Here is a 70,773-nt window from a genome sequence, read left to right as displayed (position 1 = left end):
CCTGACCCAGTTGGTGTCCAACAATTATCCACTGGATTAATGAGTTTCTGCCTCTCTGTTCCTCTTAGCCCCCCATTTTTACCAACCAACCCCTGTGCAAAATTTTGAGAATACGGTGGGCAAAGGAGACAGGAGGCGGAGGGGAAGGAGAAGGTATTTCCAGAAAGGAAATGAGGGATTTAGCGATCATGTGGCTAACTCAGGAGAGGGCCCTTTTGAATCTAATTATTAACGACTGTAATCTTAATACTCTTGCTTTGGTGGCTCTTGATGGTGCTCTAAAGGGTTCGTCCTGCAAAGCCCACAGGGCAAGCTAGATTAACCCCATTCCACAGATGGCCTCAAAGAATTTTAGAGAAGGCAGAGGGCCAAGGGATTATTCTAGTATTCTCCCATTCGTTTTTACATCAGGAAATGAGGCCCAAGGAGAATGAGGGAGCTCCTAACGGCCAGAATTAGAACTCATGTCTCCAGATGTCCGTGGTCCCTTGGTCACCTTCGGGGGCTGTGTCGCTCAGCAGCCTAGGGGAAGGGAGGCCGGGACAGAAGGGGTGCAGCTGCCAGCCAGACAGGGCGGTTCTACCTGCAAACAGACCCCCGTCTCACCTCTCCCCACCTCACTCTCTTCCTTTCTGGCTCTTGATGATTCCAGAGACCAGTTGAAGAAAGTTTTCGCAGGCCTCTGAGCTCATTGACCCCTGAGCCGGCAGTGTGAGTGTCAGCCCCCAGCAGCTCTCTGGTTATTTGGGTCTTCTCCCTAGTTAGGTTCCCAGCTCAGGGCTGCATGTGACTCAGGAGGCCATGCTCTTCCTTGGAACCTGTCCCCTGGCTTCCAGGATGGCCTCTCTACCTGAGGACATGCACTGTCCCCACACTCTCTCCATGTCAGCTTCTCCACCTCTGGCCTTCCCTCGCACAGGAGTGATTCTCAGGGTTCTCTCCTGGGCTCTTCTCCTTGACCCCGCACACCCTCCCTGAGCCCACTCTTGCTCCCACCCACACAACAGACCCCAAATCTGCACCTCTGGCGCACATTCTCTCCTGAGCTCTACCTAGGACGACCATGGCCAGGCCCAACTAAAAGTCTCACCACCCCTGAACTCAATCCGTCTGACGTGAATCTCACTATCAACCTTCACAAAAGACACGTCTGCCCTTCTTCCTGTGTTCCCAGCCTCAGCCACCCAAACCCCAAACCCCAAGGGAGCCTCAGCCTCTGCCACCACCACCTCCTCCACCAGTCCATCGATTCTAGTTTTATAAGCATCTCTTGACTTCTTCCTCAGCCAGCTCTTCTTCCTCATCCTGCCCACCAGACAAGGCCCCAGCCGCCAGCCTCCCCTCTCCCCCAACCCTGGGTCGGGGCACCGCCAGGCCACATCACCCTGCTCTGCCTGAGCCCAGGCTCCCCACCAGCCAGCTAGCGCTTTCGGGGCCAGGGCAAGGGGAAGGGCTTCTGATACTGCCCATCGCAGTGCTGGATTAAGAAATAAGGTTTGGTGGTGATTTTCAAACATTCTCTTTTTTTGCCACAACTCATATTAAAAACACACAAACACACTGTAATCCAGCACACACGCATACATATATATTTGGTAAAAAACAGGTTCACAAAATTATACTTACCCTTACTACATAGGACAGACAGACCCATAGTTCCATAGTTCCTATCCTATTCTCTTCAAGTTTATCTATTGCACATCTTTGGAAAGTTGGTTGCAACCCAGGGAATTGATTTCATGACCCATTAAGGGGTCATGAGCCACAGTTTCAAAATCACTGGTCTAGTGGAGTAGAAGTTGAACCTGGTGGACAGCACATTGTACCTAGATCTGGTCCTTGGAGGGAGGGCCCCAGAGACCAAGGCTCTTCTGCGCGTGCGGCCCTTTGTGTCAGGAGTTTGGATGTGAATCCAACAGACTAAGTGAGTTTCACGTGGCAATCAACAAATGTGTGCAGACGTCCGCGGGGCACAGGGGTCTGGCGCATCAGGCCCCCATGGATGTTGATACTGTAAGAGGGTCTATATGGGCAAGAAGCTGCTGGAGTTGATGTGACTGGAAATGTCCGAGTGTGTGTACATGTGTGAGCTGACGGACATGCACCGGCTCTGAGAGAATCACAGCAGAGTCAAAAGCATCACAGCGATCTACCTGCACTCTGAGTGCTCCCTGTAGACTTGACCCTACTCACCCCGCCCCTGCTGGGCAGGGCCCCCCTTCTTGGCAGTAGCAGGGATGGGGTGACCCTAGAGAGGAGGAACATGACCAGTCCTGGGAGCCCAAGCAAGTTTATGAAGACCTCGGGAGAGGATGCGCCACCCTGAGGCCGGATGGGTCCACGGACACATAGTTCATTGACTGGAGGAGCCATACCAGAGAGGAGAAAGAGAGGTGTGGGACGCCCAGCGGACCCCAGCTCCCGCCCCAGCCTTGCTCTTCCCCACACCTCAGGCACAGCCCTCCACCCAAGCTTCTCCAGACTCCTCCCCACGTCTCCTCTTTCCTTCATGGTCACAAAAATGCCACATTGATGGCGTCTCTTCTCTTTCATCATGTTCCAAGTCTCTGGCTGGCCATTGCACAGTGGTCTGTTTCTATCAGGTCAACACGTCCTCTGTCTCCCAATAAGACACAGCACGCGTAATCTCCCCAGAGATGCCCGACCACAACAGGGCTGCAGCTGGTGCTTACACTTCCTCTAAAATACTCCCAAACGTGCAAATGTTTAAACCCTAAGTCGGCTCAGGGTAGCCCAGCTCAGGGCTCCAGGCCCTCCAGTGACTCCCAACACTGGAAATCCAGTCCTAACACCCTGAGCCCTGGCCCGCAGGCCCTGCCTGTTCAGCCTCCTGGCCGCCTCCCTTGCCACATCTGGCCCCACTATCCCTCATGGGTCTGACAGGCTGGATCTGGGCTACAAACCTCTTCCCCCAGAACATCGTGTGCCTGGTTCCTTCTCGTCTTGCAGCACTTGGCTCAAACATTAATTATCCCCTCAACAGTGTTGGCAGTAGAGGATGGGCTTTGGGGAAAACACATTACCTTCTTCCTCCCATAAAATTCTAAATAGTTCACTCTCAAAGACACCTCCGAATAAACTCCCAACTTAAGAAAGGCATTCTGAGACAACCGCTCTGGCCCCACTTTCCCTCCAAATACCCCTCCAAGACCCCTCCATATAAAACTCAGCTGCCACCACTGACCTCCCAAGGTAAATATCTGCCATTCCTCTACAGCACTTCTCATTATGGGAAATTCTTGTCTTTGTGTTTACCTGTGTTGGTGTCTCCCAGACCAGACTGTAGGCTCCGTGACAGTACAGGTCTCGCCTGTGTCAGTCAGGCCCATATTCTGGAAGGTAGTAGGGCTCCGTAAACATCTGTTGAAAGAATGGTTGACCATCATCGAACAGGCCCATAGCCAAAGCCCCTTACATAGAGACGTTGCCCTCATCATCCCCTCTGCAGGTTGCTCAAGGCCCTCTGAAAGGAGAAAGATGGGACGGTAGGAAGGGAACTAACGTTTATTGAATGCCAGATACTTAGCAGATGTGATCACATTTAATCCTCATAATGGTTTCAAGAAATAAACATTAGTACCTCCATTCCACAGATGAGGCATCTAAGCTCAGGGAGGTTAACAGACTCATCTAAACTCAGCAGCAGGGAACAGATCTAAACCCTACAACCCCGGGCAGCGCCACCCCACCCCAGGATCTCCACTGGCTCCCACCAGCCACAGATATCCCAGAGGTGCACTGTCAGCCGGCTTACCCCTGCCCTGTCCCTGTCCCAGGCAGTCCAAACCCCTCTGAATTCTCCTCCCACAGCCCCCAGGCCCTGCCCACCTCATAGGTCCCTCAGTGACAGCGTCAGATATGATGGAGTCCCCTCAAAAGAAGCAACTAGAAATGCAGCCATGGTAGGAAGCTTCTATCCATCCAGGCACCTCCGGGCCCAGTGGAATGCAGGCAACCATTTACGACTTTGTGATCGCAAAGGTATTGTGGGGGGAAAAAATGTTCTGATGTCAAAGTCTAAAGAAATAAAAAGACCTAAGGTTGTATCCAACTGATGTTTACAACTGTGTCAACATGATGTAAACAAATGGACAGGAGCTGGAAGGGGTTATAGAAAAGTGGAAAATGATGGTTCAACTGCAGAGCGGTGGAACTACACGGTGAGCGACTTTTTAAATTGTTTTATTATTGCTTAAGTGCTAGTTTTAGAAAACAAATATTAGGAGGGAGGAAAAGAGAGAGAAAGGGACCAAAAGAGGGAGAGAGAAAGGAGGGAAGGGAAGAAGGAAGGAAGGGAGATAAGGAGGGAGGGAAAAAATCGAATCCTTTGCCAGATTCTCCTGGAATCTGACTGCTGCATACGGAGCAGGAGCGCCAGAGCAGCCCCCCCCACCCCCGCCAGTAGGCAGAGAGAGGCCAAAGAGAGGGCAGAGCTGATGGTGTGGGAAAGAGGCAGGTGTCCAGCGCCCACCACCTGTCCACAAAGCAGCAGCCACAGTCACGTCACTCCCAGCCTGACCCTCCACGGGGCTCAGCCTTCTGCTGTCACCCCAGAACCGGCATCCCGGCTCCCCCACTCTCCTTCAGAGACATCATCCCCAGTGTAGTCCACACCCTGTCCCTCCATTCCGGCTCCCTGTCCCTTTTCTCCTTCAAGAGCAGACTCAAAACTCTCTTCTTCCTGGAAGCATTTCTGGATTCCCCTTCACCCAGTGACTCTCCAGATGTTTGCTAATGTTTGCCTTCTTCATACTACAGGATATTTCATCATAGGGAAGCAAATCTTTAACATACATAAAGACCACGGGCTTTAAATTCCAGCTCTGCCATGCTCTCGCTGTGTAATCTTGGGTAAGTTACTCAACTTCTCTGAGCATCAGTGCCCGAAATTATAAAATGGAAATACTGATACCTCCTAAAGAGCTGTGAGGAGTCAAAGAAAGAATATATATGTAAATAGTCCAGGATGATGTTGGGCAAATAGGAAGCAATCAATACATGGTAGTTATTATGATGTATGGCATAAAATTCTAAGAAAGCAATCGTGCAATTGCATTCTGAACTGCACCACCTCTACCTGAGCTAGATGTGAAACTCACTGAGGAAGAGAGCTGTCCCTTTCAGGTCTCACGTCTCTCCCTAAAGCCGTCTCTGTTCCCACCAGAGCGTGCAATCCACAGTCAGCAAACAGCTGAGCAGCCGGACCCCTGGGCTTTTCAGGTGCAGTTCCAGGACTGCCCACAAGAGCTGGGCAGCCGGTCCATCTGGCAGCCGGAGCTAGCTCAGGGCTAAGAAGGAGCCTGGAGAGGGGCGGACTCGGGGTGAAACAAGAGCTGGAGACTCTGCTTTCTGAGGTTCGGTGCCCAGGAGTCACCAGGAACCGCCCCAGCCACCCTGCCTGCCTGCACTAGGAGCCTGCTGCCAGCGGTACTGAAGACCATATCACTTCCTGTAAGGGCTTGGAACCCAGCCCCACGGGGCCCTGACAATCTCCACATGAAGGGTCCAATGTTCCTGAGACGGTCCACATTTTGAAACCTTCCAGCAACCAGATAAATGTTATTAATTTTTAAATATTTATTAAATAATCATAAATTTATTTCCCCTTTTTTATTAATCAAAGGCTCATGTAACTGCCAGTCAGAGCTGCTGGGCAGCATGAAACAGCATCTGTGAGCACAGTGAGCGGCTGTACCTGCAGCCCAGAGCTGGGCCAGCTCGGTTCGGTCAGCCAGGGCAGCCTTAGCAGGTGGGGTACAGATGCATTTCCAGCCACCGCCTGAAAACACAGAGACCCGCTCAGAGGCCCCTCCTCCGCTGGCACCCCTGTCAAGGGCCTCAAGTGGGGGACTCCTGTGCTGATCCAGTCACTCATCCTGAAAATGCTGGGCTCACACTCAGAGGCCTACCCCAGGTCACACAGCTGGCAGCAGGCCTCCTGAGCTGAGCCCAGTGCAGTGTCCCGTGCTGAAAAGAGCAGCCTGGCCCCCCCGGGGTGGTGGTCGTGACGCCCAGAGAAGTTGCCCCACGCTACACCCCTCCTTTGGGGAGACTCTGCAGCCTGCCCGCCCCCGGCCGCACCCACACACGCCCCTCTTCACCCGCCCTGCCCTGCTCTGCACGCTCCTCCCTCGGCTCTCTTGGACTCCAGCTCCTGCGCCCGCGCGCCCTGAGCATGAAGAAAATTCTCCGTCCATCAGGAGGACCCGACTCCAGCAGGCCCGATGGAGCACCCATGAGGTTAGAGTGCCACAAACGTACCAAAACAAAACAGCGCTAACCAGAGATTTAAGGATAAGGTAATCCTAGAGAACTCTGAAGTTTCCCGTGATGACTGTGTTGATGCCATCTTTGAAATGTCAAATATCAAATTCTCTCCCCTAAATGGCTTTGGGAACCCACGCTCTATCCATACCACACGCTCAGGGCTTCCAGTAGGTATTTCCCTCCCCCTCCTAATCAGCCCACTTCTAACATCCTTGTTTCTAGAAGAAAGCGCGGGGCATCCCAATGCTCTTTAAAATAGATACATATAATAGTATATTATATACATATAAAAGAAAGGAAACAAAGGAACATACTTGCTGCACACTAGGTCTTCTGTCACCAGAAGTGTATTCTCAGAACATGCTACATGGCTAATGAATTTTTCTGCATCATTGTTGCCTACACATCTGCATTGTGGGAGAAAAAGTCTGACGGACAGACGCAGGTAGAAAGAGTTCAGTAAAAGACAGGCCATTGCTTGGCTCTCTCCCCTCAGACATTTTAACACGCCCTTAAACCAGGTCCTTTGATCTGCATCTGAGGAGCCACATTTGAAATTCAAACAAATATTCCGTGGTTCCCCACCACCCACGCAGCAAGGTTCAGGCCCCGGTGGGAAGGAGTGGGGTGGGGCCTGTCTACTGGCTATAATGTTTCAAGACTGGAATTTTTACCAACCCAGCACTTTCACATCCATTGGTATTTTGTCCCCTTCCAAAGAGACACGCTAGGAACCCGTGTTTATTCCAGTTACACTACCATGCTTGAAACCCCCAAGAACTCCACTTCTGGAAATGCGTCAGCCCAGCCTGTGGCACACTCTTTTGAAAATCCTCAGTGGTGGAGAAGTTTCCCCCTTCGAGGAGGATCTGAGTTTGGGAAAGAGTCGAAAGCCCTTCTGAGCCAAGTCTGATGAATAAGGCGAGTGATCAGCCTGGGAAATGCTATTTTGAGCAAGAGCGGGGTTCAGGCATAAAATCACAAGACTGCTTTTATGTGTCTGTGACGGGGCGTGGGTGTGAATATGTGATTTGTAAACTAACTTGCAAAGGTAATTCTGAAAGAGAAGCTCTTAAAAGATTTTAAGCAGTGGCAGGATGGTTGGGAGACGGGCATATCCATTCAAAGCCATTGCTTCAAAGAGGTCAATTGTACTTGGAAATAGGAGCTGGAGTGTACAAACCCAGGTATGAGATCATGACTTGGGAGCCCCACTGGTGAAAGAAAGCAGCGAGGTTCCCCTGGAGCCTGGAGTGGAATCCACTCCGCGGCCACGCCCGGGGCTGCACACATGTTTAAGGAGGCCCCTCGGTGGAAAGGCTGGGAGCAGCTGGGGGGCCCCCCTCCCAGGCCTGCTGGCTTGTGGGCTCTGTTCTGAATAACACAGCTAATTAAGGTAAGTACTATTGCAGCTCTGTGCTGGAGCTGCCGAGATGAGCCAGCCTTCCTTGTGTCACAGCTTCCAGATGAATCCATATTTCAGGGGTTAACAGCTCATCTGTAAATAAAATAAAATGTCCTCTGGGCTGCAGCCAGGTAGCCCATTCCTGCCTTTGGCCTGAATGTGATTAGCACGTTGGGATGGAGGCAGGCAGCGGGCAAGAGGGGGCAGCGGGAGGAGGGAGACCATTCGAAACGTGTGAGACCTCGGAAAAGTGATTGTGGTGACTGATTTCCAAGAGAGGTTTCCCCCTGCACACCCTATCGCCCTGGCCCCCAACTTCAGAAATTAAGCCCGTTTTGAGACAAAACCTAACATAGTAAATTAGCTCCTTACTGCTCAAGGCCTCTGAACAGAATTACTAAGGCAGGGGCGCCAGACAGGCCTTGGAGGTCCGAAAACCTTCCCTGGACCTGGAGGGAGCGGGGGTAGGAGGCCGGGCTTCAGATTTTGCTCCACTTTTTGTCAGAATCTCAAAGGTGACACCGAGAAAGACCCAGCAGGAGAATAGGGACGGTGTCTGTAGAGGCAGGCAGGCCAGGAGGAAGACGCGCAGTGAAGCCACTGCAAAGCTGCTCCTTTGACTAAACACAGCAATTTTTCTTTTAAACAATCTGGTACTTGACTATATTTAACTGTTATTTTATTTTCTAAACTGCTTTTGTGTGTGAAGCCCCTGTCTCTTCTTCAAGGGAGAGAGGAGCCCCGATAAAGCTCCACACTGCACCCTATGTAACCTCAGCAGAAGCCTTCCTCCTGCCTCTTGAAAATGTACTCAGTCCAGGGTAAACTTGTAAATTACACTGGCAATGGTCATCATCAAAATCAGGCAACACTCTCCAAACTTTCCTGTAAATCTGAAACTTTTTGAAGATAAAAAAGTGACAAAAAAAAAAGTGACATCATTTCTAATGGTATAATATACGCCTACGTAGCAAAGAACCATCAGTCAAACTGGGTTATGCTTTGTTTAATTTTCCAGAATTCCCTAGGTGTGTGTGCAGGTGATATTTTTATGTCTGTTTTATATGTCTATCTATTTAGTCTCTTTAATAAGCTTGGAATGATGACGCACATGGGTTACATTAAGGGCTTGAAAAGTTTTCTCACATCCAGCAACACAAGAAATTACTCCCAGTATATCTAACTTGTCTACTTGTCTGCTCCCCTGTGAACGTTCCAGCAATCTTCCCTTTGTTCACCCCAATTTCAGCATGTGGTGAAGGCGTTAGCGAGGGCCGCGGCACATTATGTCCTGGTTCCAGTTAGGTGAGGAGGAATAGTTGACGGTACTTTTAAAAGTGCACCCAGCTTTGGAAAGTATATTTGTTTTTTTTTTTTTTTTTTTTACAAACAGTCCAGCTGTAAAAAGCCTGTCATTTCTTAGCCTGTTGTAGTATTCCTACTGGCCAAGCTCTTTAACAGTTGCTTTCTTACACATTAACAGAAACAAAATACCACACACGCACAAACAGACGCAGCTCAGCTTTGACATTTCTGATACCATCCTTCAAAATATTTTTAAAAAGTTATTCCTACATTGGAAGTTCCAAAGGAACAGACACACAGTTAAAGCTTTTTCTAAAATCTAAATCTGCACGAGTGTTTATTGTTTCCATGAAAAGCTTTCTAAGATGTGCACGGAAAATGAACTTCCAATAATTGTCTCCACAGTATTAATGTGTATCTTCTGTTGGGAGAAAATCTGTAACCTCATCAAGGAATAGAATTCAAATAAATTTTCATTGTCCCACTGCACAAAGCTAAGCTTAGGCGAACCCTAATTTGTTATTCATTCTTCCTGTTTAATTCATAATTTGATCCTAAACGTGGTGGCACAGCAGCGCCGCACAAATTCGATGGCGTCTGTCCTCAGTTACATTTCTTGCAGCTACTCAGGCTTATGTTTTATACTAAAAATGTTTTTAAGCTTACAGATGTGCGACCTAAACGGAGAGTGAGGAAGTTATTTTTTCTGTGCCTAGTGAGCCAACATTAATCTCAACAAATTCGGGGTCTCTTCTTTACTTTTTCAAAATTCTTTTTTTTTCCCCATTCTGGCTGGCTAACTGTGCTTCTCAGTATTTCCCAAACTCTTATCTGAAGCAAAAGTTCCTCCTGACAAATGCTTTGGGTTTAAAACTAATGTTTGCCCCGTCTGAGTAAGTGCCATAGAAGTAAAAAGGATTTTGCAAAATATTCCACAACCTGATTTTTAATTTACTGCATCACCAGCTACTTTTATGATAATATTTAATCTACTGAAATAAAACCAACCTTAGGGGGAAAAAAACAAACGACAACAACAAAGAGAAAGAGAGTTTAATTCTAGCAAGTCCAGTCTCACAGTAGGGGATAAAGCAAACCAAAACAGCCTCACCAAAGGGCGCTCACTTCTCCCTTTTTTTCTTTTTCTCTGTCTTCCTTCCTTCTTTCCATTTATTTTTTCCTCTCCTTTTTTCTCCCAGTGGCTGGGCTAATCAAGTTAAAGGTTATGTTTCACTAAGTACATTTAACAAGTCTTAATTAGTAGAAGGCTCCAAGAAAGAAACTCTCCCCCCACCAAAAAATTTATAGAGCGATGATAAGTGTAATAGTCAACCGTGGTCCAGATGTGCGAAACCCTGAAATGAGAAGAAGGCTAGTGAACACGCCACTTCAGGAGGTCAAGTGTGGAAATATGGCTCAGATACCCCAAGTGCCAGGCCACGATGGTGATAATGTCATTATTTATAAGTCAGGAAAACAGAGAAGAGAGGTAATAAAATGCCTCAAAATTTAGTGGGCTCCTTCAACTCAGGCACTTCAAACTTTTTACTCCAGGGCTCATTGTTTTAGAGAAAACTCAGGAGAAATGGCAAAGTGAACTGAGTATTCTGGGGGCTTTTTTTGGTCTGTATGTCTTGTCTGTTAAAACAGATCTTTTGGGAACTGAGCACTCTAGTGAGAGACAGTTAAGCCTAGCCTTGTGCACACAAAAACATTCCTGAACAACTATGCCCTAAAGATGCAAACTGTAGTGGAAACTGAGCCAGGCCAATGGACCCCTCTCTTAAAGGAACCGCTTCCGATCAGAAGGTGAGTTCCTCTAACAGCCTCTGCATTTTAAACATTGGCCTGGATCAGGCAGCAGAAAGCCATTAGAATGGGCCCTTCCCGAGTGGGAAGACATCATTGGAAGTTTTGCCTGTGTCTTTCGTAGAAAATGGTCCTTCCCGGGAGCACTGTACTCGTGGCTCCTCGTTCAGCAAAGGAGTGTGAGCCGTGACAACAGCACGTACATGCCCGCACATACCCTGTCCTCTGCCCAGCAGCTGCTGCAGCTGCAAATTGCAAGGCAAGTTCAAGAGGATGAATGAGGCCAACAAACCCAAATCTACAGCGGCTACAGTCACAGAACGCTCAGAGAGAAAGTTCTGGTTATGTTAGGATGCTTCCCCTGGACATGAAGGGGAAGTTTCCTTTAAGCTCTGTAATTAGCTTGTTTGAAAGCTCTCTGATTCACCTCCTCGTCCTAATTCTTAAGATCATGAATTTTGCATTATTCTATGCACAATAATGCACATAAAATTAAATAAACAATGTAATTAATTTAATTAAAATTAAATATTAAACATATTGCATATAAGGAACCTGCGCGTTTGATTTAATTGGGCGGGAGGACCCAAAGCAGTTTGGGTAACAGCGCAAAATAATTAAAAACAACAAGTACGTTAGCCTCTGGGTACAAGAAATAGTTGGGAGCCTCCTCCTGAGAAAGGTTTATTTAATTAAAATTAAACTAATCTTTGGAAAACATTTGATAAGCATTTCATAATACAAATCATAATCCAAAAAATGAGGCTCAGCCTGCCTCTCCACGATACAGGAAAATCATGTTAAATAATTTATCTCTGGCAGTAGCTACTCTCTCCTTTACACACACACACAAACACGCACACACGGAAATTCAATAGACAACATGTTTGCTAGGTTCAAATTCTAGGTAATATTTGATTTATCGAGAATCTAGATAAACATTAGCAAAATGCATTAAGCATAATATGTCCAGAGTGAGAATTTAGGAGACTCAGTGCTTGATTTAGAAATGGAAATGGATTTTTAGAGCCAATAAGCCCTATCCAAAAGGATCTTTATGAGTTTATTTAAAAGGCAAACTCAAGTGTTTTGGCAAGTCAATAACCTGGTCAGCGCTAATGTAGCCCCGAAATACAGAAAGAGCTGGGTCCCCCAGTCATCCTCAGATACACTTAATTCACAAGGCATCACAGTCAGTTCTTCATACCCGGAGAAGAAAACCATTTATATTCCCACTTGTTTCATCTAGTTGGTGTGGCTGGATCTGTTATTCAGCTGCAGAGCGTTAGATAAGATTAGACACAGACCACAAAAGAAAGACAGCTACCAGGCCCATGTACACGCTTCCCCAGGAACTGTTCCCAGGGCCTGACCTGCCAGAACCCCCAGACATCCATAGTCTTTACCAAACTAGGGCACATTTTGACAACTACAGCCTGAGCAGGAATATCACCACAACCAGCTTTGTGGTCTAATTCCGAAGTTACTAAATGCATGCACCTGGGCTGACAAGTGCCTACAGGAATAACTCTGAACCTTAATCGTATACATTCCGGTTGTCCACCTCACAAACATCCCACAAACCTAAAGGAAGACCAAAATTAGACCATCCATTGGCTTGAATAATTCTCTTCACTTCTATTTCAGTATATACCACTTAGTCTGTCAGAGGGGATAAAATATTTTCATATATTCTAATGATTCATAATGGATAGTGCAACTATATTCATCCCAAAGATTCTCTGGGAGCATATAATAATGCATTTTGTTTCATCTTTACAGCAAAAGATTTTCTATATATAGCCTGACACCAAATCATATGCTTCAGCGGTCATATGTATCCTAAAAATCATTGTCGTGGGCTATACATACCCACAGGTGTCACACACATAGAAAAGTCTGAATCAAAGCTTAGTCTTGCCTATGCCAAGGTTATTTTGTAGTGTCTTTGCTCTGTAAAGAAAGCCACAAAAATATATATCATGCTATTTTATAAGCAGTTAATTCATAATGGCAACTAATAATTATTCCTGCAATATCCAGCATTCCTCCAAAAATTCATCTAAGCTTGTAACGGCTTCTCTGTTCGGTTCAACTTTTCTTTGATCAGAAGAACAAAGTACCTTTGGAGACTTCCAGTTGGGCCGAGAGACACGGCGATCCAAAGGGTGGACTGCCAATTGCCAGACTTAAGAAAAAAAAATCTGGAAACTTGGCAAAGCTAAGAAGGATGCAAGCAAAAGATCCTAAAGCCATCTCCAGTTCAATTAACTCTTTCACATAATTATTGGAAAAGGGTGTTTAACCCTCTAGAAAACACCCAGCGAAGAGCCCGGTGAGGCCCTGGCTTCCTCCAGCCAGGACCACAGCTGCAGAAAGGTTTCTCCTCTGCCATCCAGGGCTTGTCAATGGTGCCCTTCATTTGCATGTCAATCCTTTTACATGATTAATATGTATTTATTGACCAGGAGGCCTTCCCAACCTAGGACAAAGGGAGACAGGCAGTCCCCTTTTACAGGGCAGCCATAACTTTCCTGGCAGGACTGACAACTGTGCACAGAAATAATTCTCTTCCAGCTAGAAAGTTCCCACCGTTCAGACACATGGACTGATGGAAAGAAAACAATCTAAACCAAGCCCCAGAAGCTCAAGGGCACCCCTCCACTCCCTTCCCCATAAACTCATTCGTCTCCATCTCCTACCACCTCAAGTGGGGAGTATGGACAGGCCAGAGAAAAATGACCCACAGCCTGGGAGGCTGGCTGTCTGCTCCAGGCATGCAGGGCTCTGAGGCTGAGCCTTGCCACACCCTGAGGTGCCTGAGGGAAGAGACCTGCCTTCTCCTGAACCGTGAATCTAGAATCGGCGAAGCTGCACCAACACATCCCATGATTCGACTCCTTATGAATCTTTTATCCACTCAACTAAAGGATACGTTTTCCAGATTGACGTGTGGAGTTTTATTTATTAAACAGCAAAGTTCCTTTAAAAAAAAAAGATCAGCCTTATCTCTACCATTAAAAATTCCCAGAAATTCTCTCCTCTTCCACTCCTCCCACGTAGGAAAAGAAAGAAATGACAGCCTAGATGGTCAAACAGTGGCATAAACTTCCATTTTCACTCTGGCATTTGCCTCTCAGAATGCCAGAGATGAGACTCTAGATAAGTTTAGAAAAACTGTGTGAGGGATTATGATGACTTGTTTGTCCTGACGCCAAGGATATGGAGTGAGATCATCCAAGAGGGTTTTTTTCATCTTTATCGTGGTGGTTCTGGGACTTACTCAGTTTGATGGTTAGCTTCCCACCTCTGTGCATATGAAATTCTTGGCTCCACAGAGAGGCTGACAGCTCGCTGTCTAGGGTTCCCAAGAAAGAGTGCATGGAGCCATCTCTTTCATAAGGTACTTAACTATAGAAATTTATAAGAAAATAGGGACTTTCCCTTAGGTTGAAATAGTTCAAGTGCAGCCTCTTTGTAAGCACCCTAACTGCTTGAGGGAAACACACACACACACACACACACTCCCTCTCATTCATTAAAGGCCTAGGGTTTGAGTTCCTAAACTGAACACCAACAAGAAATGAGTCATCTTTCTGCTCTAAGGCCAGCTCCGAATTCCTCCCCCAGGATTCAACATCATGACAGGTATTCATTAGGGGTAAACTAACTTGATTTTAAAAGGAAATTCTGGGATGTCAGTCCCTCCAGTCTGTCCCTTACCTACACCCTAGCAAACTCTAGGAAATCAGGAGCACATGGTACCCTATACAGGAGGACCAGCCACAGGCCCGCTCTCCACCCACAGTCTTGTCTGGGCAAGGTGAGGGAAGCAGTTTAGATAACCACACTGCTCTTGTTTGACTTCAACCAACTCCTATGTCACTGTGTCATTTTTACTCAAACTGGTTTACATGTAGAGACTGTGCCTAAAAGAATCCCAGAAAGAGTCCTAGAATTCCAAGAATGTAAACTTCAAGGACTGGGCCCACAATGGTGAACTTACCACAAGCAATTAGACATAAAATGGCCCCAGCAGGATGTTTCAAATTTCTGCCCAAGTTTTGCCCATACAGAAATGTGATGCTTATGATGAAGAAGGTATTCTCCTTAATAATAACTCTGAAGAACGTTACCCAAAAATAGACCTGGAGTCATTTCAAGGATGCCCCTACAGTCTCATACACTTGCTGTGACACCCAGAATGCGAGCAGTCCCCCTGCATCCCAGTTCTCAATGCCCCATTCCACATCTAAGACCATGCTTCTGAAAGCTATTCAAGACTTCTCTGCACAACCACATTTCCCAGAAAAACCTATCAAAAATGCAGGCACGTGTCAACAGCATCTGAGAACAAATACAAGGATGAAGAGGAAAAGTGTCAAGCAAAAGCGAATATAATCTCTAACTTCTGCAAATCTGTGGTTTATTCTACTAACCTAAACAGATTCTATGTGGTGGAAGTAAGGAAGTATATTTTATTTCTCCTCAAAATACTGACATCATAAACTAAGGCGGGTGCACCCAAACCTGACTTTGTTTTCTATTTCACAGATCGTAAGTTCAGCTGAGTTCACCAAGCAAAAATTGTCCCTCAGGTATTGCCTCTGACAAGACTGAAGTTAAGAGACAGGGCGGATCATGGTCACCATATTCCAAACACTCAGGCATAGCCTTCAGGAATTCATTGAACTCAGCTGCAACTCTGGGCTATCCCACACCAACACGGGCACCAACGCGGGACATGAGGAATCCATCCCATGGGGCAGGCCAATGGTGGAGGCCAGGTTGGGTGATGGAATAATGGATCGGTACACAGCAGAAGGCTTTCCCTCTGATTTTTGTCATCATTAGAATCCAGCCTCTGTTCACTAAGGAATACCTTTTGTTCTAAGTCTTCAATGCACTGACCACCACCTCAGGCATTTTGTGGGGGAAAACAACAACAACAAAAAACCCCTCTTGATTTGAAAGAACGGTTGAATACTCCTGACTACCTCAACTCTCTCTTTGCCCCCTTCTTATCTAACGTTGCAGGCCATTAATCCAGAATGGGCACTAGAGCATTGGGTATTTGCTTTCACATTAAAATGACTGAGTCATTAATGAAAGTTGGCAACTACTCCTGCAGGCAGCAAGCCCCCTCCTCCTGGAGACTCAGCGCTGGGTGTTCAAGTGTATTTCCTGTCCCGTAGTCCCCCACCCCCCAGCCAGCCTCCCCTTCCCTCACTGCATCAATGGAACTTCCCCAGGCTCTGTGGGTGACCTCCCTCTCAAGGAACCATTTAGACTGCCCTTCTTGGCCAGTGAAGACCTTTGTGGTGAAAGAGTCATGATTTATTAAGGGCAGAAATGGCAACTACATGGTCCCGACTCCCTCGTAAGCTACACACAGTCACCAGCTACATAATAAGGGAAAATGCACCGTTTCCAGCCTGGTCCACGTTGACACCCGAGGGCAACTCTCACACTCACATTTCCATAAGATATCTTCTTAAGAAAAACAAGCCCCTCTAAAACACGACCAGCACCTTGACTTTCCCTGCGCCATGTGAGCTGGGTAAGGTGAGAGGAAGAAGACGGTGGCCCCGCTGGTTGTTCCCCCCCAACAAACAATAGCTTCTGTGTTAGAGGGGCTCCCAGCCTGGGATGGATGGCCGGAATGTTGGAGTTAATAACACAGTGTCACAAAGGAATTTAAGCCTGAACTCGGAAATTCTCCGTCTAGGAGCATCTACTTTTCCCTCTTCAAACTTCCCTGCTCTGTCTCCAAAGACTAAGAATCCTCTGTCATTTTTCTCCTGGAGGCCATTTCACTTCCTTCCTTGTGAAATGACCAAAGAATCCTTGATTATGGAGGAGACAACCACCGGGTCACTAGGTGAGTCTTGGATCCATTTCCAAAATGACCCCCCCTCTGCAGAGGGGATGGCCTGCGTTGTGTAGGGGCTGTGTATATGTGCCAAAATAAAACTGTGGACAGAGAGCTGTCACTGTGGTGGCAATCTCTTGGCCAAGCATGGAGAAGGTCATAACGGCTGGTGTAGGGTTGGAATGGGACTGTGAACCTGGTCAGGAGGCAGTCCATGGGGCTCCTGGCTCTCTCCTGGAATGCACCCCAAATTCCACGGGATTCCACTGTAAATAGGAAGTGAAAGGGAGGTGCTGCAGCGAGGATCACCAGTGTCTCCCACGTACACACAGACTCAACACCTCAGGGATCCTCGGGGTAGCACTCTGGACACTTTCCCTGGTCCCAAAACCCTCAGCTCCCAAGTCAGGGGTCCGTGGCTAGGGCTTTATCCCATCCAGCGTGGCTCGCTTCGCATCCCCAGCGAAGGAGCGATTCCCTTCCCCGAAGCCGCCTCACAGCCAAGTAAGCTTGTGAACACGGAGACGGCTGAGGATCCGAGACAAGGAGCTCGCTCGCTCGGTTTTTCTGGGCCGTGTTTGCCATTTGCGGGAATAAATGAAGCATCCGTAATCTCCATAAAAGAGCTTTCACGCTTCATTCTCTGAAACTAAGTTGGGGCTTAGACGGAAAGAAAAAGAAGGACTTTTAATTTAAAGTAATGATCATCAGCACTCTGGCTCTAGAGGGTCTCCAGGGTAGAAGGAGTGCCCACCCCACCCCGGAAAGCTGGAGGGAGGGCGGCGGCGCCGCGCCTCACCAGGCGGGTCTAGAATTGCTTGGATTGGTGGGCAAATCCAAACGCGGCAGCTCTCCTGGGAGCAGGACAGTGGTACAAACAAGACTCCCTGGGGTAATCGAGGAAGTGGGGGAGCCTCGGGAGCGAGAGATCGGAGATCCTTCGTCCCTGAGAAAGGAAAGTGCGCAATCCCAATGGAGGTCCTGAGGTCGCGGAGGCCACGACTGGGGGCAGCGGCAGTCCTCTTCTGGGGCAGGGGCCTCGAACTTCACGAGGGAACGTCAGCCGTGGTGGCGCCTCCCCCATCTCCGCGCATCTATGGTTGTTCTCACCAGGTGGCCGCTTCTGTTTGGGTCCAAGTTTGCACTTGGGGTGCACAGCACACTCAGCGCCTGCCTTCCCTACCCCGCACCCCCAGGTCCGGTCGAAGGGCCCCAGCAGTTCTGTCCCTGAAAGGGAACTTTGTCACTTTAGCTCAAAGAAAGTGGAGCGGGGGCGGCTACAGCCATCAAATTGCCCCCTCCTTCAACACTCCCCCAACACTCGGGGCCCCTCACTTCCACGCTAGTCCCCAAACCAACAAACACTGGATTTCTCACTATGCACCAGCAATGAGGTCGGCCCGGGGAGGACATGTTGGAGAACAGATAAGAAACTTGAGGCCTGATGAGCGTGGAACTGCGTTCAGCCGTCCTCGCCGGGGTGTCTGCGACCAGATTCCCGACGGAGGTTTCGGCTGCCGCCCGCTGAGGCGGAGGCGCTCCGACAGACCCCAACGTCGGGAGGCCGGCGGCGGGGGCCAGAGCGCACTCGGCACGGGCAGCGGGCGCGGGAAACCCAGTCAAGAATCGAGGAACGCGACCCTGCCCAGCCGCGCCCTTCTGGAAGCTCTGCGGGGCCCCGGGGGGCGCCGCCCAGAGAAGACGCAGAGCGAGGGCAAGTTGGCGCCGCTAGTATTACAGATATTCCAAGTAAACAGTGAACCCGAGCGGGAAACCGCAGCTGTGCCTAGGGAAGCGAATTGGCCAAGTAACTCCAGAAAAGAAGGAGAGGGGAGGTGGGCAAATGTCTGCGCCCTGAAGGTGGTCGCTTTATTAGGGGAAGAGGCTGCAGGGGTCAGGGCTGCTTCTGCAACTTTTCCTCTGCCCAAAAAAGGATCCCGCAGCGGGGATTTCGGAAGGCGCTCACCTAGTCCGGGACAATTCAGTTGGCGGCCCTTCGCGGGCCGGGTCTGCCCCAGCAGGCACGCAGGAGGCCGGCGTCCGAGCCCTCTGACGCCGGGGCCTCCGGGCCGGCCAAGGCCGCGCAGGGCGCTGAGCCGGCGGGCCGAGCCAGCGAGGGTCTGGGCTCCCCGTGGTGTGTGCGCGCCTCCTCTAACCGTTCAGGACAAGTTGAAGCAGCACAAGTAAAGTCGGGTCTCCGCAGCCTGGAGGCCCACCCCTCCTCCTTCCTTGTTGACCTCAGGCCCCCGGAGCCACGGTTTGTGCAGCCAAGACTGCAAACCGACGCGCGTTACCGCTCAGTGAAGGGCGCTCCCCCCGTGGCCACGACTTGGGAGCCCCCAAGTCTAAGGAGGAGGGAGCGACTGGAGAACATGGGCGGGGGTGGGGGGAGAGCGTGGCCGCCCCCGAGGTCAGCGATGGGCCCCACGCGCAGGCTCCAGGACGATGGCGGATGGTCCGAGCGCCCAGGCCTCCCTCTGAGCAGCGGAGCGAGGCAGACAGGGGCGCAAACTTGGGAGCTGGTCCAGGCGACAAGGGGAGACGGGGCGCGGGGAGGTGGGAGGAGGCAAGGAGTCGAAGGGACTCCCGGCCGCACCTGAATACGAGCGGCCAGAGAGGTTAGCCGCAGGAGGGCGGACTCCGGAGCGAAAACGGAAACCTTGGAGCAGAGGACGAGGAGGAACCCTGAGGCCAGGAAGCCCATAGAAAATGACAGAAAGGAAAGCGAACCCTGCCTAGACACAAATCGAAACTGTACAAAGAGCAGTCACTTGGGAGAGCCCGGGCGCAGGGCAGGGTGATGTTGGAGCCTGCGGCCGGAGCGTGGGTCCCGGTCACTTGCCCGGAGCCCGGCGCGAGGAAGTGGCCAGGGCAGCCTTTCCCTTCGGGCCCCAAGGAGCAAATGGGCAGAACCCGCGCCCTGCGCTGGGCGAGCAGAGTTGTGGTTTCGCGGTTCCTGGAGGGAGGGTGAGCCCTACATGCTCTCCCATCTCCAGCCCCCAGTGGAGCGAGGGGGCCCAGGGCGGTCTGGGCCTGCAGCCTCGGCCGCGCTGACCGGAAGTGCGTCTGCGAAGCACCCTGCGCGGACCGTGCTGGGCGCAGGCGGCGCGGTCCGACTGGAGCGAGGCCAAAGTCAGAGATGCCCGGATGGAGCGGGCGGTTTCCGCGAATGCAGCCTGGGCGCGGGTGGGCGAGGAGGAAGCGAGGGTAGAAACTGCGGATCATGGGGGAAAGGGGTCGTCTTAATCAGGGAAAAGAGCGGAATCTCCTGGGAACCTGAGACCCGGGTGGAGGGGCGTGCAAGAGCAGGACTTCGGGCCGGAGTTACTAGCTTGAGGGGGAAGTAGAGGGTGGCGCGTGAGAGCTAAGGACTTCTGAGATTCCAGAAGAGAGAATAGCCCTTATCCGTGTAACCCAAGTCAGCGCCGCTCCCTACCATGTGCCAAAGTCTCCATACTGCGGAGATGACACTGCGCTGCGCGCCAAGGCACGCGGCCCTGGCCTTTTACGATACATAGTTACCGTGTCAACTTTAATGCGGTTTGATGTGACCTTGGCAAAACGACCCTGGGCCTCACTTTTCTCATCTGTAAAATGGGAATGATAATATACCACTCAAAGAAGCGTGAGAGGTTGAATGAAGTAAATTAAGTCAAATAGCTAGCAAGGTGAGCGGTTGGCCCTCTGTAAATAGTGATTATATTACGATTAATTTTAAGTTTCTGGAAGTGTCCTCTTGTGAATCGCCTCCACTCTGTGAAATGGATGAGCCCTGCGCAACGGGGGTGAAGGGGGAGGGCGGGGAGAGACCTGCCGAGCTGGGTGCTGGGACTCGCTTTTGTTTTCTTCAGCATCTCCCCTGCCTTCAGCTTGGACGAAGTTGAGACTGTTACAGGCCGCTTCTCCCCAGCCCGACGAAGCCTCGGAGCAGTCACAGAGCTTGATCGGCCGCGTTTCCCACTGCGTTCGCTTGATCAGGTGGCAGAACGGTGGGTCTTCCAGCCACAGTTGGTGGGTCTCTGTCAGGGCCCTAGCCCACTCTCGCAGCGGTTGTGGCCGAATTTTAAATACTCGTGGGTCCCTCTCGTCCTTGGACACCTTCCATCTCGCCCACAGGGGGCTCCCTCCCCTCTGCGCCATAATTGCTGCTGCGCCTGGACTCCAGGTCTTCGGGCCGCGGGAGGATGAGCGCACCCCTAACGGCGGTGCTTCCAACCGCCGCTGCGCTTGCGTGGTGACAGCGGGCAGGGAGGAATCTGCTGGTGGCTGTTTGTCCTCAAAAGCGTGCTTGTGTTTATAACCCATCCCCGACAGAGCTGACCCTACCCCATTCGCACAGCCAAAAGCCCAGTCAGGAGTGGTTGATCGGAGTCCTCTGTTGAAGATAGAATGTGTATGCCTGACACCCACAGTAAAACTCTGCTTTTCTACAGGCTCACCCGTACCCAGGGTCTTCCATTACTGTGGCCTGAAGTCTTCCCAAATGTCCCAAAGCAACCCACCCCCATATCTGTAGGGAGAATTCCAGAATGGAAGGGCTTCATTCCACCTCCAGGGTGATACCTCAGCCAGGGAAGGGGGTATTTAGAAGCAGACTCCAGGAGCAAACTGGAACAGCTCACGACTTACCAAGCTCTGGGAGAAATCTATTTAGGAAGTTTGCTGGGTCCTGCCCTTGGCCTGCCCCACCCCAGGAGTTACACCTTTGCAGGTGCAGCGGCGTATACATGAGGGTTCTAGCAGCACGCCTGTGTCTCAGCTGGAGTCTCTGGGACCCAGCTGCCTCCAGAGAGGGAAGGGGCTGCCCCTCCTCTCCCCTGGCTGCCCAGACTCCAGTCTTCCTGCCCCCACACAGTCGACCCACCCACCACAGCCCCAGTTCTCTCTGTGGCCTCCATGGAAAGGATGGGGCAGCAGGGATGTCCCTGGCCCTGGAAACTATGTCCTGTCCCTCCACTGACTAGGAGTGAAGCCCACCAGCCGGGTCATGCAGGTGTGTATTGGACACCAGTATGTGTATTCCAGGACCAGGTATAATGTTTGCCGGAAACTTCTCCATAGGCAATATCCATGTGCTTGCTGGGAACACACCTCTATACATCATCCCACTTATATTTTTTGTATACGTGCACATATTTTACAGACGTGTGCATGTATACACATGGGTGAATGTGTGCTTGTGTCCTTTTCTGTGCAGAAGCGCGCACATGTGTGCTGAGTGGCTGTGTGTGCAATGACTACCCACCCAGTGGCACACGGGGAAGAGCACTGGGCTCACGGGAAACCTGAGGGTTTTGCCTCTCACTTGCTGTGTGCTTTGAGTAAGGCACTTTCCCTCTCAAGACTCTCCCCATCCTGTGAAATGAAACCTCTTTATTCAAGAATCCCTGAGGAGCTCCACCAACAATGGGACTTCATTAAAAGACCAGCAGCATTTGGGGAGGAGTCGGGGCTGGCAGAGTCCCCAGCCCTGTCCCTTTCCACAAGTTGCCACACAGGAGTAAACCTCTCACCTGAGTTCACACTGGGAGAGGAGAACAAAGGTCTCTGGTGAGGGTGAGGAGGGGTGCAGCAAGCCCCATGCATGGGAGGTCTGCTGCCTCCCGCAGACAAGTAAACAGGATCTCCACTTTGAACCTGTGGTGACTTGAGCAAAGCTAGGGGAGGACTGACTGCAGGGTCCCCCTGCCCCTCCCTGCCCCTTCTTCTCCAACACAGAAAAAAAAAAACTAGGCTGACCAATGGAGGAACTGATGACGGCCACTGCAGAGAACCACAGCAGACTCCTCATCTAGGGTGAGGAGTCTGGCTAGGGCCTCTCTGACCCTGGCCTCGGCCTCGGCGTCTGGGTGTCAGCCAAGGCTCACCCCTGCCCCTCGGCTAGGCCTTTTTTACTGAAGGCATCGGGTAGGGGAGGGGAGGCTTGGGGGCACAATGGCCTCTTTGGTGATATCCACTCTGGAAGCCCTGCCACAGGTCACAGGGCTGTAGGGGCCCCGTAGGGGCCAGGCTAGCAGGCCACTCCTTCTCTGTGACCTGGGCAGTCCGCCTAGGGGGCCAGAGAACAGGGCACACATACACACACTCACAAACACCAGTCACTACTGGCACCCGTACACCCAAAACACACACTTCCACTTCCCAAGCCTAAATAAATAGACTCAATACCACCCCCATACAAACGCCTGCACACAGTACAACCCACAAATGGATATGCGCACACGGCCATACAACGCAGCTCCACACACCCAAAGTCCGGCTCCTGCCTCCACCCTCATCTGCAGCCTCCTCCTTCTGACCCTACTGAAGGAAAGGGAGCTTCTAGCAAAAACCTTTGCCCTCAGAAAGAGCTAGGGATCAATACTGTTTAGACTCGGCCAGCGTGGATTTCCTCCTGGGCTGAGGAAGATTTAAGTTTATAGTTCAATCCAATCTTAAAAAAAAAAAAAAAAAAGGTAGACTATGAGGAAGTTGGGAGAGCACACTCCAGTATTTATTTCAATGCAGCGCAGACTTTAATACACAGGCGGCTCACTAAGCCAGCCCCATAAATCAGAGAAATCAATGCCTGTTTATGATTATTATTACTTTCTTTTTTTAGAGGAGGTGCAAGAAAGAGGTCTGACCAGAGTCCTCCTCCCCTCTCCTCTGCCCCAATCGGGAGGAAGGAAACAAGGACGGGGGAGGGCAAGAAGATAGGAAAGTCATCGTGGACAATGACTTGTCTGGGCCTTGGCCAGATTCCTGAGGTAAAGGCAGCTGTAACAAGTAGATGCGACATAGACCAAGATACACAGCCACAGAGGAGGCATGGACCACACGTTTAAGCCCTCAGAACTTCAGTTTCCTCCACAGAACAATGAAGAAAATTCTATTTGCCCATAGTGATTGGAAGATAAAAGGTGATAATGGGCAAGAAATCACATGACAATAATGACACCTCCATACACTTACTAATAGAGTCATGGGGGTAACCACCACCTCCCTCTCCCCCTGGGTTAAGGGGGGAAGCTCTTAGCTTTGAGCTCTTGGAATAAGTGAAGAGGCGCCTGAAGGAACAGGATGCTTCCTGGAACTGTTTAAGTTGGCCCCCGTCCTAGCCTCTGAATCTGGTGGTCTTGAGGGGCTAAGGTATCCTAAGGGGCCACAATGGGGAAGGGAGAAGGAAGGCAGCCCAGTTTCCAGGCGCTCATGATGTGAAGCCCTCTGCAGAGCTGGCACCCTCAACACTGCATCTGGGTGTGGCCAGGACCCTTCTTGATGTCTGAGCTGTCTGGGCCAGGAGAGGGGTACCTTGGGCCCCTGGTCTCAGGCCCTGTAACCTGTAGGCCTGCAGAGGGCAAAGATTCCAGGCTCCCCTCCCCGCCAAGGGAAGGAAGGGATGCACCTCCAACCACCAGAAAATGACTCTCCTGGGCCATCCCAGGGCAGGCCCATCTCACTGCTTCCAACGCTCCACGGCAGGACTGGTGGGGCACCTGTTAGGGGCAGAGGTTCCGCCACGTGCCCCAAGGACGTGTGAAGGGGGTGGAAGGAAGAGATTTACAGCAATAATGTCGGGAACCCATGGAAATGTCCAGTGTGCCCTCCAACTCCGGGCCACCAAACCCCAAGCCCCCCAATCCTTGAGCAGGGACTTGGAGGGCCCCTTGACTTCCCGGACTTGGAACTTAGCAGTGTCACTTCCCCAGACATCGCCCCAAACCAGGGGGACTTTTTCAAGAAAAAAGACAGAAGGAAGGACTGGCCATTCTCACTTCTCACAAAGTCAATCCTGCATGAACAGGAAAGAAACCCAAGAAGGGAAGAGCACAGGAACAGAGTTCCCATGTGTGCAGGAACCCCACAAACACACCTGCAAACATTTTGGCATGCAAACACAAATGAGCACATGTACCCACATGGTGAACTTGCAAACATCCAAGTGTGCATCGAATCTCAGAGAAATGAACACAACACTCACACATGCAGGGATACACAAAACCGAGTCAGTACTCCACATCTGCATATGATCACACATGCACACAAGCGTCTGGGACACCTACATGTCTAGCCACACACGTACAGGTACATACATACATACCTACTGCAGAAAAGAGGATGGAAGGGGCGAGTGGAATTTACCATTTAAAAAAAATCCTGGACAAAAGGGAGATGATGCCCCCTGAGAAGGGACCTCCCCTCCTTCCTCCTAGTCTGAGTGTCCCACTGCCTGCCCAGGAAGAATAGGCCCCAGGGTGGGGGGGCAAGAATCGAGACATTTGCCTCTGGGAAGTTGCATCGTCCTGAGGGGCCTGGGGGCTGGTATCTGCGCCCCCCTCTGTCAGGCAGCAAGCCAGGCTTTGTTGGGATTCTGAGAGGGACCCTGCTTAGGTCTTGGGTCAGGCCCAGAGCGATCCCAGCATCTGTCGCTTTGCATAGGTTCCAGGCACCCGGGCCTCCTCTACCCCGGCTCTGCGGGCCCATGAGATCCAAGCCCCGCGAGGCTCCGTGTGCCGTCCTCCACCCGCCGCTTCGCCAATGGAATCACTTCTCCAAACGAAGAGCAGCGAGGTCCAGGCGGCCGGGCAGAGGTGCCCCTTGCCCTAGAGGGCTGCTCAGGACAGCAGGCGGCCCTCACCTCTGTCTCGCCCTGGGAAGGCCTTCTGCTTCTACAGGAGAAAACCGCAAGCAAAACCCGCACCAGAAAAAAAGGAAAAGGAGTGGTGCAGGCTGGAGCGAGGAGCAGGTGACGGGAGGAGGCCGCAGCCGGCTGGGCCCGGCCTGGCTCAAGGAGCAGCCCCACAGCCCGGCAGTGTCTCCTAAGTCAGGACTGGGGGGACCTTTGGGCTCCTTCGAACGCAATCGGAGACCAGGCATGTCCCGCCAGACCCTGCTGACCCGGACCCTACCCGGATCTCGCCGCCTCCACCACCGCGCTCCCGCCGCCCCCGTGTTCGTTGCGCGGGCTGCCCCGGGCTCCCCGCCCGGCGAGTGCACGCTGCGCGCCGGGCCGCCGTGTGCCCTGCACCCACGCCCTTCCCGAGCCCGCAAAGACGAGGGCCGCCAGCGGCTCGTGAGCACAGTGTACACTTTATTTCAGACTACAGGTTTCTGAACATAATAAAATCTTTGGCTTGTAGCGGCGGTTCAGTCTCGCAGTCTGTGGGGTCGTATTTCTCAACATGTCTCCGGAAAACGAAAGGTGGGGGCAGGACAGACAGACCGACAGCAGGGGCCTGGGAGGTGGGGGAGAGGCGAAGGGCAGACACGCGAGGGAACACACTCTCACGCACACAAAGAAAAGTCCCAGAGAAACCAGGGCCAGCGATGCGGGGCGGGAGGCACCGGAGAAGCGATAACATTCAAAAGAAAAAGGCAACGAAAACGAAACTGGGCCGGGGGCAGCGAGGCGGAGGTGGGGGATAAAATAATTATAATAATTATAATAATTATAACAATAATAATAAAGGAGATTAATAAAAAGTCCAGCAAATAGAGATCGCTACACATATTTCTTTTCCTTACCTGAAATTAAATATATACAAGGTCGTAAGCGGTTTGGCTAGATAGAGCTTTAAGGAGTTCGCAGCTTCGTCCCTTATACTGTGAACAGAGAACAGATCGTATTTTTCGATAGCACCTGTCCGAGTCTTTCTCCCTTTTTAAAAACGTTTCGTTCCAAGGTGATTCGTGATTCTCCATTCAGAGGAACTCTTTCTCTCTCTTTTCCCTGTTGCTCCCTCCCTCCTTTGCGATGAGTATTTGTGCCCGGCGTGGGGCCGGGGAGGCGGCGGCGGCGGGGCCAGGAGGGGGCGCGGGCGCGGCGGCCGGAGCGCGCGGCCCCAGCCGGCGGCGGCTACTCGCTCTCGTCTTTGTCCTGGACCGTGGTGGTAGAATGGTTGTACAGTCCCTGCGCCATGAGGTGCAGCGCCAGGCCGTTCTTGATGCCCGTGGCCTTCTTGATCTTGGCGCGCTTGTTCTGGAACCAGATCTTGATCTGGGACTCATTGAGGCTGAGCTCCTGGGCCAGGGTCTGCCGCCGCTGCTCCGTGATGTAGCGGTTCGCCTGGAACTCCGCCTTGAGTCTCTGCAGCTGCTCGGCCGTGAACGCCGTCCGCGGCCGCTTGTCCTCCTTCTCGTTCTTCTTCTTCTTCAGCTTTCTGGTGCGCGGACCTGCAGCGGCGGAGAGGGCCGGTGGGGGTGGGGACGGAGGGCAGAGGGGAGGGGGGAGAGGGCAGAGGAAGCCGTGAGAATTGCAGAGCCAGCGGGGATCGCGCCCGATAGCGGAGGCCCTGCTGTGCCCCCGACGCCCTCCCGGCGGCTAGCCCCTGGATCAATCGCCTGGCTGGTGGGGTCCCCGAGTTCCCTTCTGGGGGGCCAGAAGGGCCGCGCAGGAAAGCTGGCCGAGGTTGTAGGTGCACCTCACACTTCAATTCAGAACAGGAGAGCCCTGTGACAGGCTTAAATCACAGAATCCAAGATGGAGAGAGATTTGGAGCTCCATCAGGCCCAGCCCAGAGTTGGAGATCAGGAGACTGCTGTCTTCACAGCCCTGGAATAAAAAGAGGCTCAAGACGGGCAGCGAAGACACTGGGGCAGGATTGCCCCGGGAGAATGCCAGCCTGCATTCTCTAATGCTCCCTTGCTCCTCAAGAAGCGCACCTACACCCGGGTTCCTACAGTAAGAGCCCATCTGCTTGTAGCTGTCCACCCAGAAAACAAGGGGATGCAGAGGGGGCCGTGAGAGGTTGCCTAGCTCGAAAGGATTTGTATCAGCTCTATCTTTTCTTTCTTTTTGGCTTAAACGAAGCCCTTTCTAGGGTCTCACACAGAAACACTGACTACTCCCTTCTCTGAAGGGGGAGAAAGGGCCTTCACCCAGTTGCATGACTTACCCACATGACCCTGATCCCTGGGTTCTCTGCTTTGCCCCTCGCATAGTGCCAATAAGAAAGAGAGGGCTCTCCCCATTCCTCTACTCAGCTGCACAGGCCGGGTCTCCCTTATCTCCTTTTTGAACACAGGCTGAAATTTCAGGATTGAAAACTCCCGAATAACAAAAACAAGCCAGATCTGCTTTCCCTGCTTACCTATGCCATTTGCAAGAAGACTACATCCTCCTCCCCTGTCTGTGAACAAAATAGGGGCAGAGCGACAGACACAGAAGGACAATCCCAACAAAAATCTGTGCTTTGCCTTAAGATGGATATGGGAAGAGGCTACAGGAAATCTCCCCAGGAAGGTGCAGTCTCCCTCAACACCTAGTCTGGGAAGAGGGCTGCTGTGGGTCCAGCTCTGGAGAACAGAAGGAGACAGAGGAGGCAGGCCGTAAAGCCCACACTTCTGTCCACCAGCCTCCACACCCAAGGCTCTGGCACTTACTCGCTGGGCCCTGTCCTGGTTATGGGAGCTTACTGAGCCAAATTAGGTCCCTGTCAGGCCCGTTAATCTCCAAAATGGTCAGGAAGGAAGGGTCTTCACTGGCATCTCCAAGTCTAGCAATAGAGGGCCTGGGCAGCTGGCTCCTGAGGCAGACCAGTGCCTGGGGTCACCAGCTGTCCTGTGACACAAGGGTCCAGGCCTGGATGGCTGCAGCGACTCAGGTCTGGGTTGAGGTTCATCTCCCTGAACTGCTCATACAGGAGAAGGAGCCAGTGCCCTATGTCCCCAGACCCCTAAGAAGGAAAGCGGCCAAGAACAAAGACAAGGCCCGCTCCTGAGCGCGGTGCAGAAAGCACTGGAAGGCGGTGCGGAGGGAGGAAGGCCTGGTTTTAGATTAGTAATTAGCTGAGCGGGCAGAGATGACCCAGGAAATGTGCCTTTCCCCAGAAAGGCCCCGCCGCGCGTTGTGCGTCCAGGACGTTGTTAGAGTGTTGTGTGTGTGTGTGTGTGTGTGCGCGCGCGCGCGCGCGGAGGCACGGACACTTGTAATAAAATCGTAGCCTCCCGGCCAGCCGAGCCGCACGGCCTGACAGCTCAATCACTCTATCCATCAGGCGAGTCAATCAAAGCAGCTTTTCGGAGGTTCAGGGAGCCGGACGTGTCAATAACGGGGCTCGAGATGGCGGGGGCTGATAGCGCGCATCGATCCGCGCCGGCCGGCAGCCGTGGGGAGGCTGAAGACCAGCCGGAGTAAGGCGGCACACCAGTTCCCTGTGCCAGGCCTCACGCCGGACCCGGGTGCCCGGCACCCCTATGGTGGTCCAGAGCCCCTGCCGCCCTCCTTGCGGCGCCCACCGGGCTCCCGGGCGCTGTCGGCCGGGGAGGCGAGCAGGCCTCGGCCTCCTCTCCCCGGCCTACTGGCTGTCCCGGGGCAGATCCCGGCTTCGGATTCTCCAAGGGCAAGGGACATGCATGCGGAAAAAGGGCCGAAGGAAAGTCGAGATAAAACGGGCTTACGGCTGGCGGAAGGAAATCTGCTAACTGGCAGATGTGCAGTAGAAAGGAGTGAAAGAAGGAAGGGGCCGGGCCGGGCAGGGAGGATGTGGGAGCCTGGGAGCCGTGCCGCGGGGAAGCTGCGGAGGAGGCTGGCTCTCCTGCCCTCGGCTCCTGTTTCTGGGCTGTGCCTGACCTGGCTTCTCTCCTCTCCCACTGTCTGTCTGTCAGCTCCAGAGAACCAGGAGCCAGGGGCTTTCCGCACCCACCGTTTCGGCAACCGCCTTTCCCTGGATCGTACCCACCCGGATCAGACTCTCTTGGCGACCCAGCCCGGGGAATAGGGACAGCGATCAGAAGCTTTTCTCTCTGTTTATGCTCAAATCTTTCTCTATGTAAATGAACTCTCCTCAGAAAATACCGAGATGGTATTTGTGTCTGTAAGAACATAAGGTGAAGATTATTTCTCTGATCAAAGCCTTCCTGGATTTTGGCCTCCGCAGGACCAGGCTGACGAGATTTCAGACCCATATTCCTAGGCCCACTTTCCCGCTGCCTCTAAACACCCCTTTCCCTGGCAGAAAAGTCAAAGACTGATTGCGTCTTTCCTAAGAATAGGAAAGGTAAAACACAAAGAAGGCCCGAGGGCTTCGGAGTCCAAAACCGAAGAACCGAGACTCGAGCTCCCCGTGCCCTGAACTGTCGCCTCCCTGGTGGTGGCTACAGAGGCCAGGAGCGCAGATCTGGGTCCACACCCGGTTTTGACGGGGACCGAGAGTGAGGAGGAGGAAGCAGGCTTGAGAGAAGCGAGCGCCCGAGGCCGGGTTTGCTCTCCCCAGCACGGCGGCTGCGAGTTCGGGGGCGTCCGCGGGGTGGAAGGCATGGCGCAGCCTGCGGTTGAGTACTCACCGGAGGACGGACGATCCGAGTAGCGCGTGCAGTAGACCCAGGCGGGCCACACGAGGGGCTGCTGCGAGTCAGTTTTGACCACGGGCCCGCCGTTGGCTGAACCCATAAGCAGGATGGCCGGGTTGCCGTGCTCCGGGTATTTGGCACTCTGCGCACCCGGGCTCCCCACGCCGCCTCCACTGCCGCCTCCGCTGTCCGAAGGCTTGGCCGCTGCTGCCGCCGCCGCCGCCGCCACGGCCGCTGCAGCCGCCGCCGCCGCCGCCGCCGCCGGGTTCCCAGCTTTGGAAGCGCCCGCGCCGCCGCCGGCAGCTGGCGGGGAGCCGTCGGGTGGGCCACAGTTCGCATCCGGGCCGCACAGGAGCGAGGCGGCGCTTGGCGCCCGCGTGCCCAGCGGGTGGACAGGGTCTCTACCTGCGCCGGTCTGGCCTCTGTCACGCTCCACCCGGCTTCCTCCAGCGCCTCCTCCGGCCGCCGCCGCCAACAGGAGCTGCGGCGGCGGCTGCTCCTTTTTGCAGCCGAAGTCCGGCCTCAGGATGTTGTCGATGAAAAAGTTGGTGGTGCGGTGCAGCTGGGCCGCGGGTTGCGGCTGGTGAGCAGGCGCCGCGAGATGCGGCTGCGGCGGCGGCGGGGGCGGGGGATGTGGGGGGAGGTGCGGGTGGTGGGCCAGGGGCGGCAGGCAGGGCGCCGCGGGCGGCGAGGGGGGCGCGGGCTGCGGAGACACCGGCACGCTGTCTCCATCGCTGCCGCTGCTGCCGCTGGCGCCGGGGCTGAGGCTCAGGCTGAGGCTGCCCGGGGCCGCCGCCACCGCCGCCGCGCCAAGGCCCGAGTCGCGCTGACTTTTAGGTTCCGGCTGCTGTTCTTCCATGCTCGGCCGCCCCGCCGCCCCGGCCGCCGCGCCGGCCCCCGCCCCCCCCGCCTCGCTCCCCACCCCACTTTGCCAGCGGCCCGTGGGGGTGCGCGGAGGAAGGAGGCCGGCGAAGCCCCAGCGAAGGCACGGGGCGGGTGTAGGAAAAAAGCCCAGGCGCCTGGCCTGGATCGCTCGCTCTTATCGAGCAGATAGATCTTGCTGTCTCTCCCTCTCTCTAATTTGTAGACATCCAGATATGGAGGCACTTGGCTATTTCTTTTTTCTTTCTGCAACCAGATTCAATGATTTGTTTTAAATGGGGAGTAAGCCACGCCAAAAAAAAAAAAAAAAAAGAAAGAAAAAAGAAAGCAAGAAAAAAAGAAAAAAGCTCCAAGAATTATTTTTCTTAAAAGAAAAAAAATAGTCTTTAAAGTCTAGCCATCTTCCTAGGCAGTAGTGAGGGGTTTGACTTCCCCGAGTGTCACGCTCAGCTGTGCCCAGAGCGCGAGGCTGGCAGTGCCTTTAATCGCCTTTGCTTTTTTTGCAGGGAGAGCGCGTCTCCGCCAGCGCCGGGGCTGCCTTTTTTTTTTTTTTTTTTTTCAAATCTCTGACAGCTCGGATCTTTGCACAAACTCTCTGGCTTAAAAAAAAAATCACCCAGGCACACTTTTTGCCTTCAAACCGGAAGCACGTGAGTCAGGACCGCACGTGTGCGGGGCCAATGGCGAGCCAGGACTCTCGCTGACACCCGGGCCTTGGCCCAATGGGCGCCCGCGGGACTTTGCGGATAAATAATCCGGGGGCGGCGGCCGCGGGCTGAGAGGGGGCGCCGTGGCGCTGGCCCCGCGCGTCCGGCTGGCCCTCCCCCACACGCACTCGAGCCCCTCCCCCTCTTTCAGGCCCGGAGCGAGGAAGGGGCAGAGGAGACCGAGGAGGGGTGGGTTTCGGGGTGTAGGCAAATAGAGAAGCAACTCCATAAACAACTTGTTGGAGAAATGCAGGATTATGGGTGCGTGCGCGCCGGGCGCAGGGTCAGGAGGCAGGGGCCTCGGCTCTTTCGCACCCCCACGCCTAAGAAACTCAGCCTTTTATTTTCTCTCTCTCTCCTTGCTATTATGAAGGGTGAAAGGTTGTTGTCACTGTCCGTGTGTGTGTGTGTGTGTCTGTAGTCGTGGAGGAGGGTGAGACCAGGAGGGTCGGAGATATGAAATAGACCTAGAGTTGGTTACTTGCAGAGAAGCAGTTTATTTTTCGCAAACAGCAAACCCTGCAGGCCAGCTGCGCCTAGCTGGCATCGTCTGTTTGTAGGTTTGCAGTGCATGCCGGCCAGCCGACCTATGTGTCCTTTCCGCGGTATCTGCACCCATGCCCTTCCCTGTCCGGACCTTCGACAACCCCCAGGAGCTGTCCTGGCGCCATTAAGCCAGGCCCAGAGGGCGCGAGAGAGCCGGAGCGCCAGTTGCACCGGGCGCCTGTTCCTCCCTGGCCGCTGGAGTCGAAGCTGTCTGGGCATCGTCGGGTTATCCCGGGCGGGTCCCCGGGCCAAACAAGTCAGGGTGCGGATGCGCGCGAGGCCCCAGCTTTTGGGTTCAGGGCAACCTCAGTGTTAGATTTTTCTGCAAAGTGAAATCAAACAAATAAAGTACTGCAACCTTGGTGTTTGCCCTGGCCAGCTGACGATGTGGACAGCGAGTTCCCCCCGGTTGCCCACATTTTCCTGGGGTTGCTCCCGACTCCCTGGAGGCCTCTGGTTCTAAGACCCTTGCGTGTTCTTCCCACGCTTTGGGGGGACGGCAGGGACTCCCGCCGCTCCCACTCTCACAGAGATCTGTCTCCAGTTCTTGGGGCTCTTTTTCGCTGTTTCTTGGTTAAGGCACCCCAAAAAGTTCTCGCATCTCCAGGGATGGGGTGGTGGGAGGTGAGACGCTGATCACCGGTGGGGTTTGTCCGTTGAGCCGTTTTGGAGGGCCAGTGTCCGACTGTGTGCTGAAGCCTGCGGTACGGGAGAGTGGCTAGAAAGGCACGGGCAACTGAGGCCTTCGCGGGGATGTTACTCGGAGCTCCAGCGAACCTGTTCGCCCTGACCACCATTCTCAACTGGGACGGTGGAGAAAGGATCTCTTTGGAGAAATTGGTGGGAGCATGCAAAATAATCCCCCAGTGCCCAGAAAAGTCACAGAGGGTTAGGAGGAAAATAAAAGAAAAACCACAAGCTGAACCACCTCAGTAGCAGGAGTTTCTCAGAGGGGCTGGTGGGGAGCGGGAGTGCATATTGCTAGCTGCATCTTCGGGTCAGCCGAGGGTCTTGCGATACCCGGGGCTCTCGCAGCTCCTAGTTAGACCTGCCCGGCGGCCAGGGGGCAGCGAGAACCACTTTCCAGAGCGTTGCTCTAAGCGGCCCCGCCACGGTCTCCTCAACGCCCCTCCCAACCCCACCTTGGAGTCTCCAGGGTCCTCTTCAGTTCCACGCCCAAGGGCTCCCCGAAATCTGCCGGCGCCCCCACCCATTCTCCCCGAAATGGGGGTGGGATTTTATTTATATTTAAGTTCGCAAAATTGAAATCTTTATCCCGCAAGCGAGCGTGGGTACTTAATTAAATTCTAATTAGGACACTATCAATATCCTATTTAGCCGCGTAGCTTTTGTCCACCGCGGTCCCTTTCAGCGCCGTAAATAGGGTCTCGACGCCTTATCTCGCCTGCAGGAGACGCCTCGAGAAGGGCTGCGGAAGATAATTTATAGGTTTTAATTACTCTTCATTCCGCCTGATCAGCTTGGCGTTCATCACAGGCCTGTGAATAAAACCTTGGTCAAAAGCTCTGTCACATCGCGCTGGCAAGACGCTTAATCAAAGTGAGCGGCCCCGCGCGCCGCGCGGCCCGGCTCCTCCACGTAATTTCCAGCCAGCTGATAAAGCCAGCTGAATAATGCGGCGGCCCTTTGGAGACACCATTTACAGAAATGACTTTATTGACGGCTTAACGTCGGTAATTCATTTTACCTTTCATGTAGTGGAGCCCGGATTTGTTACAGTAATGGGATGATAAATGCACCCGCGGCCCACGAGCTCGGGCTGGATTAGGCGGCGCTTTGCGCGCTGGTTCATCCCCCCTGCCTCCCCCAGGCCAGGCCTGCGCCAGCCGCACCTAGCGCTGCCGGCTCTCCAGGACCCCCACCCAGGCCCACGCCCTTACGCTCCTTACTGAAAATGAACATACTATTGGGAACTCGGTGTTAGCGGGTTGGTGTCCTGGCAAGCCTGAGGGTGAGGTGTGTGAGTGCTGACAAAGAGCAAATGTTGGCCGAGGTGGGCGTGTGAGGGGTCCAGAGGACTCGGAGTGAGCCCAGAACTGGGCATGTGGGTGAGGAAGGACAGGCAGGGTGAGTTGTGTGTACAAGTATGTGGGTAAAGGGGTTGGGGCTGTGTGGAGCAATGTGTGTGCGTGTGTGAGTGCATTTTCGTGGTAGTCTTTTTTCGGGGTACTCATAGAAACCTCTGCAAATTGAGGAATTTCTTCCAGCTTGATAGATGTCCAGGTGGGGATGGCAGGGAGGTGGGTTGGCAGGAAGCAGGCAGGGGAGTCTGCCAGGAATGAAATGGAGCCCTTCTCAAAACGCCTTCTGCTCCTGGGCCAAAGCTATGGAAGTTTGGGGGCCCCCAGTGCCCATTTCCATTGCCTCAGAGTTCTGACCTGTGCAGTTCCCCTGGGGCAGGAGGCCCCACAGAAGGCTACTGACCTAATCTCATCTCTGCAATAAATTGTCCCCAAGTTCTGCTTCCCTACCCAGCCCACATAAAAGTGGAGACTGACAAGAAAGAAACGATTTTGTTTTGTTTTAATTGCCAAAGAGGGGGGAAATGCCCTACGATTGCTTTCGCCACTTGGAGGAAGAAGGGGCCTGGAAAAGGCTCAGCGGTGGAAGGTGGGGTAAGTAGGACAGGGAGAGACCCCCATGCCTCCTGCCTCTGTCCGTTCCCAGACTTCTCCATTCTCTGCCGCTCACCAGGGGCTTCCATGGAGCAAAAGGCACCTGGCCAAACAGATGGGGAGAGTGTCTTTGTGTGTTTGGGGAGTGCTAGAGAAGTTTGGGACTCACAGACTGGGAAGGCTGATGAGTGTTTCTCAAGGTGAAGGCTGAGAAATTGTACCTTTGCTTTTCTCCTTTCCCAATCTTGCAAAGATCACTTATCGATTTGGGATTTGGAGAGTGGCCCATGGCTGTGGGGCCCGGAGCCTGTATTTGTGCCTATTTGCTTGTGTATGTGAGAACCACAGAGAGAGAATCAAGTCTGCAAAAGCACTGTTTGTGTGTCTGTGTGTATTTGTGTGCAAAAGCACTGTTTGTGTGTCTGTGTGTATTTGTGTGCATGGCAGGAGGCTGGTGTATACACATGTTAGTGTCCACCCAAGTCTGCCCCACCAGTTGGGCACGGAGAAAAGCGCTCGCTGAGGGTTTTGGTGTCTGCTGTTCAAAACAATCTCCCACCAGCCTGCATTTCCGCAGGATTTTTGGATTTCGTTCAGTCAGAGACAAATGTCATAGTCCTGCCTGCTTCCACCTCTCTTTTGAGGATGGGTTTGAAGAAGAGAATTGCGAAAGGAAACTGTGCAGCCTGGCCAGGCGTGTGCGCGATGGGCCGAGAGTGCGAGCATGTTGCATGCACACGGTGGTAATCGCATTTCGAGTGTAGATCAGATGGCGGTGGGGCCTCGTGGCGCGGGACATGAATGAGTTGTCGCAACACAATAGCGCACAGCCTTCCTACGGGGACTGGGTGACCAGCGGTTTTGTTGGGAGTGAATGCGAGGAGATTTCTGCTACAAGTGCCGCGGTATTATTATGAGCCGGAAGGTCAGACTATACATCGCAGGTCCCCAAAGCCTATAGACCTTGGGAAATGTGGGGCCTCGAGCCACGTCATTGTACCCGACAGTCCTTTCAATAGACTAATTCAATTAGCGCTGGGGTTTTGGTCTTCATTTGGAGGCGATAATAATGTGGGGGGTGGGTGGGTGCAGGGCGATTCCTTGGGTATTGGTTAGGGATCCTAAGCAATTCTGCCGCAAGCTCGGAGTGGGATTCGGGGAGGCGGGGGAAGGGAAAAAGCTGCGGTGGGTGGGGGGTGCGTGGGAGGCAAACCGTGGAAAATAAAAAGCTCTGTTGCCTCTCGAAATTGGGGCGGCAGCTTTGTTTGTAGATGGCCCAGAAGACTGGGGATGGGAGGGTTGGGGGGAGGCAGAGAGAATTTCTTTTTTCTGTGTGCATGAAATACGCCCATAAATGTCCAAGTTCCTAGAAAGCCGGAAAAAAAGCCTGCTGTTGGAGGTTGTCACCTTTGGGGAGTTCAATATTTGGGTGTATGTCCCCACCATCCCGCCTTCCCTCAGGGTTTTCTCCCTTTTATCCGAGGGAGCAGTTCACAGCACGGACCTTTTTGTTCTAGAAACAGTTTTGTTTGTTTGTTTTCCTCTCAAACCCGGACAAGCTGAGAAAATTAAGCCCTCTCTCTTCTTGACTATGGGAAATAGGCGAAATCTTTCAGTGATCTCTGTAAATTGCTCCTGGTGGTCAGGATTCGGAAAGGGTTCTCGGGCCCTGGTTTCCGCGTTGAGCCGGCCGACCGCCTGCGGGGTCGGCGTCGGGAGTCCCAGACGCCAGGGCGCGAGCCGGGTCGCTGGGGGCGGGTTGACCAGCCAGGTTAGGGCTGCGGGGGATGTTGGGGGGCGAGATGCAGGGCCCCCTGGCTCGGATTAGGAGAAAGGGAGCCTTCACCTTCTGCTCTTCATCCCCAAACCACTCTGGAGCTGTACCATACAGCCAGCCAGGCCCCTGGAGCCGAGGGTATCAGAGCTCTCGGCTCCCAAAAGCAAGGCGAGTACACACACTTCCCTATATACCATCCTTCACTTTAATCAGACATGCTCTTTTCTCCTAACACTGAATTCCACCCAAACCCCAGAACTGAAACCTTAACGGTCGTCCTCCCCCCTCAAAAAAAAAAAAAAAAAAAAAAACCCGGAGTAAATTCAGCGTCTACGCTCGAATTTTCTTCTCTCCTTTATTTTGCTTTTCTCCCTCTCTCACCCTCCTCCTCCTCCCCAGAAGGTTCCTGAGCCCGGCGCCCCCGGGCCGAGGGGACCCTTGCCCACCCCAGTCCCCACCTGTCCGAGTGGCGGCTCCCGCCTCGATCCTGCTGGGCGCGGGTCGGGGTCCACACCGACTGGCCTCGAGCGTGTGCACGCCGGTGGGGACAAGGGTGAGAGCGAGTGAGGAGGGGCTGGCGCGGCTTCCGGGCTCTGCAGCCCCCCTCAGCTCAGTCTGTGCTCCCTGAAGATCCGGAACCAACTCCAAAAGTTGGGGCCAAAAAAATAACTGGAGAAAAGAACAAAAAATCCAAGTCCTTTGCGTAGGAATGGCTCTGTGGCTCCAACACCGTGTCCTTTAGCTTGCCCCCGAGTTAACTGTCCTCCGGCTCCTTGCCTTGACTCCTGCAGGGGTGAGGGCTTGTCCCGGGGCTCTTCTCCCACTGACCCGGGAAAAGGAAGCAGACGTCCGCGCACCCAGCTCGCGGCGCTCAGGTTGCCTGCCGGCGCCTTCCCGCCTCCCTCCCCGCTGGCCCCGGAGAGAGAGCCTGGTCGCGCCCGGCTCTCGTCCTTGGGGGTGCAGCAACCCGACCCTCCACCCGGGGAGGATGCGGGGAAAGCCCCGGGTTCCAGCCGAGGCCGGCGCGGCGGGGGTCTGGCGGGGAGGTATGGGAGGGAAAAGTTTAGTCCGGAAAGGGCGCGGGCGGGGCAGGGGACACTCAGAAGCCTGGGAGTGGAGAGGGAAAGAGGGGCGAGAGCCGGTGTGTCTCCCCCTACCCTGCCCCACCTCCTTCCTCAGTCCAGATCGCCTGCGAGTGAGGTGGGGGGGAGCGGTCACTGCAGCACCGAGGCCTTCCCGGGCCCCCATCCCTGTCCGCTTGCTCCTGCAGAAGCCGGGGTGGGGGACGAGTGTGCGGCCGCGCGCGTGCGTGTTTGCACGTGATTCTGTGTGTGAGAGACTTCAGGTGAGTGCGTGTGTGTGTGTGGGTCCGAGTGTGCATGGAAGGATTAAGTGCGTTTTTTGTGTTCCTCTAATCCTCGTGTGTTTGTGCTATATCCTTGTGTGCAAGCGTTAAGTGTGCGCATGGGCTCTGGGCCGGTGTACGTGCTTGTGCGTGTCCATGTGTGCGTGGTGCAAGACCGAGGCTTTGGAAGTGAGGGATGTGAAGTTGCAAAGACCAGAGGGCTCTGACCCCAAACCAACCGCCCACCTCCCACTCCCACCCGGTCATTGGTCATTGAACTATGCAAGGGCAGAGGAGACAGTCGCGTAACCGGACTAAAACGGCCACTGGTTTTCGGTTTTCCACAAAGACCCGCCTAGGCAATCCGGAAGCCCCTAAACCCTGATTGAGGGGAGGGTGGGCAATACGTGGCAAGGTTAAGCAAAAAGGGACCTCAGAGAGAGTGTAGACCAAAAGCCCACTCCACTGATGAGGCAACAGAGACCTGGAGACGGAAGCGACTAGGTCAGGGTCCCACAGAGGCCCTCACTGGTCTCAGGGCTCCAAACCCAGCTCGGGAGACCTGGCATCTGAGTTCCGTCCTGCCGCCTAAGTCACTAAGAGTGCAGGGGATGGTGGTCTCTTTCCTCCGGGCTGCCAACCCCACTCCATTCACCTCCCTGTAAGGTTCACTCTCTTCTCTCTCTCTCTCTCTCTCTCTCTCTCTGTGTGTGTGTGTGTGTGTGTGTGTGTGTGTGTTGGAGAAGACGGAGGTAGGATCTCTTAGGACTGGGAATGCAGTGAGAGGCCAGGGGGAGACACAATCCCGCCTCTTGTCGGATCCCACTGAGGCCCTATGTTTCCTGTCCCCTTCCCGGGGGGTTAGCAGATTCCTCTCCGCGCTCCCCCCCCCCCCCCCACTGGCTTTCAGAACTTTCCAGGCGTGAATGATACTGTTAGGGTGGGAGGTCGTGAGGGAGAGGCTGGCTTCATTTCCTGCGGTGTGGGGTGGGGTGGTGGTGGAATACTGACCCCAAAGCCATTCCAGGCACGTCCCTCCCCTCCCGCGCGAGGACTCCAGTCCCAAAATTGTTATGCAAAGGACTCAAGTATGTGATCTTCTGGCGATCAAAGCGGCGGAGCCAAATATTACAGGAGAAGTCAATAATGGATGAGCAGATTAAGAAACCTATCTCGCGGACAATTATCGTCGCAAATGAAAAGCGCCCTCTTTCCCTTATTCTTCGCCCCCACCCCCAATAGAGTATAAAAGAAAAAAGTAGGCGGAAGGTGGGGGCTGGGGATGGTGGCGGAAGCAGGCAGCAACCCAGCGCACGTGAATGAGTGGGTACGTGGACGTGTTTGTTGAGGGGAGATAACGCCCCCTAGGGGTGACCCCCGTGGGTCCCGGCGTTTTCTATGGCCTAGCGGGGAGAGCCTTGCCCTCTGCACCCAACGCTCATTTGCTCCTTAAAATACAGAGACGAGGCCGTTCTGAGCCAGAGGGCTAGGATCAGGGCTTCTGGGGTCTTTTCTTTTCAAACCTTCCAGCTCCCAGCCTGAGCTGCCCCGCTACACCCCTTCCTGTCCAGGGCGGGGAGGGACCCTAGGCGGGCAGTTAGGGCGGGGAGCGGGGTCGGAGGGGCGCGAGCGGATTCCCGGGCGTTTTTCCTGTGAGGGACGCGCCACCTGTCGGTGCTATCGAAGAACTGCACTTGTGTGATGCTCTCGGGTTGGCGAGGCTGTGGGAGAGGTTTGTGTTTGAAGTCCGGGCAGGAGTGGGAGCGATCCGGCCACTTTCCTGACAGCCGACGCCTGACCCGGGAGAGAGAACGGGGTTTCGGGAGGGGAATCCTTCTTGGGATCCCCTCGCCTCGTGAGAGCCAAAGCAGGAGAGCAAAACCCATGGAGGACTGTTTGCACTATGATTCAGAAAGCAGAAAATACCTCAGACACACACTGGGGTGGGCGCTGAGTGGGGGTCGGCGACTGGGTTCCTTCGCCTCCTCTGCCTGCTCCGTGCTGTGTGACCTCGGGCGAGCCCCTCGTTCTCTCTGGGCCTGTTTCCTTACGTGCAAACTGAGGTTATTGGATTCGATTGATCCCCTGTCAACTCTGACCTTGAATCTAACATTGAATCTGGGCAGTATATGTAGACACCTGGGTATTGTCTTCTATTTCTAGCACTTAATGGATCCTGGACCTTTATATGCATTTACATCCTTATCTTTTAAACATATTTAAGGTATGGCTGCTTCAATTTTATCACTGTTTTAACGTCTGAGGACTTCATTTAAGTGGTGTCAGGATGTTTCTTGGCCCGAATTATCCTGATAAGTGCCCATTTGCTTAAACTTTTTTTTTTTTTATATAAGAATCAGACAACCTAGAAAACTTCATTCACTTTGCAGTGTAGACGCCGCTGGGGAGGACCCGTGTCATGGGGCCAGAGAGAACTTAATGGATGCTCATGTGGGAAGGCTTAGAGGAGAAGACCCAGGCCCCGGACTGCGGTCAGTGTCAGAGAGAGGATCCGCAAGAAGGACCGAGGCTGGAGAGGACTAGAGAGAAGACTGCTGCTGGGTACACTCTGAGCTCCCCCTGCAGGGGTGGCCCCTGACTAGAGGCCCCTGATAGACGCTGTCTTGAAAGCAGAAAAGGCAAGGTGTTGAGAGGCCAGTGTAGGATAGCTCAGACCTCAAGCCACTTTCCCTTGAACTCCCCATGAAATTAATGAAGCACGGAAAGCGGGAGAAATGGGCAATATTTTGATCGAGTAACGCGGGGATCGCGGATAACTTCTGCTGGAGTTGGGCGTTTGCGCATCTGGAGGAGAGAGACTCCGCGCTGTGGTGTCTTTCGCAAGGCCTGGCGCTTGAGCTTGGACTGCCCCGGCGCAAGTGAGGCGTGCGGGTTGGGGAGCCCCCAAAGGTCCGCGCCCGACAGAGCAGCAGGCAGGGCCCTCTGCTCTCGTCTTCAGCTCCTGAGCGGCCGCTCACGGCCGGCCGGATGGGCTGCCTCTTCCCGAAGCTGGGGGGAGGCCGTCCATCTCCTCCCCTGGGAATCGAGACTCCCCTTGGGACACCCAGAGTGGCTGCCACTTTGAACCCGGGACAGTTTGCTTTTGGAATGGAGGGCACATTTCTGGTCTTTCCGTCTGCGAGTCGGGGAATCGTTCTGGGACCCACCGACTCCTTGTAGCTGGTGAATTTCACCCTGTTGACAACCGGCACCGGCGTGGATTCAGGGCCAGGGGTTAGTGTTCCTATTTAAAGATGGGAAAATCAAGGGTTGGGAGGTCTGGTCGCTAGTCCTTGTGAGCGGCAGTCTGAAGGTGAACAGAGGCCTGAGGGGTCGCTCGGTGGCCTAGCCCTGCTGTCCTGGCGGTCTGTGCGGCTCGGTGTTTTTCAGCTGCACGCGCAAGGGGCTGGCGGGGATTTGGCGGTCCCGATTGTCTGCGCCACGGGTCTCAGACCTCTTGTGACACCTGCCATTTCCCAGCCCCTCAGGCCTGACCCGTGGAATTCCGAACTCTGCGCTTTCTGGCCTCTGTGTCGTGGCCCTGGAGTCAGCTGTCATCCGTCTGAGCCAGGTCGGCCTGGGAAATGGGGAGCTCCAGGCCTCAGCCTAGCGTGGCCGCACGTGACCCCGGGGCTGGAGCTGCGGGCTGACTGGGGTGGCCGCGTGGACACTACCCTCCGGCGGGACCGAGGAGCAGCTGCTGGGAGTCTGTGTCCCTCCCGCTGCTCCTGGACATTCCCAGGCGGCACGGAACTCAGATTTCGGGGATTAAGATCAAGCCCCCGGAGGCGAGTGCGCCGCGGAGAGCAGACGGAGACTGGGATTCTTCCAGAGCCGCCGAAAAGTCCGCGCGCTGGACAGAGAACTCAGCTCCAACTTGGGCGGCTCAGATCAACCCCAGTGGTGGGACTGACATAGGAAAACGAACGGATTTATTTTAAATATTGCTCACATTTCACTCAGATGTTGCCGGTCTACAGAGCGAGATAGGAATAGAGAGAAGGAAAGAGATAAGGAAAGGGAGGCGGGAGGAGAGAGACAGCGGGAGGGAGGAAGGGAGAGAGAAAGTCAGTGATGAGGGTCCCTTTCCTCCAAAAGCCAAGGCAAGGATGACAAGGAGTAGACAACCAGTATACAGGAGGGCTTGCTCTGGGCACGGCTCTGAGCTCTCCATCTTTACAGTTATCTATTCAGGTAGTAATATCATCCTCTCCAGTTTATAAAGGAGGAAACTGAGGTACGGAGAGTCGTAAACTAGCCCAAAGGCATACCTCCAGCAAGTGGGAAATGAAGACTGCAACCTATGCCCAGCTCTGGAGGAGCCAGATGGGGACCGGTTTGCTCAAAGGACTGTCGAAGTCCCCCTGCAGGCCCCAGGAGGATGGGGTTATAATTTCCCCGCACAGGGGCGAGGCCTCCGCTCTCCCAGGTGCTCAAGGGGGCCTCGATCCCTCCAGCGGCCGGCGTTTGCCTGCCGGGGTCCGTCAGGGGAGCCCTCCGCCCGCGCGCTGTCCAGGCCCGGCCGGGGCAGGGCTAGCGCCGCGTCGGGCAGGTCTCCCGTCCTCGGCCGGGGCTGGAATCCCAAAGCCTCGGCCCGCTGCCGGAGACGACCTTGCCTTTCCTTCCCCCGGACGAGCCAGCCCAGCCCGAGAGCAGCGCGGAGGCCGCAGCGTCTCCTTGCTGGTCTTGTCCGTGTTCTTCCCTCGCGCTGCCCAGCCCAGTGACCCCGGAGAGGGCCGAGCGCACCGGGCGGGCGGCGCGGGCAGAGACGCTGGTCCGGGCAGGCCCGCTGGCCCGCGATCCCCGGATGCGGCATCCCAGCCCGGCCTCCACGCTCCGTGGCTGGTCTCAGCGACTGCGAGGGTGCTCATCAAGGTCTAGACTTTTCCAGACTTGCTTCTGGGCAGCAGGCGAGGACCCCGACTGGGACGTGCAGAGAGCTCGGGTCCCATGGAGACGAGAAGTCTCCGGCCTTCCCCAGACCCGTGCCTTAACTGGCCTGGCGCAGACGAAGAGGGTCTCGGGGGAGGTTGAGGCCCGTGGCAAAATCTCGAGGACCCAGCGTCTCTCAGCCGCGCTGAGGCGGTCGCCCCTGGGGATGGCTCTGCTCCCAGGCCCCGGCAGTCCGTCGGGGGTCAGGGTCACCACGGTCGCGTGCAGCACCTGGACGAGGATGGAAGCCGGGATGGGGAGGAAAGGACGCGCATCCTGCGGGACGGAAGGAAGGGACCTAGGACCAGCATTGCCAGGAGGCTTAAGACCCCCGTCCCTCCCTTGACCCCAGGCAACCCTCAGGCCAACGGGAAAGACCTCGGCCCGAGCCTGAGCCTGGTGCCACGCAGAAGGCGTTTCCTGTTGGTTCGACTGCACTTGGGCCGGGTGAGAGGACTTCCCGGGCAGAGAGAAAGGGGCAGCCTCGGCTTACTTCAGGAAAGCGCAGGTGCGCAGAGAAGAGCGCGCTGGTGCGCCCCAGGGAGGGGAGTCCTTCATCACTCTCCTCTTCCTCGATCCTCGGATCCTCGGCCATGGCTCCCTCCCTCCCTTTCTCTCCGGGAGATTTCCCCTTTCACCAGGGGGGCAGAACAAGGGGGCTTGCAGCTAGAGGGTCTTGTTGTCTCCGAGGTGGGACCTATGACTTCTCAAGGCCCCTCCAGGGCTCTTGGGCAAGGAGAGAAGCCCCGATGCCGGCCACAGGAGCACCTGCCGGCCCGCTCCTCGCCTCTATTTTAACAGATCTCATTAGGAATTGTCAACTGCCAAAACCTTCCTATCAGAAGCTGCCTTAGTTTTGGGAATCACAACGCTGGGGTTTTATAGGGAGCTTTAATGGAGAGGTTTGGAAACGGACCGACCGGGTCAGTGGTTCTGAAAGTATGTGAACTTGACATAGTTTTGGTGTTTTTTTGAAAGGTGTTTGGACCTTGAGCCAAAATACATCAAAGAAGAGATCCCCTCCCACCCCCAGCTTACAGGTACCTTGACAGTGGGGCTCTGGGGTGGAGGGTGCAGAATTCATAGGGAGTAGGGGGGCTTATTTATCTTGGCTGGATGGCAGGAGAGAGTGAAAGCCCAGGCTGTGCTGCAGCCCCTCCTCTCCATCCGCCTTTGGTGTTTCTCTCTTCCCCTGTCAGTCTCTCAGCTATCAAGTGTGGACTCGACAGGAATGTTGCAAGGAAAAACTAATTAAACGGCAGTACAATGCTTTGAAAATATTAAGTGTCATGTAAATGCCTAATGCTAATAATAATCTTGATGGTGGTAATTATGTGCCAGGAAGCACATCCCAGACAGCCCAGCGCTGAGCCCAAAAGTGCGTGTCTAGGAGGATCCGAGGGAACGCCCATCCTTTCTGCTGCGGAGCCTCAGCTCTGAATGGCCAGGTGTCAGGTGGGAGCTCAGGGTCATGCCCTCACCACCTGGGAGGCAGACCAGATTTAATCCTGGTTGCAAGTCCTTAAGTTACCGCCCTCTCTGACACTCCGAGCCCCATCACCTCGAGTAAAGTAGGATATTCGTGACTCCCAGGGTGTGGCCACCCCACACGTTGGATTCTGCTTCCTCAGAGGCTCTGACAGGCTCCAGGGTGTGTTCACATCAAGGTCTGAGCTTTGTGAGCTGAGTGCCTTCTGTGTTCCAGAGCTTGGTTACAACATAGCCTCTAGGTGGGTTACCCTTCACATTTAAAGAGAAGGTAATCTCTTAGGGGACACACATCCCTCAGTCTCCTTTTTCTGTCAACTCTTGATGGGAGGAGTGAGGGGTTCTCGGATCTTCCCTGAACATTCTTCTAGTGTGTTGAAGCACCAGGCCGGCCCCGGGACTTAGAGTGGCCTTATAAGGCAATTTCGCCACCACCGTCCCTCACCCATCCTTTCTGACCACGCTCCCCCCCCCCCGCCGCTGGCTTGGAGATTTGGGGCACAGACATCTGCCAAACCAGGAAGGCTTTGAGGGCGGCAAATTACCCTGACTCACGATGGACGCTTTTGGGAATTTCCACCCCAGAAATTGCTGGGTCTTTCAGGGGTTTTGTCATTCACCTCAATACTTTAACGACACTCTTCATTGTTGAACTTGCCCTCCTTTCATTTCTGAGTGACTTAGAGAATAGTTACCAGTTCTCCTCCAGCTGCCTTTTCTTGTCTTCCCCAATTTGGTTCAGGTTCAGGTTTTTCCGCTGTGGGATGACAGGCCCTTTCCCATCCGGAAAGCGTATAGCTGACTTTTTAAAATTATTATTCAGAAGAAGCAAATTCTTGTCTAAGGTTTAAAAAAAATGCTTTGCTTTATTTGCGTTAGGCTTCAATGACTCAAAAAATCTTACCTTTAAAAGTGAAACTTTTTACGTATCCTACAGAAACAGGTGGCTTCCTAGGTAATTCTTCGTTTAGAAAGACGCTCAAATAGGATGCTCTCAGCAGCAGTGGTGTTAAAGTTTGGGTTTAGGCCACGTGGGCTTTCCTGGTCAAACTTTGAGGGGTTCATAAGATCAGACATTGACAACACGCACACACACGTGCACACACAAATGCACAGTTAAAAGGAACTCTGGAGTTTTCCCATTTCACTCTTTCTTGTCCCAATATAGGCTTTGCCTTTTTTTTTCTTCTTTATGATGAGAAGACTGGGTGTTACTGTGCCCAGCCGCCTCATCTATTTCTAGTTGGGAGATGGAAAAGTGTGTGACCTGTGCAAGCTCACACCACAGTTAGTGGCAGGCAGAGACTGACGTCCAGGCCAGTGCCCTTTCTGCCACATCGTCCACCTGCCGCATCTCTGGCAAGGAGGAAAATCCACACAGAAGACCCCTCGCAATTCCCACCTGTGACCTCAGGAGTCAATAAATCCTGCAATTTAAAAATAGGATTCTCCCACTGACACCCCCAACCTCACAGGCCGCCTCAAAGGCATGCAGGCAGTTTCCCAGGCCAGGTGGCACAGTTACACATCCAGGACAGGGGGACCTTGAACCATAATGTCACCCCCGCCCCGGCCTTATTTTCTGCCTTGAGGCTGCACCCCAAGAATCACCTCAAGTGAATGGGAGCGGTAGTCTGGAAGCCTGTGGGGAATTTGTATGAGTACATTGTTTGGTAACATTTTAACAAATTTGTTTTACTCAGCTCCACTGAGACTCTTGCTGGCATCATAAATGACTTTGTTCCCAAATCAGATAAGGCTCTGGGGAGATATACTTGCTATTGCAGATACGTTTTTAACAAGAGCTGCTGCGCCGACCTTTTTGTTTTCAGGAAGACATTGTTCACCAGAAAACATTGCTCCTCCAGGAATTTTATAGCGAATTAAAAAAGAAATGTTTTGGCATTTTGGTTCCCTTTGGTTGGTGGTAGGGGAGCATGGGGTGGAGTCAAGGAGAGGGAGCGGAGTCAGGTTCGGGATTACAGGGAGAGAAGGGAGGAGAGGACAGGCTGGGAAGAACAGAGCATCCTAGTGGGAGAAGCCGGCTCAAGCTCGTGGACTCTGCCCTGAGCATGGGGGCCCGGCCGGCCTTACTGAGTGCTTCGCATCACCTTGCACTCTGGGCTCCCATTCTTCCTTTGGCATCTGTAATTCTGCTCTGGCTGCTGTGTTTGCTTTGGGCTGTGGGTACCCACGCACTGTGTTTAATAATTTTGGTGAACTTGTTCAAAAACCTTCTGATCTGAGCATGCTGTTCGGGAAATGGGGCTTCTGTTCCAATGTGGCAAGACCACGTCCTCCTCCACGGGCTGTCAACACAATGCCAGACTCTGAAAAACAGTCTCTCCAGAAATTCAGATGTTTCCACACTGTAAGCTGTTTGGCACTAGGAGCCGCAGTGTCCAGCCTTCCTCCAGATAATAGCATGTTATTGGGCCCCACAATGGCTTGGGGAAATTGAGTTCACCTTCCCCTCCCCACAGGAGTCCTTAGAGCAGAGTGGGTCAAAGGCCTGGAGAAACCACCAAACCGAAGTCCTCCCAAAGCCTGGGGGGTGGGGGTAGGAGGTGGGGGAGGAGGAAACGTGGAGACATTCCCATTTCTGACCAGTGGAAACTGCCCCAGCACATGCGGATGAGAGGACGCGGCCCTGTGTGGATGGGCTGAGCTGGTCTAGGGTGGAAGGAATGCGTGCACTAGTGCTCAGAGAGGCAGGGGGCTGGCCTTGCTCCAGCACATCTCCTGGGAAGCTAGTTTGATGGGAAGGCTGGCAAGATTGGCTGTCCTGAGCATTCCCAGTATGGGGTCAGGGAACCTAATTGTGGGTGGGGCGGTGGTGGGGGGGTGGGTTGGTTATAGGGCCTTGAACTCTCTTTGCTATGGCAAGTCTCTGGTGGGTCAGAGAAGCCATTCCTCTGTCCTCTTGGGCTGTACCCTTTGCCATGAAAGGAGGACATCGTGGCCCACATTTTTCCATAAACTCAGATCCCAAGTCTCTGACTCATGAGTAAAAAAAGAGAAATGTGTCACATTTAGGCTTTAAAAGATATGAAGCCTAAAAGGAGCTGATGGTGGAATCTCAGGCATTATCCAGCAGGGGGCAAAGAATTTGAGGGAGGCCAGGCTATCTCAGAGCTATCTGATGAATTCGCCTTGGTCCTGATCTCCCTGCACTGTATATAAACTGCTTCTTAGAGCTGACACATGCGAGTTTGTTTCTGTCCCACCCACTAGGGTGGCCACTGGCTGCATGTGGCCACTGAGCACTTGAAATGTGGCTGGTCTGAGCTGAGATGTGCTGTCAGTGGAGAGCACACACCACATTTCAAAGACTTAGCACGACTCTTCATGAAAAGAATGTGATGTATCTCATTAACATCTTTATACTGATTATGTGTTGACATGATAACATTCTGAATATGTGGGGTTAAATAAAATATATTATTAAAATTAATTCCATCTGTTTCTTTTTATTTTCCTCTAATGTGGCTATTAAAACATTTTAAATGACATTCTGCTCGCATTCAGAGCTCACATATTTCTGTCAGACAGTGCTGGTCTAGGTTGTCCCTTCCCATCTGAAACTATTTTGGGGAGCTGCTCATTCATGCCCTGTTCTCATTAGCCACATGCATGGAGGCAGCTCAGAGCTTCAGAGAAACATCCTCTCTGCTAAATGGGAACTGAGGGGCAGAGTCCACTAGGAGCCCTAGCTGATTCATTTCCAAATACTGGCTTCTGGCGACATCGTGTGGCCACTTCTTGGTACTACACCAACCACGGGCCGTGTGCAGGTCCTCAGCACCCTGGTCCTGGTGTAACACACCGCTTGCTGTAGTTACCACATCAGATGGGCCAATTAATCAGAAATTCTCAACTTGCAGAAGAGTGTGTTTCCTCCCTTAATTTCTCCTCTTGTTCCTCTCTACCTCCTTCCAGCTCTGCCACATCTTCAATGTTAGTTCTGACACACTAACCCACTGGGGGGTTTTCCTGCTTACCTGAGGAAACTGCTCTGGCCTCACCTGGAAGATGGAGATCTGAGCCTGGGAACCTCGTGGAAGAGCTAAGCAGTCTAAGCAAAGTCATTCCTCAAGTGCAAAACAAAAGGCTATAGCAGATGACCTCTAAGCTCACTTCTGGCTCCCCAAATCCATGAATCTGGGTGGAATTTGAGACGTCGGTGGAGAAGACTCAAATAATGCCTCTGTGTTGGTACCTACAAGAAAGGCCCAGTCTTGAGCCTAACTGGAGGATCAGGGAGGTGACCCAAACATGGAGCTGAGGTGACCTCCGAGGAGATGATAATACTCACAAACACAATCTCATTTAATCTTCACAACAATCCCATAGATCAAGTATTAATATGTCAACTTTAAACTAGTTAATATAATATCAGACACATACTATATATATAAATACACAACATGTGTGTACGAAAGTGTAAGTTTACCATCATAATACTATGGTGAACACCTATGAATGACCCCAAGAACTAGGATACCAGTGCTGACCGGCTTCCCCATGTCTGTTCCTCCCCCATCTGTTTCCCTCTGTCTGCCCAGAGTACTCACTATCCGAAAGTCTTTTTGCATGTCTTCGCTTTTTGAAAAACTGGTTTTATTGTATATTCTTGCATTTTACTTCTATTTGTGGTTCATAAGAATGGTGTTCTATGGTTCTATGAGACTTGTTTTTTTCACTTAACATTATTTTTCTAAGATTCGTCCATGGAGTTGAGCCGTGTTCGCAGCTGTATATTTCACCGTTGAAATGTACTTCAGTTTGATTATCCATCCTCGTCAACGGATGTTTGGGCTGTTTCTAGTTGTTTGCTTTTGTGAGCGTTCTCATTTGTGTTTCTGGGTATCCGTGTGTAAAGATGCGCCTGGCAGACTGTAAGAAGACCCGTGGTCCCCAGGCGCTTGGGGGAATGTGAATAGGAGAAGCACACAGGATGTGTTAGGGTGGCAGAACTATTCTTGAATGGGGGTAGAACTATTATTAAGCAGTTTCACCAGCTAAAAGTGGATATTGTGGTAATGGATACATGACATTATGCATTTCTCAAATCCCATGGAACTTTATGGCATGAAGAGTGAGCTTTACTATATATAATTTTTAAAAAAATCATTTAGGAGTCTGAGGGATCCTTTGAAGGAATGCAGACTGTGACAAGACAATCTAACTATCTTGCAAATGAACGAACCAACCCCACCAAAGTGGGTGGGGGAAAGGCGCTGAGCTAAGCAACCTTGGAAATAAGAAAGAGCGAAGGCAAACGGGTCTGCATGTAAGCACTGGACTCAGGTTAATAAAGTTGTTTCCCACGGGGGAATGCGCTAGGAACTCTGATATTGCTAGACATGCACACTGGAACTGAACAATTAAGTAAATGGATAGCAGATGGTGGGAGCCAGGCTTCTCTCTGTCAGAGTGGGAATTTAGATAATCATGGCGAGGAAGCTAGAATGGTCCATGTAGTAATGGGTTAGAGTTGGAGACATTAGTATGAACTCCTGTTTAGCTTAACATAAATACAGATGTTACATATAGAAATATTTATAGATATGTGTATATACACAGGTTAGTATGCACACACATTTCCTGTTCTATCCGCTGTGAGAGCCTAGATGCAAAGACACCCCAGTAGCAATAACCATACTAGCACCCATCTTGGTTTCCAATACTGTTCTCTATTCAGAAGCCAGGGCTCCCTGGAGAAATGGCTGATTGTAGAACCGAGACAGGACATACACAAGATGAGCTTGGAGCATCTTGTGGTTCTAGAAAGTAAGGAAGTGTTCAAAAAATTGTAGGAAACCTGCATTGGTAGGGGTATGCCAAAGAGACACAAGAGCCAACTGAAAGAACTCCCAATGGTAAAGCTGGAACGATTTGAGCTACAAAATAAAGTAGCATTGGATCATAATTCAAAGTATAAAATAAATATTAAAGAATCCGTCTGATATAAATAAATGATTGAATAAATGAATGGGGGAGAAGAAGCGAATCTCCCTCGCCGAAAATTCCAAATAATTTGTATACATACTTCACCCTCCAGGAATAGGACCATACCCCATCTCGTAAGTGTGCACTGTGCACGGTAACTTCCTTCCCAAGAGGGCAGCGTGCAAAGGGGTGAGGGGAAGAATCGCTTGACAGTGATAACCCGGCAAACGCTCCCTCAGCCGGGTGGTCAAGGTCAATATCAGCAGTGATAAATCGTGTAGTATATACTCTTAATAAAACAACAAAAATGGCACCTTACCTCTCTGCTCTTCCTTCCAAAAGCCCATAAGCCCAGTTTAATCATGAGGAGGACGTCAAATAAATTCCGACAGAGGGACATTCTACAAAACACCGAATCAGTACTCCTCAGAACTGTCAAAGTCAGCAAAAATGAGGTCACCTTACATCACACTAATGCGAGATGTTAATACTAGGGGAAACTAGGTAAGGGGACGTATGGGAACTCTCTGAACCATTTTCTCAATTGCCCTGTAAATTTAAAACTTTTCTAAAAAATAGTCTGTTAAAAACGTTGTGGGTCAAAAAAGTTATGGGTAAAGACAAAATGGGGCTGTACTTAGATCAGGGTGGGCAAACTTTGTCAAAGGCCAGTTTGTAGCTATTTTAGGCTTTGTGGGCGTTGTGGTCCCTGCTGCAGCTCCTCAGTGCTGCTGTTGAGGGCCACAAGCAGCCATTGGCCACAGGTGAGTGGGTGAGTGTAGCTGAGTTCCAATGAAATGTTATTTAGTGAAAACAAAACAGAAACAGCCCACGAGCAGTGGTTTGCCGACCCTGCTATCCATATATACCCAGAAGTGGAATTGCTTTTGGAAAATGTCAAATTGTTTTCCCGAGAGACTGCATCAAATAAACAGGCATCAGAAATGCAGTAACATATAAGTTCCTGTTAATTCGTATCTTGTCCAGAACTTGGCTGTTTTTCTAAAATGATGTCTCACTGGGTTGTTATTTTGCATTTTCCTGATTCTAATGGGGTGGTTTATTGTGTTCACGGCTTTTGCTCATTTTCTGCTGCATTGTCTTTTTTTTTTTTTTTTTAGTGCATTCGCAGGAGCTCTTTGTATATTCCAGACCAGTTATAGCTGTTGCAAATATCTCCTCCCAATTTGTGGCTTGTCTTTTCACTTTCTCCTTGGTGTCTTTTGACGAGCAGAGTTCTTAGTTTTCATGTAGTCAGGTTTATTAATTTTCCCTTTTTATAGTTAGTGCTTTTTCTCTCTTGTTGAGTAAATTGTCTTGTACTCAAAGTCAGAAAGGTACTTCCTCTATTTTCTTTGAAAAGCTTTGCTATCATGCCTTTCACCTGTAAGTCCGCAGGACATCTGGAATTTACACAAAATCCAGAATGTATACAAGAGGAAAGGATCCAATTTTATTTTTTCTGACTGGATAACCAGGAGCCCCAGTCCCAGAGCCTCCTCCCCTGCTGTCTGCAATGCCACCGAGTCACGTCACAATTCCAGATACGGGAAGTCTAGCACTGGTGGCTAGTTTCTTTCATTTGTCATGTAATTTCTATAACATTATGATAACTCTTGGTATCAAATTACCCCCAACCTATTCTTTTTCAGGAATATCTTGACTACTTTTAGCCCTTTGGACTGTCATAAAGTTTAGAAAGTCATCTTGTCAAGTTTTATGAAAAAAGTCCTATAGGGATCTTATTGGGAGTGCATTGAATCCATAGGTCGGTTTGGGGAGAATTGACATGTTCAAAGTACTGAGTCTTCCTATGCGTGAATGTATATGTCTTCTAATAGCTTCGTTTTACAGATGAGGAAACTGAGGTTCAAAGAGGTTAAGTGACTTTCGCCAGGTCACACAGCTAGTTAGCAGAAGGGCCACCATTTTTACCCAGAAGTCATTGCTCTAAAGAGCTAGACTGCACCGTTAATTAGTTTTAGCAGATTCTCTCTCCTGGTGCTTTGATTGCCGCTGTTATCAGGGCCTCAGGCACGGGCCCTGAGAGGAGAGTCCTGTGATTCGCTGACCAGCCACCAAAACAAGGATGTTAGTGCTTCCCAGGAGAGGAAGGGAGAGCCCCAGTTCCCCACAACTTGGGGGCTGTTGAAGGGAGGGTCTCCAGGCCCTCGTTTGCTCCATTATTCATATATGAATAGCTTCAGTCGTTACCCCAGCACAAGATGTGTTTGGGGAGGCACTGGGGCTGTGTGTGAAGGGAGGACGGCTGCGGAAAGGCATCCTTTCAGCCTTTGGATGAGTCAAACCCTTGGTGTGAGGCACATGTGTTAGAAGGTTTGAGCTCCAGTTCCAGCTCTGCCATTCTCTATCCGTGTGACTTTGAGCAAGTCGCTTAACTTTTCTGAGTCAGTTGTCTCATCTCTAAGGAAGGATACTTACTCTTTCTCTCAGATGAGGTCACCAAGGGGATTAAATTAGACAATACACGTAATATGCTTGGTCCCACACCCGATGTCTATCCAGTGAGACTGTGATTGGCTCCGTGAGCAGTGAGTTCCCCCGCCCTCCAGGCTCTAGGGCAGCTGGACTCAGAGCCTACCCACTTCCACACCGACTTTCATGGACTGAAGAATCGTAAAGAGGACTCCCGACTACAGTAAGCTTGCGCATCCACCGGTGAACCCAGAGTGACACGACAGCAGCAAAAAGGGTCTTCACCCTCTGAGTGTCGTGAGATGAACAGTTCGCCACTCCTCCTGCAGCTCCAGCATTTGCTTGATGCACTTTTTAATAGGTTCTCAGACAGCAAGACGGCAATTAGGTCTTCGCAAGACTCCAGGGGCCCTGGAGGCAGTGGCTGGGAAAGCTGATCCAATGAACAGATAAGAAATAGTCATAATCAGTACATTCAATGCGAACACATGTGATTGTGCGTCTAGTAATTTTCCAAACCATCAAGACAATCCTCAAACAAGTCTTGACCCATAAGGCCTCCATCACCACAGATTAGTGTTGCCTGTTTCTGAAGTTCCTGTAAATGGAATTACGTCACATGTACTTTTCTGCACGTGGCTTCTTTAGCTCAGCATTACCTCTGTGAGATTGATCTGGGATATTGCATGTAGCTTTAGTTTGCTTTGTTCAATTTCTGTGTAATGTCACTTTGTAGGATATGCCACAAATTGTCATCTCACCAGGGATGGACATTTTGGTTGTTTCCAGTTTGGGACTATTACAAGTAAGACTGCTATGAACATCACAGAACACGCCTTTTAGTGTGTATGTGCAAAGCTGTAGGTTCATATGAACCCGGGAGTCAGATTTCTGGATTACGATGGGCATTGCATTTTCTTTCTTTTAAAAATCAACTATATTGAGGTATAATTTACATATAATCAAATCTACCAGTTTTAACTGCACAATACAATGAGTTTTGACTAATGTGTATGATGGTGTAGCCACCACTATCATCAAGATATAAGAGAGTTCCATCACCCCTGAAAGTTCTCTCTGCCCCTTTGCCATCATCTTCCCCCACCCTCAGCTCCAGCAACTAGCCATCTGATTTCTGTCTGTTCTGAACTTTCATATAAATGGAGCCATGCATTCTGTAATCTCTTGTGCCTCGTTTCCTTCCCTCAGCATGATTATGAGGTTCATCTTCTTATTGTATATGTCAGCAGTTCAATTCTTTTCATTGCAGAATGATATGTATTTCATCATGATAGAACACATTTTAGTTATCCATTTACTTGTTGAACATTTGGAATGTTTTTTCCATTTGGGGCTTCTTGTTAATAAAGCTACTATCAATATTTGCTACAGCTCTTTGCATGGAAATGTCTTCATTTCTTTTGTGTAAATACCTAAAGTAGGATTATCACATCATATGGTAAATATATGTTTAATTTTATAAGAAATTGACCAACTGTTTTCTAAGGTAGTTGTACCATTTTGCTTTCCCACCAGCAGAGCATGAGAATTCCAGCGCCTCTGTATCCTCACCTACACTTAGTATTGTCAGTCTTTTCAATTTGAGCCAATTGTAGAAATGTGTATTGGTATCTCATTTATCTTGTCTTGTGCCTTTTTGCCATTTGAATATCTTCTTTAAAAGCTGTTCAAATCTTTTATGCTTTTAAAAGTTGGATTGTCTTCTTATTAAGTTATAAGAATTCTTTATATACTCAGGATACGGCTTTTATCAGATATGTATTTTGGGAATATTTTCTCTCAGTCCATGGCTTGTCTTTTCATTTTTTAAATAGTACTGTTCGAAGAGCACAAATTTTTTATTTTGATCAAGTCCAATCTCTTTCTTTCATAGTTCATGTATTTTTTTCCTAAGAAATTCTTGCCTAACCCGAGACCACAAAGTTTATCCTCGTATTTCCTTCTAAAATGTTTATAGTTTTAGCTACAAAATTTAGGTCTATGATTAATTAGATAAAGGTGGAAGAATACTTTTTTGCATACAAAATTATAGTGGTCCTGCACATTTGCTGAAAGGTCTATCCTTTCCCCGTCAAATTACCTTGGCATCTGTGCCAAAAATTTATATATATATGTAAAAATATATAAAAATAAATTTATATATATATGAATAAAATAAGGTTGTTGTGAGAATTAAATGGGACTTTGAACGAACTAAGCATAATTCCTGGCACATAATAATTACACAATAAATATTTTTACATCAACAATCATGTATCATTAATTTATAATTACTTTGGTTAGCTTTTTTGTAAAAAAGATGCAATACTACACACCTGGCAGGGTTGCTGTGAGGATTTGGTGAGGAGTCGTGTAAACAGAACTTCTAACAGTCTGATGTGGTAAGTTTTCCACAGACAGTGTTTCTCCTCTTCTCTCTATGACGGTGTCTACAAGTACATACTCTACAAACAACAGCCGTTATCTTGTGTGCCCCTGTAATCTGCATCCAATGAATAATACGTGAGCAGATTTTATGAAACTGTTAATGCTAATATCCCATATGAAACCACAGGGAGTTATTATTTTCCACCTTTCAAACTGTGTAAGATTTTTCAAAAAAAGATGAAACTCAGTGTTGCTGAGGATGAGGGAAAATGAGCACTCTTTTATATTGTTGGGACTACTGCAAACTAGCCCAGACTTCCCGCAGGGCAGTCTGGCAATATAAATCAAGCCTGCTAAAACATGCATACATTTTGACCCAGCAATTCTATTTTTAGGAATTTTAGCCCAAGAAAATAATTACGATTGTGTTGAGAACTGTGTGCAAAGATGTGCATTATAATAATACATATCATCAGAAAAAACTTGTAACTACCCAAGTGCCGACAAATAGTTAAATAAATCACGGTACATTCATGTGATAATATATTAGACCCCCTTTTAAAATGATGGAGGAGAAGAATGTTTTATGATGTATTGGATGAAAAGTATAGATTACATACCAGTATTTAGTTTTTCATTCGGCAAATATTTGTTGCCAGGCCCTGGGCTGTGCACTGGTGCTATGATGGAGAATTAGACAGACGTGGTCTCTGTCTTCACATGGCTTCCAGTCAAGGAGGGAGACAGAAAAAATGCAATTACAGGACAGGGTGGTCAGTGCTGAGACAGGCAAGGGTAAGGAGCTAAAGGAACCCAGACAGGGGACCCAGATCAGATTTGGCCTGAATTTGCTGTCTAGATGGGGTCAGAGCTCCCACGGGGAGTGAATTCTTAGTTGAGACATGACGGATGAGTAGGGGCCAAGCAAAGGCAATGAGGGGTTGGGGTGAGGGGATGGAAGAGGATTCTAGGCAAAGGGAAGCATGTTACCACAAGCTCCGGGAGGCTATCGAAAGATTTTAAGCCAAAGAGTGAACTGATCGGGTTCACATTGTAGAAGGACCCCTCTCCAGAGTGGGAGTGGATTGGGCGGAAGCCATGCTGCAAAGTAAGAAGACCAGTTAGAGACTGTTAGAGTAATTCAGAGACGTTGATGGCCTAACGTAGGGGAGGGTGTGCTGTTGGAAAGAAATAGGTGGATTCAAGAGATATGTAGCAGGGATATTGAACAGGAACAGATGGCTGATCGAGTTTGGAGGATGAGGAGGAGAAGGAGGAGACACTAACTGGGTTTCTGGCTTGGCTGCCTGGATCAAGAGTGATCCTCCCAGGAGATGGGGAACACAAGGGAGGGAAGCTCTGGCAGGGAGGAGGGAGGCGCTGAGTTCTGCTTGGGGTACGTTCACTTTGAGCTCCTGTAGTCGACACTCAGGAGGAGGTTGAGGATCAGAGCCCGTGGCTCAAGAGAGAGAACAAAACTGAAAATAGGGATTCAGAAGTGACCCATCTCAGACACAGATGGCGACTGGACACCAGCGAGTGGGAGAGAACTCCTCAGCCATTACTTTTCAAACTGTAGATCTTAACCCATTAGTGAATTATGAAATCAATTCAGTGGGACATGGCCAGCGTTAAAAACAAAGAAATAAGATAGAATAAAGCACTTCAGAATGCATCCACAAGTAAAAGTAAGAATTGTTTCACAAAACTTTTGTTTTAGATTATGTATGGATAAAACTCTGCCATAGTGTGCTAAGTAGATCAAAAAAATCAGTCCCATAACATGTGAGGTCACACTGTCGGGAGGTTAATATAATGACTAGGATGGGGCCACGCAGCAGGCTGGAGGGGAGCTCTGGGCTTCCAGTGGCATGACCCAAATGTACTCTGTCTCCAGCTGCAGCTTCTTCCATTTGATGAGGAAGAGCATGCGCAGAAGCTATTCCATTGCATGTATTTAAATCGATATTTGTCCCCCTGAATAGTTTAGAGCAGGGAGATTCAATTGAAAAAAAAGTTAACAATTGAGTCTCCAAATGAACTCATCAAATATTAAACAGATATGAACATATGGGAAGGCACCTGAATTCTGGATTTCACATGAGCTAATTTTTCCCTATTAAGATTTTTTTAAAAGATAGTGGAAGTGAGGTTGGTTTGATGAAGGCACAATCCCCCAGTGGGTGTTTCTTTGTCCCCAGTGTCAGGAAATATTGCTAGATGGTCTCTTTGATGTCAACTTCCTGAAGTTGACTTTGAGAGTGCAATTATTTATGACAATATAAATCAATTATTGCAATATGAACCTTTAGGTTCTTGGAACCCAAAGCAGTAAACCTGGCCTGAATTGGGTGGAGGCTGACCATGTCAGGAGGCCTGGGAAGAAAGTTTGAAGTAGAATGAGGGGGCACTGACGGGCAGCGCTTATATCCTGAATGAGCCTGGCTTTCGAGTCCTTGCTGTCTGCCTGCAGCTGGGGGAGGGGGGCATGTTGCTCATGAGCCTCCATTCCCGAACTCATAGGATAGAGACATGATGTCCTCCTCTGCAGATCTTGCCTTTGCATTGAGGGTATCAGAACAAGATGCAGTATGGACAAGGGCTTTGTAAACTGTGTTGTCTACGAAGACTTGGCAGTGTTACTTGGATTAACAGCCCTTGGATTGATTATTTTAAAAATGGGAGGTGAAGCTATGGGAGGACCAGGTTCCCCAGGTCCTCTTGGTTGTATCATAAACATCCTTGTTCCCCCAGATGCAGTGTAAGCACTGTGGAGACTCCACATTGCTCCTGTGGTGACCGGATTACAGACAGCAACAGGAGACAGCAAGACTCCAGACTCAGCAGACCAGCGTTCGAATCCCAGCTCCAGCATTGACGCACTCCTCTCTGAGTGTATCTATAAAATGGGAATGACAGCATCTTATTTGAAAGGTTGTCTGAATGACACAACACAATAATCGCGTGAACGGAGCATGTAGTCATTAAGTCATAATTCTCACTAAGGAAGCCCTGATCTTCCAAGACTGGCAATGGTGGCAAACCTCCATGCTGGGCTGAGGAGGTGGGACCTGCAGTTCTCAATTCCCTGCATCTCAGAGATGCCATTTCTCTTCTGTCACAAGTTCCTAACCTTTAGTGTACAGATGCTTTCTGGTAACATGGTTAAAAATTCAGTCTCTGGACCGGTCCTCAGGCAATTGAGATGCACCTGTAACACCACCACCAGACCTGGTCTCTCCCTGTGACCAGTGCCTGGTGCTAAGGCCACCAGGGCACTGACTTTCCTTTGAGGGTCTGGCCAGAGCATGGACTCTACCTCTCCTCTGAATTCCCTTATTCAAGGTCAGGGATAAAGGAAAGGACTCACACAGATAGAGGGATGTGTAGTTTGTCCATCCAGTGAGCTACTTCCTGGGTGCTGTTCCTGGAGCCAAGAGGCCCCCTGCAGGGCTCCCACCCAACCCTGTGCCTGTGTGTACTCCATGAGGCCGTGTCCCCACCGCCTCAGGCACATACACGTGGAAGCATCTTAAGCCAGGGAGGAACGGCCCTCGCAGCCCTGTGGGAAGAAGGGCGATGACATCTTTCTCTGTTTCAGGCAGAAGCACCAGGCTGGCCCTCCACTCCAGCAGGGGCCCCAGTGAGGCTGCAGATGGTCCTTGTCCACCTCTGGGAGCAGGTACTTGATGAAGCAGGAGGACTCCGGAAGTCCTTCCAGGCATCTTCTCCTGCAGGCCTTCCCCTGGGCAACCGCTCCTACAGCGGCGGCTCCAGAATTTCTATATCGGGGGTACTTAGGGGCGGGAATGGGAGAGTGGGCCCTGACCCAGCAAAATGTTGTTTTTACCTAAACTGCATGTTATAGATGAATACAAATACAGTTCTCTAGAGGTGATTTTTTTTCCCCACTTGAATAAGATTGAGAAAACAATGGTAGAGACTAGAATATTATTATTGCTATTACTGTTAGTGTAATAGCACTTATCCACCCTCCCTTCTTTGTGACTGTGAATCCAAAGGGCTCAGAAAAGAACATTTTTGCACAACTTGTTTGACAGTCAAACCCTTTCTAAATGAATGTAAAATCATTTATAGTCTTTATTTTTCTGGCTTGGTTTGAATACTTGTCTATTTTGTGTGTTTGATTATGGGGTGCTGCCCCAGACCCCTTGGGGATGTCAGGAACCACACAGTATTTATGCCATATTACTTTCCTAAAACCCTCCAACTTCTGAATTTCCAAATGCACCTGGCTTCCAGAGTTTTGGATAAGTCATCGTGGCCTTTATTATAAGAATGATTGTTGATGTCATTGTTGCTATTTAGAAGTGGTGGAGATGTGTCTGGACTAAAGGCCTGCGCTCCCCAGACCCCACTGGAGGCCCCTTCCCCTCACTGTGCTCCTGGGAACTGCTGGTCCTCAGACATCATTGCCACCCTGCTTCCGGATGGGCTGTGGCTGGCTGCATGGCCTCCGTCTCAGGGCAGACCATCGCCAGCACTCAAAGCTGTGACCAGGACGAATTCCCCACACGGGATCCCCTAGAAATGCACCTGCTTTCCCAGCCCATGTGCATGTGGTGGCTTTTTCCATTGTGTTTCAGGGTGTTCTGTGGCTCCGAGCGCCAGGCAGAGCCATGGAGGCGGCGGACGCCAGCACGGCTGTCAACACCCAGCAGTGATGAATCACAGGGAATCAGATCACAAGACGATTACCTCTGGCACCTTCATGAGAGGTGCTACCAGCCAGAACTCATGGGAACCTGCTGGTGCTTGTTAGCCATCCCAGATCCCAACCCAGGCCCCAGCGTGTCAAGCAGGCTGAGAAGGGAAGGGGGAGCACCAGGGGTCTCTCTTGAGGAGTCCCTGGATGGAGGCTGGAGTTGCTGTGACCCCAGCAGACCCCAATGGCTCCAGAGATGCCAGTGGGCCCCAGAAGGACAGGGCTATGTCCACTTTATTCTCACTGTGTCCCAGGGTCCGAGCACAGCACCTGGCACTCAGCAGGGGCTCATGGCTTGTTAGCCTAATGAGCTAATAAATCCAAATGGCACTTGCTGGACTCATCAGACGACAGTATGTGAAGAAGTCAGAAGCTCCCAGTGGGTCAGTAGTAGCTGTGGGTGCTTTAAGGTGGTGCCTACTGTGTGCGGAGCCCTACTGAGTGTGAGGCCCTGTGCAGTCGAGACTTTCTGATGGCACGTGAGGGAGAGATTTTTACCCTGTTTTATAGACAATGAGTTGAGGCACATAGAAGCAAAGAGCCTTTGTAAATCTTGCCCAGCGAATGCATGGTGGGGTGCCTTCAAACCCCAGTCTGCCTGGCTGCAGAGTCAGCCGTTTCCATCCTGCTCTGCTGCCCAAGAACAACCCATTTGTTCTCCATCTCCCCGTGGGGCACGACCAACCGCCACCGCCCGTCTCCTTTTCCTGAGTGGAAACAACTGCCAGGGCCTTGAAGAGAGATTCCAATAGCTTCCTCCTGGGGCAAGAAGCCGGGAGGCAAGGATGGAGGAGATGCTGGAGGAGAAAGGGAAGGTGGGAGGAACAGCGTCCCCTTCCCTGGGCTGGGGTTCCCACTCCATAGTTCCTCCTGCTTTTCATGTGCCCTTCACCTCTTTCCCAACCTCTGATCACAGCTTCTCTACAAGCTTAAGGATTCCTCTCACCTCCATTTCCCATGACCCAGCCCTGCCCCCTGCCCTTACGTCCCCGGTTCCATGGTTCACACAGACGAGCATGATTGCCCTTACTTATGAGGCTGGGAAAGCTCAGTCCTTGGCTTTGTTTTCAGTTAAATCCCAAGAAGCCCTGTTTGTTACTCCTTCCCACCTGTGGGAGGCGCCACTGTCTGTGTAATGCCCTCCCCTTTAGGGCGAGCTGGATTCAGTGACTCCCCTGTAGGCAGTAGGAGGCCAGGAGGCTCAGTGTTTAACTTTGTTCTTCAGCCGGAGGACTCGCCTCACCCTGCGGCTCTGGAGCTGATATCTTAGGGTCTGACTGAAAGCTGTGAACCGGCTCCCGACACAAATGCGCATTATGCTCAGCACAGTTTTCAGGTTTGTGAGCCCCTTCCTAAAGCCTCATCTTGGAGACCTCCATTTATGGTCTCTAGGCAAAAAGTAAGTTTCCTGAAAGGTTAACTTTTCTTTAAAACTGCGCTGAGAGCTTACCATCCACCAAGTGTGACTGAAGTCCCACCACTGGTGACAGCCGGAACAGGGTTTGAAGGCAGCCCATTTGGCTCCCGACCGCCTCTCTGGCTGTCTGTCTGTTTAAGCAATTTTTGTTGCTTGTTCTGCTCTGTTTTAGGTACATTCTACAGGGAGTGAAATGCACACATATTAAGTGAACATTTTGATAAGTTTTGACAAAAGTTTACACCATGTGACTCATACTGAAGTCAAGATCTACAACATCTCCATCATTCCAGAAAGTTCCCTCATGCCCTCTTCACTCCATCTCCTTCTCGCTCCCCTACCCCACACGGAGGCAACCGCTCTTCTGACTGCTGCTCTCATGGATTAGTCCTGCTGCTTCTTGATGCTCTTACAAGTGGACTCAAAATTACATGCACTTTTGTGTCTGGCTTCTTTCACTCGGCATAATTTCTGTGTGATTTGTTCATATTGTATCTACCTGAAATTTCTTCCCTTTTGTTATTGAATATAAATTTATCATATGAATATACTGTAGTTTGTGCATTCTCCTTTGATAGATCCTTGGACATTTCCATTTTTTGACTATTATGACTAAAGATGCCACACATATTCTTGTCAAGCTTTTCGCGGGCACATATAGACTTAGTTCTCTTGAGTAAAGACCTAGGAATGAAATTCCTTAGTCAAAGTGTAGGTGTATGTTTACATTTGTTAGAAACTTCAGGTTTTCTAAAGTGGTTGTACCGTGTTGTCTTTTGTTTAACCTTTAATATTAGATATGTTTTCAACTGTCTCAATAACTTTTGGGAGTAGGTGAGTTTCAATGAATGAATGAATGAATGAATGACTCAACAAACTACTCACCCTCCAACCTAGCATGAGGCCAACATGGAGCCACCCAGCCCACTGACCTTCTGTGGCCTTTCTCCAACTCATGGCTGCTCCATTTGTGCAGCAAACCACACCAAGAACCCAAGCCCAGGCCACCAGGGGATCCCCTCCTGGGTTTTCAAACCACATTCCTATTGAAGACGCATTGGCAGGAAACCCAGCCAAGCTGACCTAAAGACACAACATTCTATTGACTAGGAGGGCAGGAGGCAGATGCCACGACTGCAGAGAAAGAGCAGCCCTGGGCACCGTTCCCAGCTCCGGCACCAACTGGTCCTCCAAATGGGCTTGGAATCTCTAAGGTGCCCTCCCCCTCAGAGGTCAACTGTGGGCAGTGACTCATCCAATGGATTACAATATCAGAGGCAGCTGAGGATGGGGCTCAGGTGCTGGTTTCACCCCTCCTTGGGCAACCCATCCCCTGGCACTTCACCTTTCCCTGACAACTCAGCTGTACCTGGAGCCTTTGGAAGTTTCCGACCATGATTCTCTATTATCAGAAGTGATTCTCTAACACCAAGCTCTTCCCATCCTCATTCTGAAACCTTGGTTCCTTGAGAACTTTGTTTCCCATGATCTCATTGTCTAGGGAGAAGTGGAATCCCGAAGGAGGGTAGAATGAAATCATTAGTCAGAGAAGCTACGAGTAGAGAGGGCCTTGGATCCCTAGAAAAAGGGGAGGGGTAGTGGGGTCCTTGTCACCCTGCCTCCTGCTCTAGGATGGAGCTTGCCTCCAGCGGTTTCGAGTTCACTGTTTTCTGTGTGGGAAGAGCCAGAGGCAGCATGTCCAGTAGGCACTCTGAAGCCCACAGGATCACGCCACTGTCATCCCATCAGCATCTTTGGGCAAATTAGAAGATGTGCCCTTTCTCTGGCTGGAGTGGAGTGTGAACTGGAGCTCAGCCCACTGGTCCCCAGGCAGGTGCCCTCTCTGTGAAGGGCACGACTTACCAGCTGTAAGTGGTGGCCCTGGGAGAGGTGCCTGGCCTGGCTGACGTGCACTCTTGGTGCTGCTCCCAAGCAGGAGCCACAAGGATTGTCTGCTGACATGCGCTGTCTGTGCAGCAGCCTCACCAAGGGGCGAGGCTGTGTCTGGGATGTGTTTCTCTGACAATGGTGCATGGTCTGGGTCCTGCCCCCTCATAGCTGGTATGGAAACACCACAGTTCCCTTATAACTGATCCCAAACCACGATGCAATCACCCAGATTCCTGGCAGGGGGTTAAGAAGGGAGGTTGTAAACAAGAGCACTGTTATATAAATTCACATTGATTTCACAAAATCCTTTGTGAACCCTAAGTTCCCGGAGATTCTGGCCACTGTAGTGCATCTCGGGCCTGTCTGGCTTCACAGCCCTGTGCCCTGGAGTTTAGAGCAATGGGTTCCGCTAGAACTGCATCTTCTTCAGGCAGGTGAGCCTCTTGTCACCTGAATGAATGAATGAACCACCCAACAAATCACTCACTCACCAACCCCAGCGTGAGGCCAACATGGCCTCTCCCAGCTCATTCTTGCTAACACTGTGCATGTAAGAAGAGTTCAGAATCCTCTGTTTTTGTTTGTTTGTTTTACAATCAAAAACACAGTAAGATTGCCTCTAATTTCAAACATCAGATATTTGAAAAACTCTATCCAAATGCCAATGTAACAAAATGAGCACAGACCGTGGAGGCAGCTGGTTGGCTGAAGTCCTGGCCCTCCCCCCCGCCCCCCCCCCCCCCCGTTTCACATCTGTGTGACTGACAGCTTCTTGAACTCCTCTGAACCCTGAATCCTTCGTTTTTAAATAAGGATGGTACCTACTTCCTCCAGTTGAGGTAAAGATTAAACAAGGTACTGGATGTGAAGCTCCTGGCCCACCATAAGCATAAGCACTTGACAAATTATCAGGAGACGAGACATCTGAATGGCTGGTTCCTCCTTTGACCTGGATGCATGGATAGAACAGTTTTAAAAAGTTATAAGTGGGGCTGGCCCCATGGCCGAGTGGTTAAGTTGACGCGCTCCGCTGCAGGCGGCCCAGTGTTTCGTTGGTTCGAATCCTGGGCGCGGACATGGCACTGCTCGTCAGACCACGCTGAGGCAGCATCCCACATGCCACAACTGGAAGAACCCACAACGAAGAATACACAACTATGTACCGGGGGGCTTTGGGGAGAAAAAGGAAAAAATAAAATCTTTAAAAAAAAAAAGTTATAAGTGAAGAGGAAGCAACTGAACAAATGGTGCTTTTTGAAGACTGTTGAAATTCAGAGGCTGAGCCAAATGACCCCTTTCCTTGAAAAGGCGTCAGGCCAGCATCCACGTGCGAGGGACTGAGCTGTTTGTCTCTTCAACGGGGTGACGCTCGAATAATGATGTTGGCCAGCACTGCCCCTAATTGAGTTTTAATTACAGCACTTCCAGGAAGAATGAAGTTAAACCTCTGTTCTCCCTGCATAATTAAATTTAGGTTAGATATCTGGAGAATTCTTATCCCACACAGGTACTGTTTCTCCTCGTCTGAAGAGGGATTTCAAAATTGGACATTGTTGTTTAATGGATGAAGTTTAAGAATGACACCTGGGCTTTGCTCCTCTTTAATTACGAATAGTTAATTGTCGAAAGAACCTAATTAGATTGCCACTGGAGGGAGATGTGGGTGGAGATGAGACGGATCTCTTCATTAGGTATGGTTCCGAGGAAAGAGGGGCCAACATGTCTGTGGGATTCTGAGGGCTTCTCAGCAGGGCAATCATAATTTTGAGAGACCCCACTCTGCCTTGGTGAGCCTGTTAGGTGCTTTTGAGCCAAACACTGCTGTCTCTTAAAGCAGCAAAGGAAAGCCAGAGGCCTGAGCCCGATCCTTGAGGTGCCTCCAGCTTGTCCAAGGAGACGAATCCGCAAGCCCGAGGGAGAGGTGAAGGAGCTTCCTCAAAGCCCCCCCATGGGGGACTGATGACAAGTTCTAAATGGCATCTGAGAAGTCAGCTCGCTGGGGCCTGCGGGGGTCTGCAGAAGGCTGTGTGGACCTAAGTCCAAGTTCAGCTCTCCCAAGTACAAGCTCCGAGGCCTTGGACAGGTTACTTGACCTCTCCGTGACCCAACGTTCTCATCTGTAAAATGGTGCCCACCTCGCAGAGCTGTAGTGAGGAATGAAGGCAGAAAATGCTGAGCGCGGGGGCTGGCCCTTATTTCATGCTGGAAAAACCAGTAGCTGTTCTTATAATTACAGGCCTTCCCGATGCTGAGGATTCTCAGACGAACTCACCTAAACCTCATTTGAACAGGTTTTGTTTTCCACTGAGGTCATCTCCTGAGCTAGGACCTAGAAGAGGTCGGCCTCGAAATACCCACACATGTGTATGGGGGACGGCAGACCCCCAGGGCAAAGCCTTATGGAGGGGTGTTCTGGAGGGCTGGGACGGGGGCTGGGTTATCTCTGCTTCCTAGACCCCGCACCCTGTGGGTACCTGGGGACGGCTGCTGACCTGACTCAGACACGGTCACTACTGCCCTCCTCGCCATTTTGCCACGATCTAGAATTTTTGTGAAACGAACAGCTAACTAGCTGAGTAGCCCAGAGGTTTTCAACCAGGGGCAATTCCTTCCCCCTCCCCCCCCCCCCCAGGACATTTGGCAACATCTGGAGACCTTTTGGTTGTCATTACTGGGAACTGGGTGGGGGTTGTTACTGGCGCCTTGTGGGTAGAGGCCAGGGACACTGCTAAACTTCCTATGATGCACAGGACAGCCCCCCATGACAAAAAATTATCTAGCTCGAAATGTCAATAGTGCCGAGCTGAGAAACCCTGGAGTCACCTGCTCCAGATCCAGGGCAGCAAGCCTGGCAGAGCAGTCTCTCGATCCGTGTGAAGGTGTGGCCTGAGGGATGCACGCCACAGACAAGTGCTCCCGTTAGCAGCCCTCACCAGGTGTCCTGCACAGGGAGTCCCAGCCAGCGTTCTCTGATAAAAGGCTGGGGGGCCCAGCGGGGGTTGGGGGGAAGTGGGTAGCTGCTCACTTGGTTGGTTATGAAATTGACCAGGGAGTGTGTTCTACAGCGTGGCCACCAGATGGCGATCTCGGAATGCTCTTTCCCGCGGAATACTTGCACCTGGGCGGACCTGTCCCCCCAGGGGGCGACGTTTGCTCCTGGTCCGCGGCTTAAAGCACCTGGTAGATGGGGCGGGAGGCATGCGCTGGAGAGAGGGTTCAATATCCCCTTCTTGCTTAGCAAGCCCGGGTCGCTGACAGCCTTATCCTCCTTCCCAAACAAATTGAGAGTCACCCCCTTCAACCTCTCTGTTAGCAGTGAGCATTCTGAAAGGTTATTGTGCTCCATCATTCTAAAAATGCACCTTGTCATCCCGGTCTGAAAGACGACCGAGATCGTGCGCTAGGAAACGGGGAGGTGGCAGAGAGGGGAGCTATGTGATGGGGGCTGGTACATCCCTCAGGCCACAGTTCATGCCTGAGGCTCTGCACACATTATCTCATTTGATCATCCCGGCACCCAGACTTGGTGGGCCGTTTTGGAGAGAGGCTTGGTAACCAGCCAAAGTCGCACAGCAGGTCCAAGTCCAGTCCTCCCCACGACCCCGTGGAGCCTCTTGTTTATCATCATTGTGGGAGAGTTTCATGTGTGAGCTCAGGGGAGTGGATTGGCTGCTGGCTACGTTTGGGGGACCATGTAATTTACTGCCCAAAGGAGGACACTTTGGAGAGCGAGAAGGGGCACTAACTGGACAAGCTGGGACAGCAGGGGCAAAGCCGACACGAGGTCACCCTAGCTGAGTTGCCCTTCCTCTGTTATACCCCAGGCTTCTGAGAACCAAGCAGGATTTTTTTCAGCTTTCGTGAGATTTGGACGAGCTGGGGGAGGAAGAGTAAGAAAACTGGAAAGGCTGGACATTGGGGTGCCCCGCTGGGACCAGTGGGGTGTGGCCTGCCTTCCCATGATTCCAGGCGGGTGGAGAGTCTGTGCATCCAGGGGAAACTGTGAACTAAAGAAAAGGTGTGTTGTTTCATAGTTTTCACCTGGAGAGCCATGTGCGACTTGTGGTATTTTGATACATGTGTGTAGTCTGTGTGTGTGCACCACCTCAACGATTGTGTTCCTGATTGTGAACGTGTCCCTTATCAATCTATTGCCTCACGTGTCCCAATCCATCCTTCTTTGCCCCTGCTTGTGATCCTGGATCTGATTCCTGCCAACATTTCTCCTTTGCCAGCTGGCACGATGCTGCGCTTTGCCAGTAGAGGGCGCTGGAGGTACACTGCAGGAGGAAGGGGCTTGTCTTCCTGGTTCCCCAGGCTTTGCTTCCTTCTTGCTGTCCTGTGCAGGACCCCCATGGAGCCCTCTCCACCAGTCCGTGGCTTTCTTGTGAGTTCTGCAGGCACCTCCTCTGGCTTCCAGTGGGTTCAAGAACATCCCCTCAGGGTGTATTCCTGGAAGCTTCCTGGTGAATCTCACCAGTGCCCCAGCCAGTTTTCCAGAAAGTTCCATGGCATTCCTTTCAGCAGCTTCCTGGACAGTTTCTTTGTCACTCCCAGGGGCAGTTTCCTGCTTGGCTGTCTCCACTTGTGTTGCCCTCAGCTACTTCACTATCCAGTGGGCCACAGCCCCACCCCTTCCAACAAGATTTGAATCTCAGCCTCGTGTGTGGGGAGGGAGGGCTCCTAAGTGTGTGCTTCCCCAGGGTACCATGCCTCAGCCCTCGGGTAGGGCCTGCCCCCTGTGTCTGCCGTCCCCAGATTCCTTAGAGTCCTCCTCACCATTGAAAGCTAAAACCCTATTACTACATTCCCCTGTTACTAGTTAATAATTCTTCACTTAACTTTTCCTGCTTAAATCCTGTGTGTTTCTGGTCTCTTGTCTCGACCAGTGAAGGTTTTTGGTCTATTGATATCTGTCCGCTCTTAATATTCTTTTTGTGTTTATCCTGCTTATCAATGGACTTGTTTGTAGAAATACATCAGGAAGTGAATTCTTTCATTCCGCTGAGGGCAGGAGACATGAGTGAGTGTGCTAAGTGGTTTCAGATGGGTGACCCTGACAGTGCGCAGAGCTGCGTAATGCAAATAGCCTCTGAAAAGCAATTCTTCCTGTGCTTTCAAGCTCCCAGGATTGGAAACACTGGGCTGATTATACTACTTGGCAATAAGAGGCAGATAACTCATCTCCCCTCTCTAGGCCTCAGGATTTTCTTTTGTAAAATGAGAGTGAATACACGGTGTTCTCTAGCATACCTGCAAGCTATGAGAGTCTTAAATTCCATGACTGAATGTATGGTCCAGAACCTTCTATGCTTTCTCATCTTATGCAGATGTAGAATCTTCAGTCTGGCATTCAAGGTTACCTGTTTCTTTGCCTAGTAAAAGCATCATTTCCAACAAATGTGCCACCACCTTGTTGTATATTATTGCCTTATTGCAACCAACAAATCTTGCTGTGTTAGTCATTTGTCCTTTAGTGAGAATTAGTTGAGAAAGATCATCTGATCCAATGCTCACCTTTGCAGAGGTGGCAGTGGAGGCCCAGAATGGTTAACTGCTTTGCCCAGTGCTAAAGCCAAGACTAGAACCCAGGTCGCTTGACTTCCGGTTCACTGTCTGCCACCATATTGCTCCCGTACCATCTTTTAAATTCCCTATGAATTCTTTTCTTGAGATCATGTTTGAATGGCAGTAGAAAGAGAAGATCCCATATTTTGGGGATTGGGCTGGGGGTCACAATTTATAGGAGAAAAATACAAGGGGATTCTGAAGGAGAGGATGAGGGAATTGTGAAGACCAGCTTCCTCTTGCTGGTGGTAAATGCAAGGTAGCTCCATGCAGCTCCTTAAGCCAAAGCACTTTAAGGATGCTTTTACTGAGGCTGAATCTGTCACATACCTCATACAGTAAGCAGGCTCTTCATCTATTTTTGTGTGATCTAATCCAGTGGTTCTTGGCCGGGGGAAGCTTTCTCCCCAAGGGACATATGGCAATGTCTGGAGACATTTTCACTGTCACGATTTTGGAAGGGGTACTACTGGCATTTAGTGGGTAGAGGCCAGAGATGCTGCTAAACATGCTAAAATGCACAGGACAGCCCCCAAGAACAAAGAACTATCTGATCCAAAATGTCAATAGCGCCAAGGTTGGGAAACCCCAATCTAATCAAACACGTTTCTTAAAATCGTGGACTCACAGAGCTGATAGCAGCCATCCTAATGGGCGTGAGGTGGTATCTCATTGTGGTTTTGGTTTACACTTCCCTGATGATTAGGGATGCTGAGCATCTTTTCATGGGGCTTTTTTGGCCATTTGTATATCTTCTTTGAAGAAATGTCTATTCAAGTCCTTTGGCCATATTTTAAAATTTGATTATTTTATTGAGGTTGTATTGGTTTATAACATTGTGTAATTTCAGGTGTACATTATTATATTTCAGTTTCTGTATAGACTGCCTCGTGCTCACCACCAATAGTCTAATTTTTTTTTAAAGATTTTATTTTTTTCCTTTTTCTCACCAAAGCCCCCTGATACATATTTGTATATTCTTCGTTGTGGGTCAATAGTCTAATTTTTATCCTTCACCACACATATATGCCCCTTTACCCCTTTTGCCCTCCCCCACCCCTTCCCCTCTGGTAACCACTAATCTGTTATCTTTATCCATGTGTTTGTTTATCTTCCACATATGAGTGAAATCATGTGGTGTTTGTCTTTTTCTGTCTGTTTTATTTTGCTTAGCATAATACCCTCAAGGTCCATCCATGTTGTTGCAAATGACACGATTTTGTCTTTTTTATGGCTAAGTAGTATTCCATTGTATATATAGATCATGTCTTCTTTATCCATTCATCAGTTGATGGGCACTTGGGGTGCTTCCACGTCTTGGCTATTGTGAATGATGCTGCAATGAACAAAGGACTGCATAAGTCTCTTTGAATTGTTGATTTCATGCTCTTTGGATAAATAACCAGTAGTAGGATAGCTGGATCATATGGTAGTTCTATTTTTAATTTTTTGAGAAATCTCTATTTATACTTTATATATTCTGGATATCAACTTTTTATCAGATATGTGATTTGCGAGTATTTTCTCCTGTCCTGTAATCGTCTCTTGATGCACAGAAGTTTTTAATTTTTATGTAGTCCAATTAATCTATTTTTACTTTTGTTCCCTGTGCTTTTAGTGTCATATCCAAGAAATCATTGTTTTACTCAATGTCATGAAGTTTTCCCCTATGTTTTCTTCTAAGAGTTTTATAGTTTTAGCCCTTACCTTTAGGTCTTTGATCCATTTTGAGTTAATTCTTGCATATGGTATAAGGTAAGGGTCCAACATCTTTCTTTTGCGTGTGAATATCCAGTTTTCCAAGCACTATTTGTTGAAAAGACTTTCCTTTCCCATTGAGTAATGGTGACACCTTGTTGAAAATCATGTGACCATATATGTGAGGGTTTATTTCTGGGCTCTCTAATCCATTTCATTGGTCTATATGTCTGTCTTTATGCTGGTACCACATGGTTTTCATAACTGTAGGTTTGTAATAAGCATTGAAATCAGGAAGTGTGAGACCTCCAACTTTGTTCTTTTTCAAGATTGTTTTAGCTACTTGGAGTTCTTTGAGACTTCATATGAATTTTAGAATGGATTTTTATATTTCTGCCAAAAATTCCATTAGGACGTTTTTTAGGAATTGCGTT

The 70,773-nt window shown here is 51.0% G+C and overlaps 1 protein-coding gene and 1 long non-coding RNA gene across 2 annotated transcripts; one reads left to right on the top strand and one right to left on the bottom strand.

Annotated features, from left to right (window-relative positions):
- Window positions 1–25,732: 25,732 nt before the first annotated feature.
- EN1 (engrailed homeobox 1) lies at window positions 25,733–33,427 on the bottom strand. Its single transcript, XM_044769086.2, has 2 exons — window positions 29,946–33,427; window positions 25,733–26,834 (listed from the first exon to the last, which is right to left on the bottom strand). The coding sequence occupies exons 1-2, from the start codon at window positions 30,808–30,810 to the stop codon at window positions 26,518–26,520; spliced, it is 1,182 nt and encodes a 393-aa protein (XP_044625021.2). The 5' UTR covers window positions 30,811–33,427; the 3' UTR covers window positions 25,733–26,517.
- Window positions 30,398–61,720, top strand: LOC139045099 (uncharacterized). The gene is made up of 3 exons (XR_011502773.1): window positions 30,398–30,534; window positions 57,795–57,974; window positions 58,642–61,720. It is a non-coding gene; the product is annotated as an uncharacterized lncRNA (long non-coding RNA).
- The last annotated feature ends 9,053 nt before the right edge of the window (window positions 61,721–70,773 follow it).

This window comes from Equus asinus, chromosome 4 (assembly GCF_041296235.1).
Source record: "Equus asinus isolate D_3611 breed Donkey chromosome 4, EquAss-T2T_v2, whole genome shotgun sequence".
Taxonomy (NCBI): Eukaryota; Metazoa; Chordata; class Mammalia; order Perissodactyla; family Equidae; genus Equus; species Equus asinus.
This window is presented reverse-complemented; position numbering and strand designations above follow the sequence as displayed.

Bases quoted from the DNA above. Each gene is read 5' to 3' on its own strand.
- EN1 (XM_044769086.2), bottom strand. From the start codon at position 30,810: ATGGAAGAACAGCAGCCGGAACCTAAAAGTCAGCGCGACTCGGGCCTT. The intron at 26,835-29,945 runs GTGAGTACTCAA...CCGCCGCTGCAG, and splicing joins CTCGGATCGTCCGTCCTCCG to GTCCGCGCACCAGAAAGCTG.